The following is a 72,089-nucleotide window of genomic DNA, read 5'->3' as shown; positions in this document are numbered from 1 at the left end:
ACGTAAACCCTAGATCTACAGTATTTGCAAGATTTGGTTCTGTTGTTTCGTATTCCTGAGCCGAACAGTAACCGACCGATCGATCGACAATACTTCCCTGTTCACTGATTGTTTCGACTTGTACCCCGTTATTTACGGCCTGCTCCATCTCCTTATGCACAATTATCAAATTACAGACTTGACAATTTGTCACCTCGTTGCTAGGTGATGTTAACACGCTATGCTCGTCTTCGCTGTCATTTCTAAATCTGCTTCCATCCTAATGTTACGCTTGTCACAACCCATGTCTGTCACATTGTTTAACACGATAACGCACAAAAACACAATTTGAAAGGCAAAAATAGGTAGACACATTAAAATAGCACTGAAAATAACCAATATCTGATTAATTGTAAAAGCGACTGCGGGATACTTAGTACAAATCCACATGCATGCCATAACTGCTTTGCACATTACAATACGGTATAACAATAAGAAACTACAGCTACAAAGGATCCCATACACAGTTACGCGCTAGCAGTAAACACTAACTAATTACTAATCATCCACTTATTATTCAAACTGCCATAAAATCAGATTCCAGTGAGGTATCCCCGGCTAAGGTTCGACAGGTGAAACTGCATAATATATTTTTACTTGGACTGGAATACCTGAGAAGGTGAAACTGCTGAGTGATACTGAAATTACTGTCACTTTGCTGGTCTTTATTGTTTCAACATTGACCTACAGAATTTACCCTGACAAACACAACTCAAACTTCAAAAATGGTTCAAATGGCTCTGAGCACTATGGGACGTAACAGCTGAGGTCATCAGTCCCCTAGATCTTAGAACTACTTAAACCTAACTAACCTAAGGACATCACACACATACATGCCCGAGGCAGGATTCGATCCTGCGACCGTAGCGGTCGCTTTTAGGTTCGAGACTGTAGCGCCTAGAACCGCTCGGCCACACCGGCCGGCCACTCAAACTTCTCCTATTCATTATTTACCCACATTATTAAACGATAACGCGATCTGACTGCTTTAAAATTAACTCATAATAATGGCCCTGAATTAGAAGAAATCCTAACAATAGCCCATACTTTTCATAAGTCACTTACCTCACAGAAAATCTTCATTACACGAACTATAGCGATACAGACATCACCGATACAACCAGCTAAATGAAAGATTGTAACTACTGTAGGCTCTGCCTACTAATAGGCAGGTGGTTAGCAAAGGAAAGATTTTGCTGCAGAGCAAACAATGTATTTAGCAGATTTTACATTAATCATGTGACAACCTGTTCAAAAATTATATAATCGTCCATGACATCCAATTCCAATAATTATAATATCGTCAACTACATTAAATCTCCATGGCGGACACGTCCAGACCGTCCGCTCGTACTAACACTTCAGACTATGAACCTCCATCACTTCTGGCTATTCCCTTCTAACTGCTATCACTGCTGACTATTCATTTCAAACTGCGAGTCTGACAAGCCACATAGTCTCTCACAGAGGGCGCATGGCTCTGTCAGAGCTGTTGAAGCAGTCTATAGCGCTGCCAACATACAAACATATAAACAGGCTACTTACAGCTTCTAAAATTTTCGTGTTTTGATATGTCTCCTTTTTTAAATACTGCTTTTGCAAGTGAAATCTTCCATTCTTTTGCTATTTCCTTCGTTATCCTACAAAGATTCAAAAATCTGAGGTACTTTTTTTAATGCTACTGAAGATTATTTTATTAGTTCGCAGTTAATTCAATCACTTCAAATTGCCTTTCGGTTCTTTGTATATTTGAGAGCATGTTCCAATTCTTTTAATACAAGATGACCTGGATTTATTTCAAGATCTTCATCATTTCCTGTGTTCATTTCATCAGTCCACATTTCCTTGTATTAATGCAACCAGTAAGTGTCTTACCATTTGCCTGGCAACAAAGTTATCCCAACCGTCTTCATGAAGCTATCTGCTTAGCTTTTTCACTTCTGCTGTCTGATTCTTGTGTGGTTCGTTTTTCTCCTGAGTTGTGTGTTGTAGATATTTTTAACATAGCTTTCTCTCTATTTCTGCCAGCAACTTTTTATTTCGCCTGGCCGCCTTACGGGGGCAGCGCAGGTAGAGTTGGATAGTGGGGTTGCCACTTCAAGGCCTTAAAAATTGACTGATTTTCTTGTAAGGGTTTAATCCCCTAGGAAAACTGGCTTCTCCACACCTCTATAGCCCTCCCTGCCCTATGTTGTGGGACACACTTCGACTGGCAAGTACATCCATTATGTATGTTCCCGTACAGGTCAGACGTTGTACTTGAAAGTCACTTGCCCGGTATCGGCAGATAAATACGATTTCGCAGTGCCTGTGTTATTCTAATTACGATCCAAAAGTTCTTTAGGACATGCATACATGTCCAAAGGAACAGGCACTGCGGCGATCACAGCCGTTACGAAACACATCAAATGAAATCGCAATTACGAATAAGGACTACCATCAACGGTTAAATGGAATGAAGACAATGAAAATTTGGCGCGAGCGGGACACCAACCAGGATTTCCCGCTTATAGCGAGCGGTCGCCTTCTGGCCGTCAGTCGTGTACTGATAGAAAAATGTGTAGGCGAATGCTCACTATAAGCTGCAAATCTGGGTGCAAGCGAGAAATCTAGGTTCGAGTCCTGATCCTACACAAATTTTCATTGTCGTCATATATGCAGTTCCGAATCCATTTCATGTGTTTCGTAACGGCTGTGGGCGCTGCAGTGCCTGTTCCTTTAGACATGAACACATGTCCAAAGAAACTTTGGATCGCAGTCAAACAGGCACTGCAACGTCGTATAAAACTGGCAGATGTCATTGACGAACTAGCCATTACGCGATCTGCAGTCTCAGCGTCGAGACAGGACAGATTTTATAGGGTTACAAGAACAGACGTACAGAACTGCGAAGATATCCCTACCAGCTTCTCGGACCACCACGCAGTTATCCTTAAAACAATGGTTTACCCCGTCCCAGCACAATAGGGAAGCGGTACTGCAAGTTAAACTGCGATCTGCTCCAAGTTGAGTGGACGAAAACAGAATTTTGCGTATGGTATCGAATATGGGTTGGTTAGAAGTAATTATTTATCAGATTTCTTGAATGTTGGAATAAACTTGTGAAACCAGGAATTTGTAAATTGTTCAGAGTTGTAGCGTATAGTGTAGCGTGACACTAGAAGGATAAACATCGAATTCTATTACATGATTATCCGAGAATCCCAAGAACAAGTGGATAATGGACAAGATCGTTGTCGAAAATTGAATAAATTCAAGATAGACGTCCTAGAATTGAAGGAAAAAGAACTGGTAGGCAAAACAAACACTTGCAGAGGCAAGGAATGTATCCCAGGCGAAAAATGGAGCATTTATCACCTCAGTAGAGGACGGAAACGGTGCGAACGGATATTTATCGGAAATGTAATGTCTTTCAGAGGGAATAATACAGTAAACACGGAAGATATTAAGGATCATTTCCAGTAACTGTTCAGCAAATAACCTACCAGGTTCTACCGAGACAGAAAATTTGTTACCCAACTGCATGATTTACTTCAGCATCAAAAAAGTCACTATGCTCATACAGCCAGTATCAGAAGAAGTAACTGAAAACACTGTAATTCATTTACCTAGATATAGGTCCCTGCGTTGCAGGCATAAGGTATGAATTTTACCAAGTCTTTTGGTCGCTTATCAAAACGAATCTCCCGGAGCTCATGAAAGAGAAAGAGTGGGTCAAATAAATTCAGCGAATGAGCCAGCAACTATAGTCCTTGTACCCAAAACTTCGAAACGAGGGAGAACAATATAACACGCTAATAACTTTGTTAATCGGAGGCTCAAAGATAATGGTGCGCACTATAGCCGCAAGACTAAAAGATACTCTTTGTATGACAATGAAGCCTCTCCAAACGTGTAGTGGCTCGACGTGGAACGGTAGGGTTACTAAAAATCGGCCTTGAAAATGTCTTTAGCAAAGTCACTCATCAGTAACAAAGGGCACTGTTCAAATACTATAAATTCCCGCGGGCCACAATAGACCTACTAATACCAGAAGGGAATATAGTGGTCTCAAAAATTCAAATTAACCGTTAAATCTCAGGAGAATTCTGAATTCAGCGTTCATTAGCCCAGGGACGCGAGCCATTAATTATGCCGTGTTATTTATAACTTCCTTGGAACCAGTGACCAGCTCAGACCCCAACCAGACCTCTGTAGTACATGTGGGATTAGATTAGATTAGATTATACTCAGTTTTAGTTCCATAGACCCAAAAAATGATATGATTCTCGTGGGTGTGGAACATGTCAGAAAACATAGGATAAAAACATAAAATATTTTAATGCAATACATACTAGCCTGATCATTTGTTAGGAGATTGTCGAAATAAGGGAATACAATGCGGTAAACTGGAACAGCTAATTTTTACAGAATTAACACGCTGTCAGAATGAAACACTGTTATGCACTATTAATAAACGTTCACCCTTAACGCTTACGCCAACGATATAAGAATTGTAAACACGCAGCGTCAAGACACTGAGAAGTATTAGAGCAATGGATACTTTCAAGGCACCAAAAGTTAACAAGCCCCGACTCATGGGGTTGAACGAAAGATCATAACTCACACCACATCGCTTCACAGAATGCGACGAAATGGAAGTGCTAAACGTTGATCCGAAGAAGAGCATGAAGTAACTGGTAAATGATACGATATTGCAATGACTGTGTTGTTAAATAAACGATGTTCCGTAGGACATATATGTCAACCTCGCACTCTTAAGGGATTTATGGACAGCCCTGCAGGATTCATGGTGCCATATGCATATGCATATATACAACGTGATCAAGGATGGAGGTGAATGTGTAATTGAATTAAAATTACTTTTGAACCAAGAAACAGGCAAAATTATAACCGGGAAAAGAAAAATTTGGGTGATCCAAACACTTTTTGTAAAAGCAAGGACATTATAAAAAGGGAGGCACCAGGAACTTACGTTTCAGAGGAAGTTTCGAGTGTATGTTCAAGTACAGCTTAGTTTCTGCATTTCAAATGAAGGAAGAACACATTTTCAATTCGTCTAGGATGTCATAAATTAACAACAAACGCTTTACAAGAAGGGAGGTAAGGTTTTCAGAGGAAACTGAGGTTTGTAGTTAATTTTAACGAAGAAGAATTTGGTTCAGTAACAAAAGTTGAATGTAGCTTAAGTAATCTACACGATGAAGACATAATCTAGCGAACGCAAGCACGGGCCATGTTGCAAGAGTGGTCGGAGGAAGCCGTTTCGAGCTCTGATTGTGGATAACATTTTCCCTGCCAGTATTTCGCTGGCCAGGGGAGGAGATGTTGTAGGGTAACGGTCAAGATGTGATGTCTTTCCCGGCGTACTGATTGTTCCATAAAACCACAGGCCGTTATGAACGCACACGCTAAGCAGCGCATGCGCAATCTCACCTCAGAAGGCTTTAAATAGCGGAGCTCAGCGCGTACTCGCCAGTACTACTACGGTGGCACCCACCTGAAGATGGCCAGAAGACTCTGCGCCGAAATATCGTGGCAGGACGTTACTGATATCCGGCAGTTCTCACGTGTTTTTATGGAACAAGGGTCAAGATGCCCACCCGGTTAGCAGTGCGGTCTAACGCACTGCTTTCCGGGCTAGGGGGCGTGCCGGTCCCCGGCATGAATCCACCCGGCGGATTAGTATCGACGTCCGATGTGTAGGCCAGTCTGTGGATGGTTTCTAAATCGATTTTCCATCTGCCTCGGCGACTGAGGGCTGGTTCCCCTTATTCCGCCTCTGTTACACTATGTCGGCGATTGCTGCGCAAAAACTTTCTCCACGTACGCGTACACCATAATTACTCTACCATACAAACATTGGGGCTACACTCGTCTGGTGTGAGACGTTCCCGGTACGGTCCACTGGGGGCTGAACCGCACAATAACCCTGGGTTTAGTGTGGGGCGGCTGTGGGGTGAGTGGACTGCTGTAGCCTGTTGTGGAGTTGTGAACCACTGAGGGCTACCGCGGAGACGAAGCCTCTCCGTCGTTTCTAGATCCCCAGTTCCACACAACATAATAAAATACAAGGTCCAGATCAACAATCTTTGCACCTGGGTCCTGGATTAAATTCGAAACATCTCTGCAATGTCTGAGTTGAGGCCATGTGACACAGTTTATGTCGATACGTCCGTCGGATGGGGACGTATAAGTTGGCTGACACCTTTGGTGTCGGCTACGTGCCGGCATCGGATTCCACCCTCTCCCTTCTTTCGTCATCAAACGACATAAACATAACATTACACCATCCGCCACGTTCGCCTACGCTGTACAAGTACGTACACAATCACTCTCACAGATCTACAAGAAACGGGTCCTTAGTGCACAGAGGCAGAAAACCCTTTCTGACAGGAGACTAACCCCATCCGTGCGATAACCAGTCAACAATGCCATCCAACACAACATTTGTCACTGTCTCAGATGAAATAAACACAATTTAAGAGATGGCAGAATAAAGCAGAATACGTTATCAAATATTTTCATTTCATTTCCGATTAATGCACGACAGTGAGAAGTGAAACTTACAAATAAAGGCATCACACACATAGTCTATACTGCACTTTCTTTGAGACCCTTAGTATAAGTACTTTTGGCTGTGCTCTGTGACCAAATTCTTAGTCCAGTAACCACGCCCATTTCCATCTGTCTAGAAGGTTAGACAATGGAAAAATCAGGACCGACTGTAGCAATATTATAAAATACAGGGTAATTACAAATGATTGAAGCGATTTCACAGCTCTACAATAACTTTATTATTTGAGATATTTTCACAATGCTTTGCACACACATACAAAAACTCAAAAAGTTTTTTTAGGCATTTATAAAGGTTCGATATGGGCCCCTTTAGTGATTCGGCAGACATCAAACCGATAATCAAGTTCCTCCCACACTCGGCGCAGCATGTCCCCATCAATGAGTTCGAAAGAATCGTTGATGCGAGCTCGCAGTTCTAGCACGTTTCTTGGTAGAGGAGGTTTAAACACTGAATCTTTCACATCACTATGCGTGAAACTTACCCGCACACGTTCAACCGTTTCTTCGCTCACCGCAGGCCGACACGTTGATTTCCCCTTACAGAGGCATCCAGAAGCTTTAAACTGCGCATACCATCGCCGAATGGAGTTAGCAGTTGGTGGATATTTGTTGAACTTCGTCCTGAAGTGTCGTTGCACTGTTATGACTGACTGATGTGAGTGCATTTCAAGCACGACATACGCTTTCTCTGCTCCTGTCGCCATTTTGTCTCACTGCACTCTCGAGCGCTCTGGCGGCAGAAACCTGAAGTGCGGCTTCAGCCGAACAAAACTTTATGAGTTTTTCTACGTATCTGTAGTGTGTCGTGACCATATGTCAATGAATGGAGCTACAGTGAATTTATGAAATCGCTTCAATCATTTGTAATAGCCCTGTAGTTGCGACTCACCATATAGCGGAAATGGTGAGTCGCATATAGGCAAAACAAAAAGACTGTCGGAAAGTGAGTTTTCGGCCAAACAAAGCCTTTTTAGACAACAGGCAGCATACACACACTGTCACGCAAACACAACTCAAACAGACATGGCCACACTCCCTGGCACCAGAAACCAGACCAAGACACAAGCAGTCCGACTTGCCTTTAGTCTCATTACCTGTAGTACCACCACCATGTATGTATGTATTGAACTGGAGACCTAGAAACGATAGAGAGGCTTCGTCCCCGCCGTATCCCGCAGTGGTACACAACCCCACAACAGGCTACAGCAGTCCACTCACGCCCCCGCCGCCCCACACCGAACCCAGGGTTATTGTGCTATCGGGAAGCAGTGCGTTAGACCGCGGGGTTAGCCGGGCGGACTGTGACCATCATAGTATGTCCAGCTACTTCTTCCCATGATCAACATTTTCTCCAAGTCCTTCGATTAGTGTATCACTGACTATGTCTGCCAACTGTTGTCCGCTGAATGATTTCTCTTATGTTTTGTATTAAAAAAAGAAAGTCATGAAAATCGTCTCTCTCGTGTTACAGGTAATTTACCGTAGTTTGTTAACAAAGAATAAAATGTATACACCTATATTTAGAGTATAACTATACAAAAGAAAGTAATCTTTATTGAACTCTGTATTTTTACAAAATGATTAAGAGCGAATTTTAACGTGTAGCGCCACCAGAGCGTAGCAGATGAGCTTGATTACCTAGAGACACTGATCCCAATGAATCACGCACTCATTCCAACATTAAAATGTACTCGATTAAGATAACGAGCTCAGGCACAGTCCAAGTTAGGTTGCTTCAACGATAGTTGACTCAGGCATCCACTTAGAGTCACTTTGCACTCATCATTCACTCATATTAGATACTAAGATATATTTCTACATGAAAAAGACTATCAACAACTAACATAATGGAAAATCACTGCAATGTCTCGAGTGTTTCCGCAACGTAAACTGATAGTCGTCTAGGATAAGCTCATACTTCTAGAGTGATAATATTTCAACGCCGTTCGCCGAGAGATAAGACTCTGCAAATAGCGACGTCTTTGTGAACAGAGATAACAGTACGGAGAGAGTCTCTTTATATGGCTTGGTCATTCACTGAGGAGTGATTCACGCCCTGGCCAGCATCATTGTCGCAGTGCTGTCTGTGCCTCTGTGCCTGCTGCAGGCTGCGCAGCTGCGTCTGGTAGCGTCCCGAGCCCTATGTCTGCCAACACAGAATCACCGGTGGCTTACACGCCAGCTCTGCCCACTACCCTTGGTAGCTACGTTCAAATGGCTCTGAGCACTATGGGACTTAACATCTTAGGTCATCAGTCCCCTAGAACTTAGAACTACTTAAACCTAACTAACCTAAGGACATCACACAACACCCAGCCATCACGAGGCAGAGAAAATCCCTGACCCCGCCGGGAATCGAACCCGGGAACCCGGGCGTGGGAAGCGAGAACGCTACCGCACGACCACGAGATGCGGGCGGTAGCTACCTACAACGGCTTCCAGCAGTGCGGCGCTGCATAATCGGCCTCCGGTGGGCCCTCACTGTCACACACAGAGTCAGGCTGTCACAAAGCGCAGTGTAACGCTATGTACTCGTACAGTGTACGCATCGGCTCCTCCAGCCAAAGCAGCAGCGATATTTACCAACATGAACACCACGATGGCGTTTCTGTAGGAAACGATATCGCGCTCCTGGTGATAACTGGTCGCTGACAATGTTTGACAGAGGTTACAAAAACACCTGACTGAAACTACCTGCAATTCTGTATAGCAGTAGTACGGCCAGATTGCCGGGGGTCGCTCTCTGGAACCCACCACGCTTCTGCTAAAACATTGACCGCTACTGTACATGTACGCGTTTCTATTTAACAACGTATTACTTCTCTCGCAGTGTCGCAAACGGAGCTATTAATACTTTGGGTCATTTGCCCTGAAAAATGTCTTTCGAGACGATAAAGCTACACCTCTCGTAATGCCGTCATTTATTAACATCGACAGCGATAAAATTCCGTAGATACTGTTATTGTGGGGAGCTCATACACCTTGATATGACAATGAATCAGTTGCATTATTCTTGTAAAATCAAGTTTGTCAAGGTCGCTAGGAGTTCTTTCTGTTATTATGATCGTGTTTGGCAGCTATAATTACTCATCTATCTTTGTAACATTAGAAGATGTATATGTTTATTGCAACAGTAAACGTCACATTGTGACGTTGCCAGAAATAAAACGGGGCAGGGAACATCAGTGTGTTAAAAATAAAAGAACTCACAGTAATAACGCACATCATGTGGTGCTGATGTCCGAGCATCCACATACTTGAGAGTACGCTGGGACATCAGCACAACAAGTTGTATGTTACAACTTCGTGTTATTTTGTGTGACACACTGACGTTCGCTGCCACGTTTTATTTGACGCTACGTCACTATGTGACATTCAGTATTACAACAAGCATGTACACCTTACAATGTTACAAGATCCTGTGAAGAGAGGGTAGATATGTCGAAACCTGTCCCAGTAATGAAAGGAATTGCTAGCGATCTTGTCAAACTCGATTCTTCAATAATAATACAAACATCTAGTGTTGCCCTGAAGTAGCTTTTACCGGGTCATCTAGTATCCTTAGTAACAGCAGTACGAAAAAATAATAAATTTCTTTTGTTTCAGTCCATAGCAACAAAATTGTTAGGTCCTTCGGTTTCGGTCAGCGATGACCATCCTCAGGCATGTTCTAAAACAGATCTGAAGGTGGGCGTCTCTGACAGACACATGTATCCTAAGGACATAGCGATCTTGGCTCACAGACGGATATATTAGAAATTTAACCTACACTTTCTGGATCACTGTTCTATTGGCGAACAAGTTGCAGCTTGTGAAGATAATCAATATTTGTGGTGAAAAATGTTTTTGACAAAGAAAAATTAAAGCAGGAGAACAGACACTATAATTCTGGAGTTGTTTTAGTTAAAGAAATTTAAACAAAAAATTATTTAAAACTACCGTTTCCTAGTAGAGAAGCCACGCTTCACTAGTACCAAATGTTTGTTCCTACAGTCGTTTCGTAATTTCTCGTCTTCTTACGCATTATACAATATTACGTACTACACACGCATTATTACTATTATATTCCTATTAAATAATTATTAAGGCAAGTACGTCGATAATACAAACACCTTACGAAGAATGGGCGTAGAGTGAGCATTATTCTTTGTGCACATGTATCACCGTAGCTTGAAAAGGTAATAAAACCCTTGCTTGATAGCTAACAGCCGACGTCTGCGTATCTGTGGAATTGATACATATCATCAAATACAGGTTACTATATTCAGATTCAGTCCTTTCAACAAAAATTTTGATTTTTACTCATTAAACCCGAAGGCAGGTTTGAAGCAGTAACAAAAATGAATTTGTTGAATGATAAAAGAAGATGACATTACAAATCATTTATTATAGGCCGTAAGACACAATTGTATCAACAAAAGCTCGTAGATTATTAACACTCGATTAAGACAACGAGCTCAGGCACAGTCCAAGTTAGGTTGCCTCAACGATGGCTGAAGCAGGCATCCACTTAGAGTCACTTCGCACTCATCATTCACTCATATCAGATTCTAAGATATATTTCTACATGAAAAAGACTATCAACAACTAACATAATGGAAAATCACTGCAATGTCTCGAGTGTTTCCGCTATATGGTGAGTCGCAACTATTTTATAATATTGCTATAGTCGGTCCTGAATTTTCCATTGTCTAACTTTCTAGACAGATGGAAATGGGCGTGGTTACTGGAAGAAGAATTTGGTCACAGAGCACAGCCCTAAGTACTGATACTAAGGGTCTCAAAGAAAGTGCAGTATAGACTATGTGTGTGATGCCTTTATTTGTAAGTACTGTTTTCCAGAAAGTATGTTTACCTATTACAGTGACTGAAAACATGTAGTATTCAAGAAAACTTGCATCTACCTGAGCAACATAATTTTCGCAATTATTCATATGCAGATGCGAACGTTGTTCGACGCTCATATTGTAACTAGTAGTTGCACTTCAACATACTACAGATCCCTACGTACCGATCCCGTAGAGGTAGTGAAGGCTACACTAGTCCCAAGACAGTGGCGTTCAATCATTCATCCTGCGTTTCTCGATTGAATAGAACGGGAAGAGCTATAATAACTATAACAGTCTCAGAAGTTTGTAGAGTACAGATGTAGATTTCAACAAGGAAGAGGATTCACAAGAGGGGAAGACTGCCAGAAAGAAAGCAGGAACCAAGATTTATAAGAATTTAAATTCGGCAGGAGACACATGCAGAGTAACAGAAGGATCAAGTCATCGAAAGTACAGGAAATAATCAGCCTCATTGACAAAATGTATGTAAGCTATGAATCTACAGAGACACTGTGCTGAACAGCCATCCGCTTTATTTTGACTGAGTAATGACTGAACTACTGCCGTAATACAGGCAGTATGGAAAATTGATTATTCAGTAATTTCGCATTGTTGGATTAATTGGACTGTGAGTGTACAGTGTATTTGTTAAATAATCTGTTGTGAGGACCTCAGTTTGATTGCTATTTTAAAGTAAAATACTAATGGAGTCACAACACACGATTCTGATACGTTACCAAGTGAGCGTCCATTGTTGTTGCATAACACAGTGTATATATTTCACTCCAAACACATCCTAGTCCCATACTTTCCAAAGGTTTACAGAGTGAGAGTCCTACTATGGGACAGTAGATCAAGAGTAGTGGCTGGAATTGATGGATACTTTTAAAATCAATTTTTCATTGTAAAAGTTGTGCACACCATCTCCAAACCGTCTGCCAAACACCCGTTACGCTACGATGCCAGCGATTGTCAGCTGCAGTAGCAGGATCCTAGAAGAGCCGAGGTAAAATGGCAGTAACTCACCTCTGACACCGAACACGGCTTTTAGTTCCCTGTAAACATTTCTCTCATAGCAGATGTTCAGTGTGAACATAAACTAAAGTTTGACAAATGCAAAGGACAGTGTAGTTGGCAATTAGTTACTGACAAGAACAGTAGTTCAGCTAAATTTATTTTATTTTGGTGTCAAATAAAAATTTAGAGGAAAAGCTAATTTCACTGATATACACGCAACCATAAGAAAAAGTACCTACTCTTCCATAGGCAGTCATTTTGTAAGGTCAGTTAAATTGTCCCGTAGGGTATAGAGTGCTCATTATACTAGTTTGTGTATACGCTCTTAATTCCTAGTAGCAAAAGGCTTGATAAAAACAAGTTTGCTGTAGATGATTAAAGCACGTCACAAATTTTGTGTGGATATATTATTTGACATGCTGTCACAAGGAATCACACACACAGAAAGAGTCAAAACGTGTTTTCTTTTTTCTGCATATTACAAGTGCAATGTACGTGTCCCCTACGGGTTATAGCGATGTATTCGATAATCAACTTCTTCCCACGTTCGGCGCAGCGTTCTCCTGTATGCTAATTCAAAAGCCCTATTGGTGTGAACTCGCATTTCTGCTGCGTTCGTTTGTTGACGATGCGTAGACGTTGATTCTTTCACTCAGCTTCACACAAAAGATTTCATGGGGTTAGGTCGAGTTTTGTGGACTACATGTGAAAATCGTCAGCACGCGGTCAACCGTTTCTTCGCTCTCTGCAGGCCGATCCGTTGATTTCTCCATGCAGAAGCTGCGCATACTGTCGTCAAATGGAGTTGGTAGTTGGTTGATTTCGTTGAACTTGTTCTTAAGTGTCCTTGTTCTGTTATGGCAGGCTGATGTGAATACATCTCAAGCGAATCCAGCGCTTTCAAGGCGTCTGTCACTGTCTTACCTATCTCCTCACTGCTGCGTTCTTGAGACAGAAATTTGAAGTGCGATTGAAGCAACATAAATTTCTTTTGAGTTGTTCTGTATGAATGCTGAGTTTTGTGACACTATGCCAAATAAGGTAGCTAAAACGAATTTAGTAAATCGCTTGTTTTATTTGTAATAACGTTCTATGTCGCTTCATAACGGGTCTTAAGTTGAACCCACAGCAAGAGTCTATTTATCCATGCAGTTATATTTAGGAATGTCGTTGTGATTTTATATTTTTTTTCCTATTCTCATGTAAGTGATAACGTGTGCGTGTTTACGTCTAATGTCGACTGTCATAGACAAAAGCCGTAGCGAGACTACAGTTTTATATGTTCAACTGGAGTAACAGTCTGACGTAGCAATCAAATGTGTGGCATTTAGAGAGAAAGTGTCAGTCAGAAGTCATTCTAGCATATGTCAGCAGTCCTCAAGCAAATTAAATCAGTATTACAGGGTAAACAGGTAGTAAGAGTCACTTTGTTATTACATTATTCAGGTTACTGATTCCAGTCGTTTTAGTAGTCAAGTTGGCGAACGGGTAGTGAACACACTACCTGTTAAGAGGGAATAGCTACTGGGAGATTTACAGTTCCAGCAATTTATAATACACCTAAGGAAAGATTCAAGAAACACTGTAGAAACGGGTGTACTAAACCATTTTCGATTTATTTTGATGTCAATGTCGTTTCAAACAAATTTATGATTTGTCTGGGCGTTTATATTCTGTCGTGTGTGTGTGTGTGTGTGTGTGTGTGTGTGTGTGTGTGTGTGTGTGTGTATGTGTATTTTTCCGTATGGTCTTGACAATACAAGTGAGTCGACAGGGCCCTTGCTGATATACATTTGAGTTCTTTTTAATTGTTTTAATTGAATTCTGTAGCGAACAATAGAGCCATTACAGTTGCAAAGGATAGGGTCCAGTGAAATGGTAGCTATTCATGAACTTCGTACCTGTGTAAAATAATAAAATTGCAATTCAGAGTTTTATATGTAAGAGTTTTATCTTTGCCTCTTGTAGGTAACTGGCTAGTACACAATCGCTTTTCATGTAGTTCTCACTCATTAATGTTTCAATTTTTGTTGGTAACAGAAACTTCATTTTTGCAAGGCTTCTCCACAGTTTACTTTGATGTGAAGTGAGAGGTGCAGCCCGTCCCAAAATGGCGTGGTCAAGATCTCCGTTGTCTTCTGGATGTTCGGTGCATGTGTGAGTGACTACCACTCGAATCCGCTCGTGCTATGCAGGGAAAAAGGCATGTCCCAACCTTATTCTGGTAACTGATGTTACGTACCTTGTTGGGAGATCTTGTTGACAGTTCAGCGACTATATTGGTTTATGGCACTGGGCTGAAGCGTAGGAAAAGCCCTTTCTCTACTGCGATGTTTACCACTGCTTTCCTCATTGACTCTATATCTCTCTTTCCGTGAGATGGAAGAAGTGAGAACAAGGAAGCTGCGTAAATGTCAGGTCCCCTTCTTTGACGCTCTCTCTTGGAAAATCATCTACTACGTTGTTATGCTGAATAGCTGTGTGGCGTTTTATCCATATTAGATGTACGGCTGGCCGGAGTAGAAGAGCGGTTCTAGGCGCTACAGTCTGGAACTGCGCGACCGCTACGGTCGCAGGTTCGAATCCTGCCTCGGGCATGGATGTGTGTGATGTCCTTAGGTTAGTTAGGTTTAAGTAGTTCTAAGTTCTAGGGGACTGATGGCCAACGATGTTAAGTCCCACAGTGCTCAGAGCCATTTGAACCATTAGATGTATGGATTTACTTTCGTTTCATTATTAATTCCATCACATCGTAGATACGTTTTCAGCTTTCCACTTTCTACCTCTTAACTGCTCCAAAGCACTTGCAGATTCAGAATTAACGGTCTAGCTGCAGCCATGCGGCCGTCCGTCTAACCTTCTCTGTATGCCGACGACTTTTGTCTTCCTGTTGCTCCTCCAGTACTGGTGTAGCTGAGTGGCGCCTACAGGACTCGTCCAAAACGATCACTGATGCGCTCTAATCGAGGCTTCCAGTTTTCAGCCACGAAGTCGTGCGTCATGCACTTCTGTCGGCGTCGTATAATTCATCCGGCACCAGAACTTTACCTTGATTACGATCCGCTCACTGTAGTGGAGACATGTCGTGTCTTGGGACTGGTTTTTGATGTCAGATTGACTTGGCTTCCTCATACTCGTCAGCTGAAACGGAAGTGCTGGCGGCACCCCAATGCCCTCCACTGCCTGTGGAGCACCAACTGGGGTGCAGATCGCTCTACACCTCTGCGTTTCTACAAAGTCCTTGTTGAGTCCCACCTTGACCAGGGGAGTCTGGTTTATGGTTCAGAGCTGCCCTCAGCGTGGCGGTTGCCGGACTCAGTGCACCACTTTGGAGTTCGACTTGCGACGGGAGCTTTTATGACGAGTACAGTGATCAGCCTACTGGTGGAGACTGGGGTCCCTCCATTGCAGATCAGGCGCCAACATGTGCTCTTGAATTATGTCGCCTACATTCGCAGTTCTCCTGAGCAACCAAACTACCGTTTCCATTTCCCAACCACGGAAGTGCACTTCCCGCATCGGCGATCCAGGTCAAGCAAAACGATCTCTGTTCCCATCCGATCCCTTCTATCTGAACTACAGTCCTTTCCTGTGCCACCTCTCCTCCAGGTCCATTCACATACATCTCCATGGCCTATACCTACACAGCAGTTTCGGCGAAAAGCCGCATAATTTTCTTTCTCAAAATTACATATAAACTTCACGATTCTGATAGCAGTTTCATTACACCCAAGGGGGACAAATTAGCTGTTCGCTAAATTGTGGAACTTAATTTTTAAATTAAAACAATAGCCTGCTCAGGAAAATTTAACTCCCTCGGAAATTTCACTATTGCTTTGGAGCTGACAATAAACAAGAATTCTCGCGAAAGAGAAACAGCCAGCTGTACGAAATACGCTACGGCTGACACATTAGCTCAACTTGATACGCTATAAAAGGTGCTGTAACGTTACTACCCATGACGTAAACATGAGAATGGGGATTCGAGCTTCAACAGAACGTTGTCATGGCGTAGTTATGCTGATGCCATTTTCGAGTGTACAGATTCAGTTCTTTTGAACTTTCCAAATTAAGCAGCAGTTGATTAACTGATGATAAGAAAGCTGTTATCGTTCAGTTTCAATCGCCCTTAGTTACATGAGATCTAAAGTGTACTACACTCTAGTGGGAAACATATTTCTCAGTAGATTAAAATGAAAAGTTGTTCGAACAAAATAGTGATTTCTTGTGTCGAAGTCAGCTGTAGTGTTACAGTGTGTCATGTTCTAAATGTGCAGGAAGCCGTGGTATAGCTTTTCCAGTATCTTGGTAAGTGCACAGTTAAGAATTGTTACTTAATATCATTCTTTATTAATTGGTACCTTCGGGGTAGTGCTTCCACATTAGCAGCCCAGGTTTCGGCCGTGACTAGTAGGCAGCCAATAATGCTTGCAGAGGCAGAGGCGGCAGGCAGTGGGCGTTGACCTTTCTGACGCTAGATGCGTTGCCAGCTTGGTACCGTAGGCGCAATCCCAATGACACCCAATACTGGCCACGCTCTGTGATTCTGGTAGGAAGTGCACAGGCTCCATGTCTAACCCAAGGCTCTCGTACACTGGTGGATCCATTTCGAAAGTGAGAAACATGTGGACGACGAATTGTAGATTAGCGTAGACACTGACGCTACTCTACCAGTCCGGAGTAGCTAAGCATACATTCTACGGGATAAGTCACAAATATGCAGGAATTTCCAGAAAACTCATTATTTACTTATAAAGGCAGTTGGGGCTACTGTGGTGACGTGCGCCTCGCTCGACCTTCATCACAACAGAAAGGAAGCCGGTAGTGGCGCCGGCCGCTGTAGCCGAGCGGTTCTGGGCGCTTCAGTCTGGATCCGCCCTGTTGCTACGGTTGCAGGCTAGAATCCTGCCTCGGGCATGGATGTGTGTGATGTCCTTAGGTTAGTTAGGTTTAAGTATTTCTAAGTCTTTGAGACTAATGACCTCCGATGTTAAGTCCTATAGCACTTAGAGCCATTTGAACCGGTAGTGGCAGCGTAAACATGTCCGCTGCGCTAGCTGATTGCACGAAGGAAGAAGGAAGTCCAGTAATACGATTTCTTTGGGTAGAAGGAGTGAAAAGGGCTCGTACACTGTTAACACAATACACAGACAGTACATTGCCGCAGTCAAGTTTCTTCGAATGCATCGAGAAGTTCAACAGAGGGCGGACAAATGTGACAAACAGGAAACAGGGCGCCCGTCTACTTCCTCAAAGGTGACAAAACGGAGCAGGATCAGTTGATGGTTTTATTTTCCAATACAGTCTCTCTTCTGCGAAACGTACTTGGTGGGGCAGTCCTCCAGCTTTTGTGTTCCTGCCGAAAAGGTTTTCGGTTGGTTGTAAAGCTACTGACGCACACTTTCTTGCACATCTGTGTCTGAGGCATAGCGTCTTTCAGCGCCCCAAACAAATGAAAGACTGCCAGAGGGAGATCTGCACTGTAAGCAGCTCGAGATCGAATTTCAGTATGGTTTCAAGGTTTGCTGCGAACTGCTAGCTTAAGTTTGTTAGTCAACAGTGCATAGTAATAGACTTCGATGATTTTTTTGTCCTTCTCCATCCAACCTTCCACTATAGGCCCTTTTGCACCGCAAAATGTGGTTGGCATAACCTTTCCGCCAAAGCTGCAGCGTTGTATTTCCTCTTCTCTGGTGATGATGGATGTTTCCACTCCATACTCTGCATTTTGGTTGTGGCTCATAATCATGAGCCAACGTTTTATCACACGTCACAGTTCTTTCAAAAAATGACTCGCCTTCTCTGTTGAAATGGTCGAGTAAGCGTTGGCAGATTTCAAGACATTTGAGTTGTTGTTCTTCAGTGAGTTGTGTTGGCAGCCATCGTCAACAAACTTTTCAGAATCCAAGCTCATCATGGATGATTGTATAGGGAGTACCATGACTGACGTTCAACCCAGACTCTATGCCATCGACAGTAGCCCGCCTGTTGTGAAAACTATCAATTGAGCTTGCTACATTTTGTCGGCCGCTGAGAAATTTGACGGGCGCCCTACTTCCAGTTTGTGCGTCATTTTTTTCTGGCCGCTTTTGAACTTCTCGATCCACTCACAAAACACTTGACCGCAGTAATGTACTGTCCATGTACTGTGATAACAGTGCAGGGATGAATTTCAGCCCCTTTCACTCCTTCTGACGAAAAATATTGTATCACAGCCCTTTTTTCTTCCTTTATGGAACCTGCTAACGGAATGGACATGTTTACACTTCCACTGCTGGTTCAGTTTCTTTGGGATGAAGATCAAGGGAGGCATACATCACCGCAGTGGTACCGACAGTTAACACTCATCGCGGAATGCAGTGCCACTACAGCAAAATTTCTTGTACGCCAGTCTGAAACTCAAACTACAACACTTAACACGTCTAACTTTCACATAAGCTGGAACATGAGGTGCAGAGCACTATATTATCATATTTTCACAGATTTGTAGCTTCTCTGTCACTATGTGAAGAAACCGCTACACCCCAATGTGGAACAATACGCAGTGATATTGTCCATGTAGTGCTGGGATACTGGTAACAGCCTCAGTCTGAATATACAATAGGGACTGAGAAGATATAAGATGGAACATTTCTCAATTTCCAGCTCCAAATTCGACGGGACTCCTCGTGGCACGTGATCTCATTATAAGGGTCAGGACCGTTCTGTTTGTCTCTTTCCATTTCTTTCCTTTTTTTTCTGTGCAATGTTATTAGGACGAAATTTGGAACTGCATTAGCTGATAATCAGTTGAAACTGATGATGTAGACCAGAAATTTTCAGGTGTGTGTGGCAGATTTTTCGGGTTACAAATAAACTTTGCAACAACTTCGCAAAGGAAGGTAGTTTATTAACGCTGCTAGGTAGCGAAATTCCTCAGTCTTCGTTTATTTTCCAGTGAAAATAATGTATTAGGATTAGTATAACTATATAATAAAATTGAGAAAGTTGAGCTTCTTGTCGAAATAATTTATGTTATTTCAGTTTTGTATGTGAGAACAGAACACAGGAGATACAGCTCCGACTAGTGTTCTGTTATGGCTGTCAGATGTTGGTAACGTTGGTTACCCACGAACGTAAGTTGCCAACGTTGACGTAGACGCCGCCCTCATAATCGCAGTTGTCACTCCCCCATGATACGATGCCCACCTGCGTGCTGCCGCTCACCAGGGGACCGCCGGAATCCCCAAAGCACGGACTCTTGTCAATACCTCCAGCGCACAACATGCGCGGGGTCACTTCCCGACCGATGTCCGGGTAGTAGCACGCGGAGCGCTCCATGACGCTGACGTCCACCTTCTGCAGGGTGCCGGGTTGGCTCGTCGTCTCTGTCATTCCCCAGCCGGTCACTGTGACTGTGAGCCCGACTGGAGGGTCGTAACCGTCCTCTGGTAGGTTCACGACTGCCACGTTGGTGCCGAGTGGGAACGAACCATCCGGCTGCAAAATCAAACGTCAGCTAGACTGTAGGAAGAGAATCGTTCGGTTTTAGCATTTCAAGATAAAGAGGAAGCTCATGACAGAGCTAAATAATACAGTCGACTGTTTTAATCAGTGGTATTTTACAGCTGTTACTATACTACAGAAAGCAACTTGAAACGCAACTAATGGGTATCTTAAGAGCGTCTGTATTCGCTGCAACGTGTGCATCATAACGAAACGTAAATGCTATGTTGCTCAGGCAGTACATCTTTTCTTGAATTTTACCTGTTTTTCAGTCATTGTAATGTGTTATGGTTGTTTCGGAAAAACAGAAGTGTTTTTTTTGTGTAATTGTTGCTTTTATGTCAGATTGGGATCTAACAGTGTTTTTTAATTTTTTCCACTAACAAACTTATGTCTGACTGCTTGATGTCATCTTTTAGCATGCAATAGAAACGATTATCAGACTGTACTCTATTCTGTCTTCGTACTTAACCTGTCAGTATCAATATTTCTGTATAACGTACAGGTCCTAAATACCATAATAATGAAGTTTAACAATATCATTGTACTCGAGACACCCATGTGTGGACTTATAGTTTTCAAGAAAGTATTTTGCAAGTGATTCAAGTTTGACTGATATGTCTGTACAGATTACATAGTTCATTGCGGAATTGACAGTATGGTATGTAGGGGTTTCTGAATCATGGGGATATGTGGAAGGCAATAAGAAAATATTCTGCTGTTCAGTCTGTGTGCGCACCTCTGACACCATTACACTGCAGGGCCGTTGCTGGACAAGTATTGCACTAGTGGCAAGAAACCTTTCCGAAATGTATTTAATCCAGAGAGCAGCCATCCAGAAATAAATAGAACAGGCATGAGGCATTGCTTATAACAATCTGCCACGCAATATTAAGTCCGTTTAAAATAAGGCCTATTGTAAAAATAAATCTTCCCCGCTATCAGTTGCATACCATCCACGAGGTCAGTCATCAAAATAAAATCCGTTATATACTTGAATAACTCCTTACATTGAAATAAAAGATAAATTCGTGAATCAGTCTTCATGGGACTTTTTGAACCGGTTATAATATGTATTATTTCTTCTTTATTAACGTGTTTGTGTAGACTAATTACATACAATAATCACTCATCCTCCATTACAAAATCTGTTTTTTGGTAAAATTTTCGACGTCTCCTGTAGACTTGGAGATAATGTACGAAATGCTGTGAAGCTGTGGTAGGTCCGCTATTGTTTTCTATGTACATAAATGATCTTTTGGATAGGTTGGATAGCAATGTGCGGCTGTTTGCTAATGATGCTGTGGCGTATGGGAAGGTGTCGTCGTGGAGTGACTGTAGGAGGATACAACATGACTTGGACAGGATTTGTGATTGGTGTAAAGAATGACAGCTAACTCTAAATATAGGTAAATGTCAATTAATGCAGATGAATAGGAAAAAGAATCCGGTAATGTTTGAATACTCCATTAGTAGTGTAGCGCTTGATACAGTCACGTCGATTAAATATTTCGGCGTAACATTGCAGAGCGATATGAAGTGGGACAAGCATGTAATGGCAGTTGTGGGGAAGGCGGATAGTCGTCTTCGGTTCATTGGTAGAATTTTGGGAAGATGTGTCCATCTGTAAAGGAGATTGCGTATAAAACACTAATACGACCTATTCTTGAGTACTGCTCGAGCGTTTGGGATCCCTATCAGGTCGGATTGAGGGAGGACATAGAAGCAATTCAGAGGCGGGCTGCTAGATTTTTTACTGGTAGGTTTGATCATCACGCGAGTGTTACGGAAATGCTTCAGGAACTCGGGTGGGAGTCTCTGGAGGAAAGGAGGCGTTCTTTTCGTGAATCGCTACTGAGGAAATTTAGAAAACCAGCATTTGGGGCCGACTGCAGTACAACTTTACTGCCGCCAGCTTACATTTCGCGCAAAGACCACAGAGATAAGATAAGAGAGATTAGGGCTCGTACAGAGACATATAGGCACTCATTTTTCCTTCGTTCTGTTTGGGAGTGGAATAGGGAGAGAAGATGCCTGTTGTTGTACGAGGTACCCTCCGCCACGCACCGTATGGTGGATTGCGGAGTATGTATGTAGATGTAGATGTAGATGAGGGGATTTGAGTGCAAAGGAATTTTCCCTTCTATCCCAGCCATACACCATTTTAAAAATTCCTTCCTTGAATCGTGGTTGATGAGTTCCTCTCTGTTACCAGAGTTTCAGAAGTAAGCCCAGGCCCTCAAACCCCTGATCTTCCAAGAAATTCGGGAAGTCAAATCTCAGCAACATCTTCATCATTTCTTCCGTTTCGCCAACCCCGGCGGAAACCACGGGTACCACACGTAAGAGGAGACAAGACAACTAGAAAAGCAAATTGCAATTCCCAAAGAAATAAGGTGAAGACTGCACAATTGCCCTGGGTTTTCAAGAGATACCTTCCAGTCCAGAAAAAGATTCATCAAGATCTTCACCTGAAGCAGAATCGAAGAAATAAAAGATATCTTTTGGTTTATGCAGTATTAAATATTACGAGGCTACATCTGTAAAGAAAGACGAATTGATTAGGTATGTTAAGCGCTAGGAGTAGTTTCGTGAAATTTGTATGGGGACTGCTGGTCGTAACTAATTCTGCTGTGGGAAATGCATGTAACAACTACTGGTACAGTTAAAACGTATAGTCTTCCACCTTTTGTATAACTGTTCACAATGATTTACGTAGCCTCATATACGTTTCAAATAGAAAAACATTTTTCCGTTGTTTTAACATTTTAAATTTTGCTATTTACAACAATGAAGAATACATCTTGAAACAATGTACCTTATGTTACCGCTTAGCAGGTATTAGGAGGACCCTTTAGCAGGTATTAGGGGATGAGGTATGACAGAGCCGAGATCAAATCCTGGAAAAGTGACGACGCTGTTCAATATAGCGACCTTGCTTGGCAGTGCGAATTTGCAGTGCCCAAAGATAATACACGATGTTAATGGCTTTCGAAAATCTGGGATCTACTTCGTGACAAGAATGCGTTTCGAAATGAAGATTTCCTACGATCAGCAACCACTGATAACCACCGTTAGCAGGAGCGCCACACTCGTCTCGCAGAGCACGGCTGCAAGCTCCATCACAGGGGGCAATTCCTTCGCCACAGTCAGAGCACATCCAATGCCACCTTATGGAGTAGCGGTGGCTCCTGAATGTAGTATACAGGTTTCGTGTCTAGAGAGCGTGTTACCAATTCCAAAATAACCACAGAGAAACAAACGAGTGTCAAAAGATTGTGGAAAAATAGCTATTTTGACATTTACATCTATATGATTACCCTGCAGTTCACAATTACCTGCCTGGCAGAGGGTTCATCGAACCACCTTCAAGCTGCTTCTCTGGCGTTCCATTCTCCAACAGCGCGGGTGGAAAGCAAACACCTAAATCTTTCCGTTCGAGCTCTGATTTATTTTACTTTATTATGATCACTTCTCTCCAAGCAGATGGGTGCCAACAAAATATTTTCACATTTTGAGGAGGAAGTTAGTTATTGAATTGTCATGAGGCTGTCCTGCTGCAGCTAAAAACGCCTTTGTTTTAAGGATTACCATCCCAATATGGGTATCATATCCGTGGCACTCTCTCCATTATTACGCGATAATACTAAATGAGTCGCCCATGCTTGAACTATTTCGATGTTCTCCGGCAATCCCAGGTAATACGGAGCCCTCTCAGCACAGAAGTATTCCAGAAGAGGGAGAACAAGCGTAGAATAATCAGTCTCTTTAGTAGACCTGTTATGTTTTCTAAGTGTTCTGTTGATAAATAGCAGTCGTTTGTTTTCTTTCCCCATACCAATATCTATGTGACTGTTCCAATGTAAATTATTCGTAATCGTAATTCATAACTATTTAGTTGGGCTTACGGCCTTTAGATATGTATGATTTATAGTGTAACTGAAATTTAGCAGATTCATCTTTACAGTACTCATGTGGATGACTTTATAGCTTTATTTTAAGTCAACTGCCGCCCTTTTCCCTGATACAAATATCTCGTCTAGTTAATTTTGCAATTCGTTTGGATCATTTGAGGATTTCTTTTAAGTCTGAGCTAATTAACGACGAGGAAGAAGAAACAAGACGAAAGCCGTGCAATACAGACCAAAGCCTGCAAAAAAGCTCTTTGAGCTGTCGGAGGAAGTCCAGGAAAAGTCTGATGTAGCAAAAAACATGAAGCTAGAAACAGACCGAAAGTAAGTAAGTAAGTAAGTAAGTAAGCTCCAAAACATCAGCAAAACTAAAGCAGCCGAATACGTCCAGTGATGTGGTAAATTAGAAGAAGTCGATGAGGACCTCTACTTTGATGAGGGTTATATTACTTGTAGCGTGTGCCTCAAGTAGGCTAACAATTCGTGTGCAGAGGACACGGTTAGCCATGTGTGCACTCTATGTGAAGCATAAACACTTATAGTTTATGTGTCATTTACAAATGTTTTTATGTGAAATACATATAAGCTGTAACGATTTTCATTTAGGACTAATTTTATATGTTAAATATTGTTTCTCATTTTGTCCCAACAATTGCGCAAAATAGAGAAAACTAACATTTCTCAAATGTTTCAATTAAAATGTAGTCAGGTAATTAAAGATTAAAATAGTGTAATGCTTTGAAAATTAATACTATAATAAAGATGTCTGAAACAGCTTATCTATTTATTATAATTTTCCTTTACATAAAAATGACTGTTAAACATTAAGTACCCCGTTCTTCTCCTACTTGCAATAGCCGTAGTTACAAGAGTCGTGAAATGGAAGCACTGAGAAAGCAGTAAAGGAAACAAAAAAATATTTGCAGTGGAAACTTCAGGGAGAAGAAATAAAAGCTTTCACGTTTGCGGATGACATTGTAATTCTGTTAGAGACAGCAACAGACTTGGAAGAGAAGTTCAACGAAGAGGATAGTGTCTTGGAAGAAGGATATACGAGGTCCATTCGGAAAATAAGATTCAGTCTGTCGCAAAATGGAAACCACAGTGAAAATAATAGACTTTTATTTGCAACGATTAGCTACACCTTACAGCTATACGTCTACATAGCCGTCTCTCTGACACAGACATATGTCCTAGCATTCTACCAACTTTCCAATACCATCGCCATAGAAGGCAGCCGCCTGTAATTCCCGCCAATTCTCTATGCTGGTCTACAACTAGTTGTTTGAACCAAATTGTAGTCTTCATATTGAGCGTTTCAGGTGCGCAGAGATGAAAGTCAGAGGAAGCCAATTACCGACTGTGTTGTGGGTGATCAGACACTTCCCGTGCCGGAGCGTCTTCATTGCCGCTATAGAGTCCACCCAAGAGCTGTCATGAAGAAGGAAACGCATGACCGTTACGCTGTGTTCGCTGCATGACATCAGGCGCAATTTCTCACCACGCCCTTACACTAGACGGGAGACACTATTTTCTAGGAGTCTTTACTTGCCCACTGTGCACTAAGTACTGAGGAGAGCGAAGTGATGCGATCGACGGGTATACTAGAGTAACTACCCAACACATACATGCACAGCTTCATCGGATTTTCAATGTGATTTTCGTTTAGACCCTATCAGACCTTACTTTCCGGATAGCTGTAATAAGATAAACGTTGACAAAAGGAAAACAAGGAAAAATGAATGTAACCGAATTGAACGAGGTGATGTTGAGTGAACTAGATTAAGAAAAGACACACTTACGGTAGCAGATGAATTTTGTTACTTGGACAGCAAACTAACTCATGATGGTGTAAGTAGAGAGGGTGTATGATGTAGACTGGTAACGCCAAGAAAAGTGTTTCTGAAGAAAAGAAAAATGGTTCAAATGGCTCTGAGCACTATGGGGCTAAACATCTGAGGTCATCAGTCACCTAGAACTTAGAGATACTTAAACCTAACTAACCTAAGGACAACACACACATCCATTCCCGAGGCAGGATTCGAAGAAAAGAAATTTGTTGACACTGAATATATATTTTTACTGTTATAAAGACTTTCTGAAAATATTTGGTGGATTGTAGCCATGCATGGTAGTGAAACACGGAAAGATTTAAAATTCAGAGGTACAGAATAATGCTGAAAATTAGGTGAGTTGATTACGTAAGTAATGAGGAGGTACCGGGTAGACATGGGGTGAAAAGAAATTTGTGGGGCAACCTGACTAGAAGAAGGGTCGGTTGACAGGACACATTCTGTGACATCTAGGGATCACCAGTTTAGTACTGCTGGCAAGTGCTTGTGTATGTCTCAGGGGGAGGGGGGCGGGGAGCAGGTAAAAACAGCAGATGAAAGCCAAGAGATTAATACAGCAACCAGATTCAGAGGGATGTAAGTTACTGTACGAACCAGCCTTCAGACTGAAGACCACAATAACAACATTTTTCTACCGTCTCTTTAACGTTATCAACGGGCACTCACCCGTACAACTGCAATGTCGTAATCACCAGACGTGCTGTCGTACTGTTCGTGTTGGTAGGTCACGGCCACATCCAGCACGGTGCCGCCGCTGTCGCGACTGGAAGAGCCGGCACGCAGGTGGTACAGGACGTACTCTGAGAAGGGAACGCAGTGGGCGGCGGTCAGAGCCCACTGGGGACCGATTATGGAGGCGCCGCACGCCAGGCTTGCCGCATACGTCAGGTACAGCTGCCACGGAAATTCCTCGATGCTGGCGTCGGAGCCGCCTATGATGCGGCCGTGGACACGCGTTCGCAGCCGCAGCGCCCGTGGGGCAGCCAACTGCAGCTGCACTGCCAGCAGCAGGCACAGTACGGCTCCGTGGATGCGTGGCATAGCTGTGCTCACATCCTAGTGAACGAGAATGTCTCACTTTATAATACCTCCATCTGCTATATTTGCTCTCTCCTTACCGTTATCATCGTAGTCCACATGACATAGATAAGGTACGCTATCACGATGTCCAAGAGGGGATTCCATGCAGATTTCCAGCTATCGGCGGACAGGGTCCAAATTTTGTAACGCAGCAATTACGTACTACTTATCGCAGATGATCATTAGCTTACGCTTTCTGGTCGCTCGATTAATAATGTAATATTCTCATACGTAAACAGTAAGCTCTCCATAAACCTTGGACCTTGCCGGTGGCTTGCGTGTCCCAGCGTTACAGACAGCATTACCGCATGTGCAGCCAAAATAGAGGGGTACCTGTTGAGAGCCCACACAAACATGTGGTTCCTGAAGAGGGGCAGCATCCTTTTCGGTAGTTGCAAGGGACTGACAACGTCAACCAAAACGACTTTGTTATGTTGGTATTGCGAAAGGCTCAAGGCATCATCTTGGGTAAAATATTATTGACTGTGCTGGGGACTGCTATACTCTCTGCCTGAATGTGTCATGACAGGTGGTAGGCACACTCATATACAGTGAGGGGACAAAAGTCATGGGATACCTTCTAATATCGTGTCGGACCTCCTTTTGACTGGCGCAGTGCCCCAGCTCTACGTGGCATGTACTCAACAAGTCAATGGAAATCTCCTGCGAAAAAAAAATGAACCATCCTGCCTCTACAGCCGTCCATAAGGGCGAACATGTTGCCAGTGCAGTAATTTGTCATAAACTAACCTTTCGATTATGTCCCGTAAATATTCGATGATGTGATCTGCGTAGAATCTCATTGTTTCGAATGTTCTTCGAACCAATTGCGAACAACTGTAGCCTGGTGACACATCTGGGAACATACAGTCCACGAATAGCTACAAATGGTCTCCAAGTAGGCGAAGGTTCACTTGCACCTGATGACCCAGTCCATTCCATGTAAAGACAGCCAACATCACTACAGAGCAACCACCACCGTGCATTGTGCATTGCTGATAACCTGGGTCCAAGCCATCGTGGTGTCTGCACCACCTTCGAGCCCTACCATCAGCTCTTACCAACAGCAATCCACACTCGTCTGACCACGATACGGTTTTCCAGACTTCTAGGGTCAAATTGATAAGGTTACGATCCCAGGAGAGGCTGTGCAGGCATTGTGTGCTGTTAGCGAAGGCACTTGCGTCTGTTGTCCGCTGTCTTAACCTATTAACGCCGAATTTCGCCCCATTGTCCTAACGGGTAGTTTCGTCGTATGTCAACATTGATTTCTGCGGTCATTTCAAGCAGTGTTACTGGTCTGTTAGCGCTTACAGCTCAATGGAAACACCGCTGGCCTTGATCGTTAACTGCTGAGGTCATCGGTCCCTAGGAGTACACACTAGTTAACCTAATTTAAACCAACTTACGCTAAGGACAACACAAACACCCATGCCCGAGGGAGGACTCGAGCCTCTTAGGGCGGGGCGCCAAGCGACCATGGCAAGGCGCTTGAGACCGCGCGGCTACCCTGCGTGGCTTTAAGTGAAGGCCGTCGGTCACGGTGTTCTCCATGGTGAAAAGAATTGGATAAAATTTTGTATTCTCGGCACAATATTGACAAAATGTGGATCTCGGAATATTGACTTCCGTAACGATTTCCGAAATGGAATGTGTTTCTACGTAACTACAAGTTCCGGCACGACGACGAACAGCGGAAGAGCAGAGAGGGCTGTGAGATGACGTTAGCCAATAGTACGCTGACTAGGACGTCACCAAGACAGGAGCGGCATCTACATGAAGAATGTCTCATGCATCTACCTCTAACTACGATTCCATGGGCAAATTCCGTTAATTCCCATCATGAGCCCATAAGCACGTTGGAAACTGAATCACCCGGGTACAATTGGCACCTCCGCCAATACACCATCCCTTTATACCTCGTGTTCTAGTTACTACACCATCTGTACATTTGAAAATCATTATCTTGTGACTTCTGTTCCCTCAGCGCGTAGGGAGTGAGAACGCCATATTGTGCTGTACCCGGTAGGAACGCAGCCCACCACTACCTGGGGGGGGGGGGGGGGGGAAATGGGGGAATGCCGCATTTCAGCGTACTGCTTCAGCACTATTACAAAGCTCAACTATGGAATTAGATCGGATGCTGGCCCAAATGTCGTTTCGGTGATTACGGAGGCCTACTTGGTGTCCAGAAGACGCTTTTCACTGTTCAAGCACCGTGGAACATAAGATGGGGGGAACTATGGTTATCACGGAATAGCTCGTACTACATAAAATGTGTTACACTCCTACCTGGTGCAACGAAACAACTCTCTGAGGAGGGCAACCACAGCTCAGAGACATTGTGAATAACAATAACAAACACTCGGCACTCTATAAGAATTCAAACTCATGTAGCCCGATGAAAGAGCTTTATTCGGAACTACCGGTTTCACGTCAGTGTAGATGCATCGTCCGGTTTATCTTCCAAGAATAAAAAGCTCTGCGTGAAATTTTTTGAAGTGGTAGAAGTACAGATATATGTAGGATTGCATTCAACAAGAAACAATGACAACTGTCCACAGGCCTATGACTGGCTCAATGACAGGTCATGCTTTGTATGTTTTGGGAGACATCTTACGGATGTTTTCAATTTTATTATGTCAGCCCATAAATGTAGTTCAAATCTGCCGGCCGCGGTGGTCGAGCGGTTCTAGGCGCTACAGTCTGGAACCGCGCGACCACTACGGTCGCTGGTTCGAATCCTGCCTCGGGTTTGGATGTGTGTGACGTCCTTAGGCGAGTTAGGGTTAAGTAGTTCTAAGTTCTAGGGGACTGATGACCTTAGCAGTTAAGTCCCATAGTGGTCAGAGCCATTTGATCCATTTTTTGGTTCAAATCTTATCATGGATAACTTCCCGAATGCTGGGACTCCGTAATCAGCCATCTACGTCATGAAAGTACAGCCATTGTGAGTATCTCTTACTGTATTTTCGATGAACCCAACCCTATGGTTCTGTATTTCTACCATTTCAAAAGAAAAGAAAAGAAAAGCATTCTTCGCATATAAACCTGAAGATGAATCTATACTGACGTGAAACTGGTAACTGCTAATAAACGTCTTTATACAGCTGTGTGACAGTTGCAAACACCTCATGATTCTTGACTTTGTTATAATTTTTACGACAATTTTAATTGTTATTATGTGGTGAATATTTGTATCGTTACTCACCTTTTGTAACTACACGTGCTGACAATTTGCTGTGAAGTAGAAGATATGCTGATACAGGAGTGGCCCCAGTCCGAACATACAACAGAGAAATGAAGCGACTTCCCGTGGATACTCTCTCGCTTTCTGGCTCCAAGATACAAATAGCTCCTGGTGACTAGAGCTCTCCCTGCAAGGGCAGCAAGCGTCATACATGGCTCGCATTCCAAATTTGAAACAGGACTGGGGGGCAGGCATAGGGAATCTGATTACAGACATCTGAACATTTATTGTCAGGCGCAGAAGCTGCTGTTTACAAATAAACTTAGGAACAACTCCACAATAAAAGTAATTTATTAATGACAGTAGGCGGTCAAAATACCTATGAATTGCTTATTTGTTGGTCTAATAAATTTGACAAACATATGGTTTCCGTCGTTGTCTCATTTCAGCTTTGCGGCTAGAAGAAAACTCAGGAGGTACAATTGCGGCTAGCGTAGTTTCAAAGTTTTGTGTTATGGCTGTCAGACGCCGGCGACCCTGGTTATCCAGGATCGCAAGTTGCCCACGTTGACGTAGACGGAGCCCCCAAACTCGCAGTCGCCACTGCCCCACGTCACGATGCCCACCTGCGTACTGCTGCTCACCAGAGGACCGCCAAAATCGCCATAAGATGTGCTCTTTCCTGTCTCTCCAGCGCACAGCATGCGTGGAGTTACTTCGCGTCCCCCCTGTAAGTCACACTCGGAGCGGTCGCTGACCCTGATGTCCACTTTGTACAGGATGATGGGGTAGTCGGTCTCCGTGTATCCCCTTGCCGCTCGCTCTGACCGCTTGGCCGACTGCCGGGTCGTATCCAGCCTCTGGAAGGTTCCCGATTGATACGTTGTTGCCAAGTGGGAACGAACCGACAGTCTGTAAAATTAAACGTCGGGTGATATGAATGAAGGCAGTCCTATGTTTCTAGATTTAGAGAAAGCTTTTGATAAAGTGGAATAGTGCCATCGATTTTCATAATCGTCAGTATTTTCCATGTATTTCTTCTCGACAGTGCTAGAGTAAACAATTTGAAATACAGCTACTTGATTCAGTATTTCTGCCAAATAGTGTTCGGTACTGTATATGGATCTTAAAGATAATGAAATGTTATGTTGCTTACGTATGTGCGCGTTTTCTTTATTAGTACGTATTTCCTAACACTGTAATATGTAATGGTTTGTTTATCGAAACCAGACTTTTTTCATTTTTAGCACAGTTGGTCTCTTAAGTCAGTTTATCACCTAACAGTTTTTATTGTACCAAAACGCAAGGCTTTGCAAAGTCATCCTCTTTTATTGTGCAGTCACGTCTGTGGTTCCATTCGTCCCTTGACTCTTATCTAATGTGTCAATGGCAACATTAACGTTTCCAGAACAGACAACAGACGACGTTGTTGTAAATGTTTCATGCTTAGGCGATAGATGTGTACTGTTCATTCCGTACCCGTTGTTCATTACGAATTTTCGTTTTCCGCAGTACTTTGCTTCAGTAACCATTGTTTGACTAAATATAACAATATTTCAGCATGCAGAGTATACTTTGTCTGTGCAGTAACGCAAGAGCTTACAGAACCAGTGCAGAAAATAAGGTTGCAGAAGAAAAACTTTACTCTGATCGGTTAAATATGTATGCTGCCGGGGGGAAGCATGGTTTCTTAACTAGTAATTTTCTTCGTAATTTCTTTAAGCAGGATTCTTCCTAAATTTTGGTGTTTCTTCCACTGAGATGATTTTTCTTCGTAAAAACGATGTTTTCCGACATAATATTGGCTACGTTTTCCTACTGCTGTTACTGAGGTTTCTAGATGACCAGCTGCATCAAACCAGTCTCCGGACTGAAGACCACAAAAACAACATCAGGGAAAAGGTGGGAGATACCTCGAAAGTGAACGTTTGCTGTGGTCTCACGTCTGACAAGATAATTTAATCGTTCTTTATTGACTAGGGAGACTGTTACAGGAACAACGTACCTAGACATATTATAGATGATTGCTTTTCTGAATTTGAAGACATGACGCAAACATTTAGTTTCAACAAGATGGTGCTCCACCTCCCTGGTCGTTGGATGTTCAAATGTCTCTGAGCACTATGCGACTTAACATCAATGGTCATCAGTCCCCTTGAACTTAGAACTACTTAAACCTAACTAACCTAAGGACATCACACAACACCCAGTCATCACGAGGCAATCCCTGACCCCGCCGGGAACCGAACCCGGGAACCCGGGCGTGGGAAGCGAGAACGCTACCGCACGACCACGAGCTGCGGACAGGTCGTTGGATGTCCTGAATTCTCTGAATCTAACATTTCCAAGAGGGTGCATTGGACGCGATGGCCCCGTAATTTCTCCTACACCGTCTCCAGACATCAATCAATGGATTTTCATCCCTGAGGCGACGTGAAGGGCAGGTTTTTCGCCCTTGCAGTGCGGGACTCTCAACACCTACGTCCTCGGTTTGTGGAAAGCATCGGCGACTTCCCTCTGAACGTGCAGCGGACGTGGATGAAAATTGAATACATACGAGTACTAGAAATTCCTTGCGTCACAACAATCGCTCACGTGGAAGTTTTTTCAGTAAATGTAACTCTTTTAAGTTCGCAAACAATTTATTTTTTACGAGGAATTACATTCGTTTCATTTAATTTTGTGGGTCGAGTAAACTGAAAATAGGGCATTTCGGTGTAGGTACCCAGTATTCTTTTACGTTTCTTTAACGGAAGGACTGATACATCATTTAGAAAAGTCGTAACAACATTACGTAAAATTATAGCAAGGATGGTAACAATAAGACTGCAAAGGGGATTCCACAGTTAAACGCCAAGTGCAGAGTGGATACATGGAATAGTACGTCAGAGGACTATACGACGTGGAGGAATTGTCTCATAAGCTGGTAGAAGAAGTAACTTGAATTCGTATGGAAGAGACGGTCGATTATTATTTAGAGTCACAATTTAAAAGAGCTATGAAAGACGTGAGTCTATTTAAGACAAGAGATATACACAACATTCCATAGGAATTTCTAAACTCGGTAAGAGTAGTGGCAGCAAAACGATTATTCAAGTTGGTGAGTAGAGTCTCTCAGACAGGCGACATACCATCAGCCTATCCGCAAAAATATCAGTCACACAATTCCGAAGATATCAAAGAGATATGTGCAAGAAATATCGCAGAATCGTTTTAACAAGTCATCACCCATGTAGCTGACAAGAATAAGATACAAAATAGTGGGAAAGCAAGCTGAGGATCGGTTGGCTTTAGGAAATGTGAAGAAACCAGAGAGGCAAATCACACGATGCACTTGGTAATGCTTATAAGATTGAAATAAATCAAGACACGTTCATTGGATATGTCGACCTAGATAAAAGTGGTGCACGATGTTGGAACTTCTGAGAAACATAGGACTAATCTAAAGGTAACGACAGATGATGTACTGAATGTACAAGTACCAAACGGTGACAATACAACTGGAAGATCTAAAAGGAAGTTATGTGATTAAAATTGTTGTAAGATAGGAATAAGGTCTTTCGCCCCTCCTCTTGTCCTAAGACAGAAGAAGAAATGACGGAAATAGAAGAAACGATCGAGAAATTAAAATGATATCAATGATATATTTAACTGATGAGACTGCTACCGTCAATGAAGGTGAAGAAGAATTACATAGAGAATGTGTTGAATGGAACGAACAGTCTTATGAACTGAGAGCAAACTGAAGAAAGACGAAAATCAAACGAAATGAGATCAGGGACATGCTTAATATGAAAACTGGTGGTAACAAAGTAGATGAAGTTATCGGATTCAGCTATCTTAGAAGCCAGATAATCGATGACGGACCAATTACAGACTAGCACAGACAAACAAGCGTTCATGACCAAAGGAAGTCCGTTAGTATCAAAAACGGCTGTGAATTCGAGAAAGAATTGTATGGTGATATATTAGATTGATACATAAGTTCGTAGCGTCTCCGTTTTGCATGTTGGTATCCCAGTTGCTATGTGTTTAACTGTAGATTGTCATTTTTTATTTGTACTTCAGTGTTGCTATTTGAGAATCCAAAACGTCATTTTGTCTTTTCTGGATAGGGACTGGTGCCGTGGAAGCTAGAAAATTGAGTGCCAAGAGGAGATATCGACATATTCTTCTGCTTCAATTCAATAGAGGGATGACAGGAGCGTAGGCAGCCAGTGATATTTACGCCGTGCAAGGGGATAAAGCCACTGGACAGAGCACGGTAAGAAAATAGTTCTCCCGTTTTAAGGAGAATATTTTTGAGATTAATAACTCTCCACATTCTGGAAGAGTTTCGGGGTCTAATGAAGATCGTTTAAGCGCATTAATCCACAATGATTAACGACAGTTTATCCGAGAATCAGCAAACATAGTTAACTGTGATTATTCCACTGTCGCACATTAGCATGCAACGGGAAGGGTTCAAAGATCGAATACATGGGTAGCGCACGCACTAAGCCAAAATCACAAACATCAGCAACTGGCCCTATATACACCTGCTTACACATCATCAACTGGCACGTGAACAACACCGACCAGTCCTATCCTGTATCATTATTGGTGACCAGAAGTGGTGTCTTTATGCTAACGCAACGAAAGGAAAAGAATAGTTGGCCCAGACAAGTAACTTTCCATACAAGGATCTGTGCACATTCACAAAAGTTAATGTTATGCATTTGGTGGAAGAGCGGCCGTGTAGTGTACTACGAATTACTGCGCCGCACCGAGGTGAAACCATCAACGGAGACATATATTGTGAACAACTTGAGACGTGTTGCAGACGCTGTCCAGACACTAAGAACGACCTGGGAGAACGCGTGAAGTGATGCTATTCCATATCACCATTGCAGTTTGCTAGACTAACAAAAAACGCTATACTGGAATTTGGTTGGAAAGTCATTCCGCACCCACCATATTCATCTGACCTTTCACCCTCAGCTTTTTACCTTTTTCACTCTCTATCGAACAACCATCTAAGAACTTCCTTTCCGGATGAAAATGAGCACCGAACGTGTCTCGACGAGTGATTTCTACAGTTTTGGAATAAAAAAGTTAGCCCCCCCCCCCCACCCCGTTGGCAGACTGTTGTGAATTGTGAAAGAGAGTGAATTATTGATGACTAAAGTTTCTGTTAATGTATATCTGTTGTGTTTATTGAACTTATGGAGCTACGCTACGAACTTATGCACCAACCCAGTACTTTCGGATCGAAGGATTGTATGGCAGTGAATCATAGATTGTGGGAAAATTTGAACATCAGAGAATCGAAGCGTTTGAGATGTGGTACTAGGTAAGACCGTTAAGTAATAGGTAGGCCAAGGCTGATAAAGTAAGGAATGTGGAGGTTCTCCGCAGAGTCGGTGAGAGAAGAAACTTATGGAAAACACTTAGAAGAAGAAGAAATAGGATGATAGAAAAAGTGTTATGACAGCTGGTGATAACTTCCATGTTACTAGCGGGAGCTGTAGAGGGTAAAAATTGTAGGGGACGACAGACACTAGGGGGCGGGGGCATAACCCAGAGACTGGAAGTTCAGTGCGACGACTGAACGGCGATTGTGAGATGAAGAAGATGACACTAAAGACGAGTACTTGGCGAGACGCGTCAAGGTTAGTCAGACGACAAAATTATCACCTGCATGAGAGGCATGTCGTAGTCACCAGAATTTCTGTCGTGCAGCTCGTGTTCGTAAATCTCGACCACGTCCATCAAGGTGCCGCCGCTATCGCGGTTGGAGGACGCAGAGCGCAAAGTGTACAGCGAGCTTCTCCGGCCAATGCAATGCGCAGCCGTCAAGGCCCACTGGTGGCCGATTATGGAGGCCCCGCACTGGGAATCGGTGTACAGCAGAGCCAACGTCCACGGGTAGTCCTCGGAGCCTCCCATGATGCGGTCGTCAATCCGCGACCTCATCCGCGGCGCCCGTGACGTCACCAGGTGCACATGCACAGCCAACAGCAGGCACAGCACGGTGACGTGGAAGGATGCCATAGCGGGTCTCACGTGTTGGTGAATGGACAAGTCCAATTTTTGTGACGGCTCCCAAAGCCAAGGTCCCCGGCGGTACTTTTGGGGCAGCCACCACAAATTGTATAAGGCGTGGGTAGTGACCAGGCTGTAGCTCTGTCTGTTGGCCGAAGAATAATTAATGACAAGAATTGCGCCAGCTAGAATGAAGAATTAACTTGTCTTTATTTCTGACGAAACGTGCACCAGCAATACAAGTCCAAATAATATCCAAGAGTAATCCGTGTACTGAGCCTAGTCGAATACAATAGCAAATATCACACGGCAATGGCTCCGCTATAAACTCCACGAAAAGCTAGCAATAGACAATCGACAATAGACTGTCTACATCTACATTTATACTCCGCAAGCCACCCAACGGTGTGTGGCGGAGGGCACTTTATGTGCCACTGTCATTACCTCCCTTTCCTGTTCCAGTCGCTTATGGTTCGCGGGAAGAACGACTGCCGGAAACCCTCTGTACGCGCTCGAATCTCTCTAATTTTACATTCGTGATCTCCTCGGGAGGTATAAGTAGGGGGAAGCAATATATTCGATACCTCATCCAGAAACGCACCCTCTCGAAACCTGGCGAGCAAGCTACACCGCGAAGCAGAGCGCCTCTCTTGCAGAGTCCGCCACTTGAGTTTGTTAAACATCTCCGTAACGCTATCACGGTTACCAAATAACCCTGTGACGAAACGTGCCGCTCTTCTTTGGATCTTCTCTATCTCCTCCGTCAACCCGATCTGGTACGGATCCCACACTGATGAGCAATACTCAAGTATATGTCGAACGAGTGTTTTGTAAGCCACCTCCTTTGTTGATGGACTACATTTTCTAAGGACTCTCCCAATGAATCGCATCCTGGTACCCACCTTACCAACAATTAATTTTATATGATCATTCCACTTCAAATCGTTCCGCACGCATACTCCCAGATATTTTACAGAAGTAACTGCTACCAGTATTTATTCCGCCATAATATAATCATACAATAAAGGATCCTTCGCAACACATTACATTTGTCTATGTTAAGGGCCAGTTGCCACTCCCTGCACAAAGTGCCTATCCGCTGCAGATCTTCCTGCATTTTGCTACAATTTTCTAATGCTGCAACTTCTTTGTATACTACAGCATCATCGGCGAAAAGCCGCATGGAACTTCCGACACTATCTACTAGGTCATTTACATATATTGTGGCCGTCTCGGTGCTAGCGCTCCTCCTTATATGCAAAAGGCAGAGGGCTCTGTGGACCCGAGCTCAGCCATGGCGCGACCTCTTCCGTTAGTGGTTACGCCCTGAGACGCCGACGGCCGCGACAGGAACTGTGGCCAGTGATGTCACGGTCAGGGAGCGCGTGAGCAAGTTGATTGGTTGGTTGGGTCCGTGGATACATCACCTATTTTACAACGCCACTATCTGTTCTGTCTGCTGTCTCCGTACCGTTATCTCTATCCTCCAATATAGCTCGGATAAGATCGGCTATCATTATGTTCAAGAGGGGGTTCCTTGCTGATTTTTATCTCTCGTGAACGGGGAGGGGGGAGGGGGGTAGGAGGTTCCTTGCAGAGGATTGTCTCACGGGAATGGCGTAGAAATTTTTTAACACAGGAAGTATATACTTACCCAAGACAACTACCAATTTATTACAATATTCCCATACATAAAAAATTCATGATGAGAGAACCAACAAAAAAAGCTCCGACTGAAGCATAAAAAAGGAGAACATACTCCAGTTTACTTAACAACTCTGAGTGACTCATTCTGCCGTCCAAAGTATCTTTAAAAATGTTACCCAAAGTTTTGGCATCCGAAGATATTCTCGCTCTTTAAATATTTAATGCACTTATCAGTCCCACAAGCTCCCCCAACTGGGATTCACTCTCAACTACTAGTCCATAGCTTTAAGTCGCTCAAAACGATCCACTGCCCCTTGTTCATTCTCACTCACTAATTCAGCCCGACTCATTGTCATCATCAAATGGCTATAAGCACTATGGGACTTAACATTCATTGTCATTATCTCTCCGTGTCTCTCCAACTGTAACTCTCATGTGTCTCCTAGTCACAGTATCCTTCGCTCTTTCCCACTACTATTGCCTATTCTCACTGTCATTGTCTTTCTCTGGCTCTCTCTTACTACTGCTACTTCATTCGCTCTTTCTAACTCCTGCTGCCTCTTCTCACTGTCACTACATCTCTCTTCCTCGTTGTCATTTCCATAGACTTGTTTCTTACTATCAATGGCTCCCACACGCTTCCAATTTCTGCTTCTCATTATTCTCCTCCGGCTGGTACTGTGTCCTCCACTCTTTTCCTGACACCGTTCTGCCATTGTCTCCTATGCTCTTTGTATACCACAACCACTCTCTACTGTCTTCTAGTATTCAGTACTTTTCCATCTCTTTCCGAATGTCTGTGTCTCCTTCTAGACTACTGGCATTAAAATTGCTACACCACGAAGATGACGTTCTACAGACGCGAAATTTAACCGACAGGAAGAAGATGCTGTGATATGCAAAATGATTAGCTTTACAGAGCATTAACACAAGATTGGCGCCGGCGGCGACACCTACAACGTTCTGACATGAGTAAAGTTTCCAACCGATTTCTCATACACAAACAGCAGTTGACCGGCGTTGCCTGGTGAAACGTTGCTGTGATGCCTCGTGTAAGGAGGAGAAATGCGTAACATCACGTTTTCGACTTTGATAATGGTCGGATTGTAGTCTATGGCGATTCCGGTTTATCGTATCGCGACATTGCTGTTCACGTTGGTCGAGATCCAATGACTGTTAGCAGAATATGGAATCGGTGGGTTCAGCAGGGTAATACAGAACGCCATGCTGGATCCCAACGGCCTGGTATCACTCGCTGTCGAGATGACAGGCATCTTATCCGCATGGCTGTAACGGATCGTGCAGCCACGTCTCGATCACTGAGTCAACAGAAGGGGACGTTTGCAAGACAACAACTATCTGCACTAACAATTCGACGACGTTTTGCAGCAGCATGGACTATCAGCTCAGACAGCATGGCTGCGGTTACCCTTGGCGCTGCATCACAGACAGGAGCACCTGCAATGGTGTACTCAACGACGAACCTGGGTGCACGAATGGCAAAACGTCATTTTTTCGGATGAATCCAGGTTCTGCTTACAGCATCATGACGTCCCATCCGTGGTTGGCGACATCGCGGTGAACGCACATTGTAAGCGTGTATTCGTCATCGCCATACTGGCGTATCACCCGGAGTGATGGTGTGGGGTGCCATTGATTACACGTCTAGGTCCCCTCTTGTTCGCAATGATGGCACTTTGAACAGTGGACGTTACATTTCAGATGCTTTATGACCCGTGGCTCTACCCGTCATTCGATCCCTGCGAAACCCTAAATTTCAGCAGGATAATAGATGACCGCATGTTGCACGTCCTGTACAGGCATTTCTGGATACAGCACATTCTCCAGATCTGTCACCACTTGAAAACGTCTGATCAATGGTAGCCGAGCATCTTTGTCGTCATAATACGCCAGTCACTACTCTTGATGAACTGTGGTATCGTGTTGAAGCTGCATGGGCAGCTGTACCTTTACACGCCATCCAAACTCCTCACTGTCCAGGCGTATCAAGGCCATTATTACGGCCGGAGGTGGTGGTTCTGGGTACTGATTTTTCAGGATCTATGCATCCAAATTGCGTGAAAATGTAATCACCATTCAGTTCTAGTATAATGTATTTGTCCAACGAATACCCGTTTACCATCTGCATTTCTTCTTGGTGTAGCAATTTTAATGGCCAGTAGTTTATTACAACATAAAAAGCGCGTATTCGTTCACTCACCAAAATCATTAGGATTTTTCAAAGATGCTGAAGGTGCTGAGGAAAATGTAATGAAGCAGCTGTTGTACTACTTCCAGGGCTTTTGAATAAATTGTTGTATATCCACATTTTATATGCTCCCATGGGAGTATTTTCCAGCTGGTTCCCTTCTTTTTACTGCAAGGTATGACTCTCACCTGAAAAGAAGACTGGAGTACAGAATAATTATGATAGGTTGCTAACGTGAAATTGAAATAACGAAACACTATATAATTTTGCACCACAGACCAGATTTCATGTGCACAAAAATTTTGGGTGTTACTTCAGTACTACCAAAACATGGAATTCCCAGACTCACATGATGACAACGGGGATACAACATATTTCGCTGTGCTACGTAACTGTACAAACTACGTTTTTGCCTGACAGCTGATTTTTACATTCGTATTTTACATGTACAGATACTGTAAATGTGAACCTCTGTATCTCGGAAATGGATAGAGATATCTCGATAATTTACAAGGTAGTTAGATACAGGAATCCTACGAATATCTGACTACAATTTCACCCATTTGCTATGCTAAGCCGTCTTGGAATCCGCAGCTCGATTTTGGTACCCAAAAACCATATTTTTCGGATTTTCTCAGGAACGGCCCATTAACTAAATTGTGGCTCTTTATGCTAATTAAGGCGCGTCGTGGATCACATGTAATGCATAAAGAACAAATCGATTGCTCCATTTGTCTAAGATGGAGGAATAGTGTAGTATTCAGATTTTGACGCTGTACTTTAGGACAATTACATAAGCCCTATCCTTCTGTTGGGCATACAAAGAGTCCCAAGACCAAGGACTATCCGAAACACGTGACTCTGCCCTTCTCTCACTAACAGAATTTAGTTACGGACGATGGCAATGGAAGACAGCATGGAAGGCAATGGAAGATGGCATAACATAAGCCACCTGATAAATGAAGTATTAAAGAATGGCTAAACTTTCCAGTAACTCAGACGTAGAGGCAGAATTAGACAATATTCTACTTAAATATAGTAAAGATCCATTAAATAACAGCAATGAAGCAGTATAATTACGAAAAATCGGACGTCAATGAATAAAATGAATTGCTGGACCCCAAAGCACCAGTCAGTATTTAAATGAAACGCCAAAGCCATTAAATGACTAATGAAAATTATATAAAAACTATTTTCCTAAAACACAAGACACTAGTTAATATTTAAGGCGGGTAGATTATTGTTAAGCTCTACTAAGCTAATTTAATGGAATAGAAACCGCCTTGAAGAACACTGGCCAGAATGACACAAAAGGAACCGTGCATGTAATCTGCAGAATGATATGATGGAAAGTACCTCTTGCTCATACTGAAAGTTAGTCAAGCTGCTCAGTAACGTGACGCAGAAATAGCTAATGTGTGCCAGTTTTCAAAACACAAAGTACGGCCTTAATCTCACAAGACTAAAAACAGTGACATAAGCAGATACTTCACTTATATCTACATGATTTCTGTGCAATTCACGAGAAAGGGCCTGCAAGAGAGTTCATCGTACTATTTTACATTTACTTCTCTATCTTTCCGCTCTTGAAAAGCGCACGGGAAGAAATGAAGCACTCTCTACAGCTGCCGGTAGTAAGATGTAACTTATACCATAACGTCTTAACAGATGCCCTAATATCCTGTTACTTATTTTTCTCAGTGTTTTCAATATATTCCTCATTCTGCGGAGAACCTCGTCATTGCGTACTCTATCACTCCACAGAATTCTCGACGTTCTTCTGCAGCAACAGATCCTCTTCTTTTCAAGTTTTCTCACGGTCCGTATTTCACTACCATGCACTGCTGTGCTTCAAACGTACATTCCGAGGAATTTCTTCTTGAAACTTAGATCTGTGTTTGGTACTAGCACAATTCTCTTAGCCAGGAATGTTCTTTTTGCCAGTGCTTGTCTGCTTCTTATGTGCTCCGAGCTCCAGCCATCATGCGTTATTTTGGTCCATAGGTAGCAGAATTCCTTAACTGCATCTATTTCGTGATCTCCTCATGATCAGTTCCTCTCTTTTCTGACTTCTACTACTTCTCATTACTATCGCGTTTCTTCGATTTATTTTCAATCGATATTCTGCGCTCATTAAACTGTTCATTTTATTCAGCAGGACCTCTCATTCCTCTTTCACTTTCACTCAGGATAGCAATGTCATGAGCTATTCACGTCATTGTTACCCTTTCACCTTGACATTTAATTCCGCTCTTCAACTTTGCTTCTGTTTCCGTCATTGCTTCTTCAATGAATGGACTGAAAAGTAAAGGTAAAAGACTACATAACTGTCTTAAACGATTTCTAATTCGAACCCTTCTGTCTTCGTCTTCCACACTTCTTTTCCCGCACTTGGCTATTGTACATACTGCGCATTACTCTTCTTTCCCTATAGCGTTCCGTTCTTTTTCTCAGAATTTGATCATCTTGCACCATTTGACAATACTGAACGTTTTTGCCGGGTCGACAAATCCTATGAAGGTTTCTTGATTTTTTTTTAGTCTTCCTCGCATTATCAAGTGCAGCGTCAGGACTGCCTCTCTGGTGCCTTTACCTTCCCTAAACTCAAACTGATCGTCACCTAACACATTCTCAATTTCGTTTTCCGTTCTTCTGAATATTATTGTTGTCTGCTGCACGGATGCATGATGTGTTAGGTTGATTGTACGATAATGTTTCCTTAAACACCCCCGATACGTGACACTTACAGGTTATAGCGTAATATTCTATATCAATAACAGTAGACGATCTTGTTGTAGGACTACTTCAGTAATTTTTTTAATCACATATGGATCAAACCCGATTATCTTACATCGTCTAAATAAAAGCCCGTTCTCTTCACAGCATTAGTTCCATTTTACTGTTGTGTCCCTACATCTCGGCTATTTCGTGGCAGTTTTCATGATTAACTGCCTCAGCTATTCCCCCTCCCCCCCCCCCCCCCGCACTTCCAGCTATTCCTTCAACCTCTGCTATAAGAAAAAATTAGAGGAACGAGCTATAAGATTCCACCTATTTTTGGACTGTGAGTTCTACACTCTCTGGTTTTTGCTCTTGGAGCAAATTTTGCTGCAATTTTAAGAGCAAGTTACACACTTGCCATGCTGTTACATCCCAGGATGATACGCTTTGGAACTGCCCGATCTGTTTTAATTACGCTGCTTATCGTATTATTTGCGAACTTGGCAATGAAGAGAGGAAGAGGAAGATGAGTATGGTGAGGAAGGCTGTTATAGTTTTGATGAAGGGTAGTGTAACAAAATGGTAACAGTGACATGAGTTAAACTGATGTATACGTTTTAGTAAACCAAAATACCAAAACACATGGTACTGTACACAACATCAGATTCGATAGACAGAAAAGGTTGGATGATTTTAACTTACAGGTAACAACCGAAGAGATGTAATGGTTTTACAGATTAAGAAATAGGGGAGCCACAGGCTTATGCAATCTATAGTTCAAAATAAAATCTCCTAAAAGGAGGTAAACAGACTGTAATCTTCAAAATTATGATAAAATTCTCAGGGCTACCATCGCTCATAGGCAATGCTATCTCTTTTACAGACCATCAAGTTACAGCAGAGGCAATAAATATATTGCGTTAGATAAAAGTAGTAGATCATTATTGCGAGATGATGAGATACATATCGGTGTGGGAGAAAACAATTACGTACTTGAAGTTTTGAGATTGCAACACAGCCACCAGTGAATCGTCAGCACTCTTCGATTTAGTTCACTGATATAAGCTAAATTAATTGGTAGACATATTCGTTTTCTTGCCACCTGTGGGTAATAATTCACTGGTAACGAAATAATGTATGGTGTAGAGAATCCTTACGAAGGATCAATTGTTGCTTAGAATTTATTATGACTGTCGAAAATGACACAATGCAAAACTCAATTTCAGATTTCATGTAAGAACATTATATCATTTGAAAGAGCCCCACGAAATGTGCGTTTAGTAGATTTGGAAACATTTCACTTAATCACTGAACTGAGTGTGATTTTGCAAATGAAAGATCCTGAGAACAAATGGCAAACGAGAATTGAAATTGTAGGTTGAATTATAGATCCAGTTTTAAGAGTTCACCTTCATGGAAGGTTGGAACATAATATAATGGATATGTGAACCGTACCCTGCCGAGCCACTGCACGGCTGCATCTACTCTCAAATTCAAGAAAGACAGAGGCTGCTTTTTTTTGACACCGAAAATCAGACTTGGCTTATCATCATGCATTCATGCATTAGGCAGTGGTGGGAAATTTTTACCACAAAGTTTTGATAATCGATATAAGACCAATCAATGTAAACGTTTTTGTGTCTTACGCCTGCATTGAGGTACGGAGGCAACATATGCATTTGCGATTGTGCTACACTTTTTTCTGAATACACGTACCTTAAGAGTTGAATTTGTATTTGAGATAATGCATCCGGCCATTGTTGCTGGAGTATCACAGACAGTATCCTAGTCATTTTATTCACTGTCATTGTTTAACACTTCCATCTTTCCTTTTCCAGACCGTACATATCAGTAGTATTAATAAAGATTTTGTTTGCCTAGCAATTATTTGTAATCGAAGAAAGGAGGATTTCTTCTGTTCCCATGCTGCAGAACTTGAAGCATCTGCGTTAGGTCCCTAATGCACTAAAATGCTCTCAGCATTGGAGCAGAGCGGGTGGCATTCAAGTTTGAGGGCACGACTCATCAATACCAAAGGTGGAGTTGCAGTGTTGGTTTATCTGAAGGACAGTAACGTATATCTAGCATCAAGATATCCGACTCTCAATGACGGTGAACCTGGCTTTCTGAACTGTGGCTTCACTTGTCGCAGTAGGGTGAACAACACGGACACAATGGGTTACAAAATTAGTAGTTAAAACCACATAATTTAGTTTTATTTTTCATACATGTCAAGTAGTAAACAGTGTACATGAAAATGTATATTATTATTCATAACGTATCATGTACTGGGACCATAAGAAACATCAAAATTCGCTCCCTAAAAGAGTATTGTTGGATATCCTTACTTTCAGGACTGCTCGTTTTGCAAGGTTTGCAGGAGAACGTGTGTGAAGTTAGGAAGGCAGGAGATGAGGTACTGGAGCAAGTAAAACTCCGAGGACAGGTCGTGAGTCGTGCTGTGGGCACATCACTACGACGTAGGAGCCTGTCATAGTGGGTATCACATCTCGGTGAATGAGGAAGTCATATTTTATAATGCCACTAACAGCTCTCACTGCCCTCACCGTACCCTTATCTTGCTGCTCCAAATTGGTCAGATAGGAGCTGCTATCATGGTGTTCGAGAGGGCGTTCCTTATTGATTTATATCTGACGTGAATGAAGGGTCACAAGCTAAGTTTTAACTTTGGTGGATGCTCTAGAAATTTTGTAACACGTGCAGTACGTACTTAACCAAGACGACGATCTGTTTACTGCGATTTTCTATTCCCAAACATCTAACATTTTCGTGCTGAAGAGAACCGTTGAATTCAGTATGAGAGAAGTGTCATAAGAATGCTTCTATTTTGCTCTTGTATATTTTAAAATCCTGAGTGAAAAGTGGGGTACCTCCTGTGTCATTCTACCCTTCTCGCACCTTTAAAAATATTACCAGAAGATTTGGCAAGCTGACAAATTCACGCACATTTAAATATGCAATGCACGTCTCAGTCCCACAAGCTCCCTTAACTGGAACTCACTAACACCCATCGCTGAAAGCCGCTCTACGTCACTCCTAACCATCCACTACCCACTGCCCATTTTCATTCGCTAATTCAGCCCGACTAATTGTTATTATCCCTTTGTGTCCCTCAAATTGCTGCCCCGTGTCTCGCAGTCTCCTTCATTCTGTCCTACTACTCTCACTGTCGCTGTCTCCCTCTAGCTCTTTCTTTATTCTACTACCTCATATATTACTGCCCACTGCTACTGTCTCTCCTCACTGTCACTACCTTTATCTTCCTTGTTGTCATTGCCATAAACGTGTCTCACATTACCACAGGCTCTCCTTCACTTAAACATTCTCTGTCTCTTTATTCCTTTATCAATCTCATCGTGTCCTTCACTTTTTACCTTCCACTCTTCTGATACAGTCAACTATGTTGGACTGCCTCTGTGTTCCTCTCTTTCTCTCACAATGCCGTTGTCTTTTTAGCTTCTTATATGTGACAACCACCGTCTGCTACCTTCCATTATTTATAACTTTTCCACCTCTCTCCCAACGCCGTTGTCTCCTTCTCTGTGAGCACACAAAAATGCAAATATGTTTGTATGCCTAAATATTTGGGAACATTTTTAAAGGTGCTGCGATAAACAGAATGAAGAGTCTTTTAATAAATAATATATATTCGTATTATTTTTGCTCCTATAAGATCATTTTCCGCTGGTTCCCTTCTTTTCCCTGCTACAGAAAGGGGTGTCATATATAAAGAGAGTAACTTAGGAGGCAGGGTATTTTTGGTAACTTATTTATGTGAAATCGAATTACGAAACACTATACAAATCTGCAACAAAGAACATATTATGTGCCCAAATGTCTTGCATGTGAATGCAGTACTATCACACCACGGGTGATAGCGCAGGCACCTTAGAGCGTATGTCACTGTGTATCTTATATACTGTGTTCATGCATGAAACCTGATTTTACTTGCGCATTTTACTTGTACAGGTATGGTAAATTTGAAGGTCTGTATCTTGGGAATCGATAAAGATATCTAGGCAATTTCAAGAATGCTCGAGATCGATATCTTAGAAATATACAGTTAAAGTCAATTTGCTATCCATAGTCGCATCTGATTCACCTCTCGATTTTGGTACCCAAAAACCATATGTTTCGTGTTTTCTTAGTAGCTGCCGATGAGCTACGTGATGGCTCCGTAAGCCAATTAAAGTGCTTCGTGGGTCACATGTAAAGCAAAAAGAATCAACCAGTCAGCTCTATTTGCCTAAGCTGGAGTAAAATTGTAATATTCAAACTTCGACGCTGTACTGTAGGATAATTACATTATCGCGATCCTTCTGTGGCGTTCAAATGGCTCAAATGGCTCTGAGCACTATGGGACTCAACTGCTGAGGTCATAAGTCCCCAAGAACTTAGAACTACTTAAACCAAACTAACCTAAGGACATCACACACATCCATGCCCGAGGCAGGATTCGAACCTGCGACCGTAGCGGTAGCGCGGTTCCAGACTGTAGCGCCTAGAACCGCTCGGCCACTCCGGCCGGCTGTTGCGTTCACAAACAGTCCCAAACCCATGGGCTATTCATTACACTTGACCCTATCTTTCTGTCACTAATAAAAAAAAAACTAAAAACTAAACTCCTCCCTAACAGGCCATGATGGCTCAACGGTACCGACCGGGTTCTAGGTGCTACCATCTGGAACCGCGCGACCGCTACGTCGCAGGTTCGAATCTTGCCTCGGGCATGGATGTGTGTGATGTCCTTAGGTTAGTTAGGTTTAAGTAGTTCTAAGTTCTAGAGGACTGATGACCTCAGAAGTTAAGTCCCATTGTGTTCAGAGCCATTCGAACCATTTTTTTGAAACAGGGGTTCCAGCACAGGACGTCAGGGTAAAGGTTAAAACGAAACATACAGACTGGAACTCTGTGTAAATCTATTGTGCACGAGTACAAATGGAACAAAAGCGAATTAGAATCTACTGCTGTCTTTGAGAAAAGTCCTACAGTGTATACACACAGCACTGCCAACGACTGAGAAGGTGACGAATGCATTGCCATTAATGTGTGTCACCTTCGCAGAAACGTCATGAGGACAATCGCTCTGTTTGCAAACTGGCTCACACACAATGGTTTCCGATACAATGGAGTACGTCCGAATTCGCTTGGACTGAGGTCTGATGATGTGGTTGGCTAGGGGAGGATCCATGTTGCAGCACATCCGACCTCATAATGAATTGTTCAAATGGCTCTAAGCACAACGGGACTTAACATCTGAGGTCATCTGTCCCCTAGACTTAGAACTACTTCAACCTAACTACGCTAAGGACATCACACACATCCACGCCCGAGGCAAGATTCGAACCTGCGACTGTAGCAGCCGCGTGGTTCCGGACTGAAACGCCTAGAACCGCTCGACTACAGCGGCCGGCCTCATAATGAATGTTTCAGGCGCTGTTACTCACGTGCAGTCGCAAAATGTACTTTTATTTCGGAAATCTTTGAATCGGGCTTTGCAATGTACACTCCTGGAAATGGAAAAAAGAACACATTGACACCGGTGTGTCAGACCCACCATACTTGCTCCGGACACTGCGAGAGGGCTGTACAAGCAATGATCACACCCACGGCACAGCGGACACACCAGGAACCGCGGTGTTGGCCGTCGAATGGCGCTAGCTGCGCAGCATTTGTGCACCGCCGCCGTCAGTGTCAGCCAGTTTGCCGTGGCATACGGAGCTCCATCGCAGTCTTTAACACTGGTAGCATGCCGCGAGAGCGTGGACGTGAACCGTATGTGCGGTTGACTGACTTTGAGCGAGGGCGTATAGTGGGCATGCGGGAGGCCGGGTGGACGTACCGCCGAATTGCTCGACACGTGGGGCTTGAGGTCTCCACAGTACATCGATGTTGTCGCCAGTTGTCGGCGGAAGGTGCACGTGCCCGTCGACCTGGGACCGGACCGCAGCGACGCACGGATGCACGCCAAGACCGTAGGATCCTACGCAGTGCCGTAGGGGACCGCACCGCCACTTCCCAGCAAATTAGGGACACTGTTGCTCCTGGGGTATCGGCGAGGACCATTCGCAACCGTCTCCATGAAGCTGGGCTACGGTCCCGCACATCGTTAGGCCGACTTCCGCTCACGCCCCAACATCGTGCAGCCCGCCTCCAGTGGTGTCGCGACAGGCGTGAATGGAGGGACGAATGGAGACGTGTCGTCTTCAGCGATGAGAGTCGCTTCTGCCTTGGTGCCAATGATGGTCGTATGCGTGTTTGGCGCCGTGCAGGTGAGCACCACAATCAGGACTGCATACGACCGAGGCACACAGGGCCAACACCCGGCATCATGGTGTGGGGAGCGATCTCCTACACTGGCCGTACACCAGTGGTGATCGTCGAGGGGACACTGAATAGTGCACGGTAGATCCAAACCGTCATCGATCCCATCGTTCTACCATTCCTGGACCGGCAAGGGAACTTGCTGTTCCAACAGGACAATGCACGTCCGCATGTATCCCGTGCCACCCAACGTGCTCTAGAAGGTGTAAGTCAACTACCCTGGCCAGCAAGATCTCCGGATCTGTCCCCCATTGAGCATGTTTGGGACTGGATGAAGCGTCGTCTCACGCGGTCTGCACGTCCAGCACGAACGCTGGTCCAACTGAGGCGCCAGGTGGAAATGGCATGGCAAGCCGTTCCACAGGACTACATCCAGCATCTCTACGATCGTCTCCATGGGAGAATAGCAGCCTGCATTGCTGCGAAAGGTGGATATACACTGTACTAGTGCCGACATTGTGCATGCTCTGTTGCCTGTGTGAATGTGCCTGTGGTTCTGTCAGTGTGATCATGTGATGTATCTGACCCCAGGAATGTGTCAATAAAGTTTCCCCTTCCTGGGACAATGACTTCACGGTGTTCTTATTTCAATTTCCAGGAGTGTATTCAATTTTATTACGGATATGCTACACGTTCCCACGACTTACTATAGTTGCCATGCCTTATCGAGTGGCAGTAGTTTAAACAAACGATTTGAGACTGTATAAGTGTTTACGACGTTTATTGTTAGAGGCGGACACAAGGAAACGTTTCAGTTCATAAACAACACTGTTAAGCTTGTACACAGACAAGAAGTGGAAAACCATCTCGGAATGTGCTTCGCTATATCAGTGGGACATACAACGTCTGAGTAGAGTGTTTCAAGTGTAACTGGTGTAGACAATATGAAACTGTCACTGGTATGCAGCGGCGTCATTCACCCCTCTCGTAGTCGCTTGTAGAAGGTTCACGTCAGTGAGTTGGAGAGCGACTGTGCACGCTCGAACCCTCTGAGAGGGGTCGCATTCATATAAGGTGTAGAAAAAAAGCCTTGAGGCGGGAAAAGAGAACTAATTTCAGTTTTTAGATTAATATCCCTATTTGAAACAGCTCGTAAATTGGAATGCAACAGGAATTGTGTCACAAAATATCGTTCCCTGGTGTCTAGAATAAGAAATAACTGGGTAGTACGCTGGCGGCATCTGCAAACGTTGTTGTTGTCTTGGAAACGTCCCCATCTGTTGACTCATGGATCGAGACGTGGATGCACGATCCGTTACAGCCATGCGGATAAGATGTCTGTATGCCTGTCATCTCGACTGCTAGTGATACTAGGCCGTTGGGACCCAGCACGGCGTTCCGTATTACCCTCCTGAACCCACCGATTCCATAATCTGCTAACAGTCAGTGGATCTCGACCAACGTGAGCAGCAATGTCGCCATACGATAAACCGCAATCGCCATAGACTACAATCCGACCTTTATCAAAGTCGGAAACGTGATGGTACGCGTACCTCCTCCTTACACGAGCCATCACAACAACGTTTCACCAGGCAACGCCGGTGAACTGCTGTTTGTGTATTATAAATCGGTTAGAAACTTTCCTCACGTCAGCACGTTCTAGGTGTCACCACCGGCGCCAACCTTGTGTGATTGCTCTGAAAAGCTAATCATTTGCATACACACCATCTTCTTCCTGTCGGTTAATTTTCGCGTCTGTAGCACGACATCTTCGTGGTGTAGCAATTTTAATGGCCAGTAGTGTACAAAAATTTACATTAAAACTAGCGATCTGTCCCAGTTCCACACTTGTAGCACTGTATATATACGGCCAAACGACTTGTCTGGCATAGTGGTGGTAAATTATACGCACGAACGTTCCTCCTGAGTCAGACTGTGTATTAGTAAAGACGGAAACAAAATGCCTACTGTGGTTTCTGAGATTAGCCTCACATCCTCACCTGAGCGAAGCTGCGCGTCCACATGGGTAATCCACGTGCTCCGAATTCGTGTTAGCACACGAAATCCTCAACGATTGTACTACCGTGGCTTTAGTAAATTAAGTTGTTGGTACTTCCTTTAAAAACAGTGCGCCGTCAGGAAACGCAGTACTTAATGGAAGCTGGCCCTTTGGTCTATTCATGTGATTCGCTAATACAGTTTGGGCAGGTTACTTGAACTGATTCAAATTCTATTCTCATTCTGCGACTGGAAATCCATTTGCATCCACCTTTATTGTTGCACGTCAAGCCCTCCTGCTGGCCACAGACTGTGACACAGATTGACGTCAGGATCTACTGTGGAACTGAAACTGAAATTTTGCTTTGAATGTTGTGTAATTTAAAGAGTTGGTTAAGTGATAGTAATCTGAGAAAACAAAGCCTAGCCTGAAGTGTGCCATCGAGCCTGATACTTCTCTGTAATGCCCAATACTCTGGAACTTGAGTAGATGAAGAGGGGAGCATCATTAATTACTGGCACTACTGGCCAAATGTGAGAATTTGTCTTAGATTGATGGGTTAATAACACTTATCCACTCACCTGCCCTTGAGATTCACATGTCTTAATGGCTTTCTGATAGTTTATTCTGAAGAATTACGAAAGAAAATTAACCCAAATGTGAATCGTTCTCGTGATATCAATGTCCGTACCACATTCTCCTTAAAGCAATAAATTACATTAAATTTGAATGTTGACCTAGCCCCGAAGTTACATTTAGTTGAAAGTGACCAAAAAGTAGGAATGCACGTGAAACATAATGCCATTTGTTCCAGTCCTCTAAAGTCGTTTTCCGTTGACCTGTAAAATTTCTGAATACACTAGATAATAAAATTGAATGAGGGGTTTGCTTGGCCTGTTAGTAACATTCCAGAGCGTCACTGCCCAGCATAGGCTTAATGTGGTGTCACCGCCAGACACCACACTTGCTAGGTGGCAGCCTTTAAATCGGCCGCGGTCCGTTAGTATACGTCGGACCCGCGTGTCGCCACTGTCAGTGATTGCAAACCGAGCGCCGCCACACGGCAGGTCTAGAGAGACTTCCTAGCACTCGCCCCAGTTGTACAGCCCACTTTGCTAGCGATTATCCACTGACCAAATACGCTCTCATTTGCCGAGACGATAGTTAGCATAGCCTTCAGCTACGCCATTTGCTACGACCTAGCAAGGCGCCATTACCAGTTACTATTCACGCTGTAAAACATGTACCGTCAAGAGCAATGTTCACCATTTATGGATTAAAGTTAAGTATTCCACAGCTACATCCTTTTTTTTCTAGTCAAATTTCCTTGACCTGTTGCAGACCTCACGCCAGCCTGCGTGAGGTAAAACGCGTGCCTTTCGGCTTCCTCTCATACAGGGTTGGCTCTCTTGCCAATCCACAACACTTGCCACAATTGCAATCGTTGGGACTAACAGCCCCAAATGATGTAAAAACCGTAAGTACTCTTCACTTAATTATTTTGGTCAGGTTAATATTCCTTTCCAATGGCACAACTCTTCTGCTCAATTTACCCAACCAGGAGCATCCGTCCAGTTACAACGAGTGCCTTTTACTCGGATTATCTTCTCAGGATTAGCCTAATCTCCTCTACCATTGTTAGATTTTGAAGCCTGTAATCAACCATACAGTGAGCTTCCTGGTACAAAAGAAAGCAGTTACGTCCAACCACAAAAATTTAGACAACGGAATTAGGGGGAGAGAGTCAGTAAACCTCAGGGGTAACAGATAAGTACGCAATGGAAGTAGCCGATCAAATACGCGGAGAGAATGGGCTACGCTCAGTGAGCAGTATACTACGTAAACAAATAACAGCCGGCCGGAGTGGCCGAGCGGTTAAAGGCGCTACAGTCTGGAACCGCGCGATCGGTACGGTCGCAGGTTCGAATCCTGCCTCGGGCATGGATGTGTATGATGTCCTTAGGCTAGTTAGGGTTAAGTAGTTCTAAGTTCTAGGGGACTGATGACCTTCCCATAGTGGTCAGAGCCATTTCCTTTGTCAAGCTGCTCTTAGGACATCAGATCAGACCTAACCCATCAGAGATCTTACCAAAATCAATTATTTTCTTTGCAATTTTAAAATTCGGAGTGCAGTCTTTCCTCATCATTTCCAATGTCTAGCTAAAAATTCACAGTGAAATAAAATATCTCAAAGATATTCATCTGAAATTCTTATTGTTTACCTGCATAATACTTAACGTAACGTAATACACAAAATGCCGGCCGCTGTCGTCGAGCGGTTCTAGGCGCTACAGTCTAGAGCCGCGCGACCGCTACGGTCGCAGGTTCGAATCCTGCCTCGGGCATGGATATGTGTGATGTCCTTAGGTTAGTTAGGTTCTAGGGGACTTATGACCAGAGCAGTTGAGTCCCATAGTGCTCAGAGCCATTTGAACCATTTGAACCAAATAACAAACTAACTGTCACGCAGGCGGCTAGTTCGAAAAATTAGCAACTCACAAATAATGCAAACTTGAAGTAATCCACTGGATATCTGCCTTACCAAAATTAATACCATTTTACAAACGTACGATGTGTGTGAGGCAAGTAATGAGACTGGCAGCACTGCGAGCGGTCTTTCAATGCTGTGCTTTTTCTACTTGTGAGGACCGGTGTGTTTAGCCCTTCCACATACTCTGATTTCGGCTCTGTACAGCCATTACGTGATTTTTGAGAGCGTTATCACTGAAGTTGTATTTGTGTTGTGCGTTACGGAAATGGATGAGCGGAGTTTAGTGCAACGTTTAGCAATCACAGTTTGTGTTAAACTTGGGGAATCAGCGAGTGTCATATTTCAAAAGTTTAAACAGACCTATGGTAAACATTCCTTATGAGGAGCACAAGTTTTTTGCTGGCAGAAGTCATATTCTTGAAAGGCAGAGAACAAGTGAGACTTTCATCTTCAAAAACAGACGAAATCGTAGAATGTGTTGGTGTTCTTGTGACGTCAGGCCGACATTTAAATATAAGGAAGATGAGTGACCTGTTAAACCTCAACACTTTCACCGTACATCAAACTTTAACTCTGGTTATGCATATGTGAAAGGTTTGTGCCGGAATTGTGCCTAAAACCTCACAGCTGAGCGGAAGAACAGTCAAAGGAATAAGTGGTTTGATCTTATCCAGTGGTTTATAAGTGACCAGGAATGGTTCTCTCGTGTAGTCACATGTGTTCCATACAGCAGTCTTGAGTACGATGCTGAGAGAAAATGGCGCAATGAGGAGCGGCGCACCGAGACATGTAATTACCTAAAGGAGCCCGACTGACCAAATCAAAGATAGAGACAATGCTGACTGGTTTTTTTTGACAGTAGGGATATCACGCATAAAGAATTTGTTTCTTCAGGAAAATTGGCGACCAAGTGTTTTCAAAATATGTTCTTGAAAGGCTCAGAAAAAGGTTGAACCGAGTGAGACTGGACATAGCATGGAAGTGGATTCTGCATCAAGACAACGTCCCATGTCATACACACACTTCCATCACAGAATTTCTGACCTCAAAAGGCTTTGCTGTCGTCTCCCCCCCCCCCTCCCCCAACCACCCCTAATAACTTTATCTGAGTCCTTTTAACTTTTTCCCTTGACCGAGATTGAAAACTATCTGAAAAGCACGTCAGCACGTCATTTTGTGACTCTGGAGTACATTCAGAAGAATGTGACTGACGGCTTCAACGCACTGCCAGTTGAAGCCATTCAGCGCTGCTACCGAGATTGCGAATAACGTCTTCACCAGCGTGTAGTTCCCGAAGAGAGCTTCTTTGAAGGGGAAAATATTGTTCTTTTGGATAAATAAAAACTTTGCTAGGCAAAAATTCAGCCTGGTTATGTTTTTCACACTCCTGGTATTAAAGGCCTGACGAACGTCACCAAATGGACTAAAGCTTAACATGTGTACCTGATAAATGAAGCATAAAATAATGGATAAACATGTAAGTCACAGATGTAGGCGGAGTTGAACACTTTTCTACTTATACAGAGAACAAAGGAATTAAAAATATGAGTTTGGCAAGCTCTGGAGGCATGAAATGGCACACTAACAAAACATCGGAGGCCAATAAATATTGTCAATATGGCAAGCACCAAACACAAATCGATATTCAAATGAAATGCCTAATCCACCAAAAGACTGATGAACATTGAAAAAACACTGTTTTCGGAAAACGCAGGACATTTGTTAATATTTAAGGCGGGTAGATTTTAGTTAACTCAACAGTAACTGGCCTCGAAATTTACTTTAATGAAAGAGTAAACACCTTAATGAGAAAAGACCAGAATAACACAGAAGGAATAGGGCCGGTAATCAACAGAATGATATAAAGAAAAGCATCCTCGTGCATCTTACAAGCGAGCCACGCCGCTCGGTAATGTGAAACATTAATACATGCCTAGCATCGAAGCACAAGCGAGTGTCTTCAGTTCTCAACCCAAGACCAGAGTAACGCCATAAGTTACAAGTACACCTACATCTACATTATTAGTTAGCTAATCGTAATCAACTGCCTGGCAGTGGTTTCATCGAACCACCTTTCAGATACTTTTCTGCTGTATTACTTTTGAATAGGTCTCGGGAAAAAAAGAAGTTGGAACTAAACAACCGTAATACAGTTGGTGACTAAATCAATGCGCGTTACCAAGAGGCCTTGTAGTTTTCTCTAGTGCCATGAAAGTTGTTCCGTAATGTCTTGATCTACACTCCTGGAAATTGAAATAAGAACACCGTGAATTCATTGTCCCAGGAAGGGAAAACTTTATTGACACATTCCTGGGGTCAGATACATCACATGATCACACTGACAGAACCACAGGCACATAGACACAGGCAACAGAGCATGCACAATGTCGGCACTAGTACAGTGTATATCCACCTTTCGCAGCAATGCAGGCTGCTATTCTCCCATGGAGACGATCGTAGAGATGCTGGATGTAGTCCTGTGGAACGGCTTGCCATGCCATTTCCACCTGGCGCCTCAGTTGGACCAGCGTTCGTGCTGGACGTGCAGACCGCGTGAGACGACGCTTCATCCAGTCCCAAACATGCTCAATGGGGGACAGATCCGGAGATCTTGCTGGCCAGGGTAGTTGACTTACACCTTCTAGAGCACGTTGGGTGGCACGGGATACATGCGGACGTGCATTGTCCTGTTGGAACAGCAAGTTCCCTTGCCGGTCTAGGAATGGTAGAACGATGGGTTCGATGACGGTTTGGATGTACCGTGCACTATTCAGTGTCCCCTCGACGATCACCAGTGGTGTACGGCCAGTGTAGGAGATCGCTCCCCACACCGTGATGCCGGGTGTTGGCCCTGTGTGCCTCGGTCGTATGCAGTCCTGATTGTGGCGCTCACCTGCACGGCGCCAAACACGCATACGACCATCATTGGCACCAAGGCAGAAGCGACTCTCATCGCTGAAGACGACACGTCTCCATTCGTCCCTCCATTCACGCCTGTCGCGACACCACTGGAGGCGGGCTGCACGATGTTGGGGCGTGAGCGGAAGACGGCCTAACGGTGTGCGGGACCGTAGCCCAGCTTCATGGAGACGGTTGCGAATGGTCCTCGCCGATACCCCAGGAGCAACAGTGTCCCTAACTTGCTGGGAAGTGGCGGTGCGGTCCCCTACGGCACTGCGTAGGATCCTACGGTCTTGGCGTGCATCCGTGCGTCGCTGCGGTCCGGTCCCAGGTCGACGGGCACGTGCACCTTCCGCCGACCACTGGCGACAACATCGATGTACTGTGGAGACCTCACGCCCCACGTGTTGAGCAATTCGGCGGTACGTCCACCCGGCCTCCCGCATGCCCACTATACGCCCTCGCTCAAAGTCCGTCAACTGCACATACGGTTCACGTCCACGCTGTCGCGACATGCTACCAGTGTTAACGAATGCGATGGAGCTCCGTATGCCACGGCAAACTGGCTGACACTGACGGCGGCGGTGCACAAATGCTGCGCAGCTAGCGCCATTCGATGGCCAACACCGCGGTTCCTGGTGTGTCCGCTGTGCCGTGCGTGTGATCATTGCTTGTACAGCCCTCTCGCAGTGTCCGGAGCAAGTATGGTGGGTCTGACACACCGGTGTCAATGTGTTCTTTTTTCCATTAGCAGGAGTGTATGTACTTATCATCCTCTTCCTTCTTCTTCTCAGTGTTTTCCATATATTCCTTTCCCTGCTTATTCTGTGCTGTCCACCGAATTCTCAGCATGCTTCTCTAGCACCACGTCTCCAATGACTCGATTCTCTTCTTTTCCAGCTTACGAACAGTATACATTTCACTACCTTACAATGCTGTGTTCCAAACGTACATTCTCAGAAATAACTTCTTGAAATTGTGGTCTACGTTCGTACTAGCAACTTCTGTTGCTAGGAATGCCCTTTCTGTCAGTGCTGGTCTACTTTTTATATCCTTCTTGCTCCATGCGTCTTGGGTTATTTTACTGCAAAGATAGAGTATCAGCCATCCTAACGTTAAGTTCCTTTGTGTTCTCACTTCAGCTACATGTACTACGTTGACATGTCTTCAATTTACCTTCAACTGATACACTGTACTCATTAAAGCATTCGACCATGTAATTCTTCTTCACTTTCACTCAGGACATCAGAGTCAACAGCGATTCTCATCGTTGATATCTATTAATCACACTCTTGAATTTTTCTTTATCCTGTCCCTACTTTTTCGACGTACGTAAGGGCGAAACACTACATCTCTGTCTTACACCCTTTTTAATGTGAACACCTCGATCTTGGTCTTTTCCTCTTCTTTTCCTGTCTTGGCTCTTGTACATACTCTATATTACCTGTCTTACCCTACAGGTTACCCCTATTTATTTAATAATTTAAGCATCTTGAACCATTTCACATATTGAAACGCTTTTTTCCATGTCGACAGATCCTATGAAAATTTCTGAACGTTTCTTTAGACTGGCTCCCATCATCAACCGCAACGTCCGAACTGCCTGTCTGGTGCCTTTGCTTATCCTGAAGATAAACTGACCGTCCTGTAGCAGACCCTCAATTTGGTTTTTCATAGTTTATATTTTCTTGTCAGCAACTTGGATCCATGAGGTATTAAGCTAATTGTGCGATAATTCTCCATAAACACACCGAAAACGTGTCATTTCCAAGTTTTAGCGTAGTATTCTACATTAAGATGAGTAAAAGATATTGCTGAAGGACTGCTTCCGTAAAAAGATTTTTTTCTAAAGTGAGGCCCAAGCCCGATGGTCTGAATTACAGTCCGTAGCCATGTATGGAAGTGAAACATGGACGATAACTAGTTTGCACAAGAAGAGATTAGAAGCTTTCGAAATGTGGTGCTACTGAAGAATTCTGAAGATTAGATGGGTAGATCATACAACTAATAACGAGGTATTGAATAGGATTGGAGAGAAGAGAAGTTTGTGGCACAACTTGACTAGAAGAAGGGATCGGTTGGTAGGACATGTTCTGAGGCATCAAGGGATCACCAATTTAGTACTGGAGGGCAGCGTGGAGGGAAAAAATCGTAGAGTGAGACCAAGAGATGAATACACTAAACAGATTCAGAAGGATATAGGTTGCAGTAGGTACTGGGAGATGAAGCAGCTTGCACAGGATAGAGTGGCATGGAGAGCTGCATCAAACCAGTCTCAGGACTGAAGACCACAACAACAACAACAACCCCTCACTGCTTTTGCTTCCTTTGTACTGTTATGTCCTTAAATCTCAGCTATTTGTTGGACCTTTGCATCACTAACTGCCTTAGCAATCGCCGCCCCACTACCAGCTAACCCTCCAACCTATGGTAGAGAAGGAAACATAGGAAGGATAGATAAGACCCCAGCCATTATTGGAATGTGATTTCTGCACTCTCTGCGGAGTGATTTTCTGTATGGGCCAAATACTACATCAATTTTATGAGCTGTTTTCACACTTGCTATGAGGTTACGGCCCAACTTGATACACTTTAGAATATTTCAATCTAATTAATTAATCTGATGATTACAATCTTTGTGAACTTGGCAAAGTAGAGGAAGAAGAAGATGACGAGGATGGTTATGATGTTGACGAAGGGTCATGAAGGAAAATGCTACCAGTGACATGGGGTAAACAGGTAGTTTCCTTTCCAGTAAACCAAAATACCAGTACATATTGTACTGTACACTACACAGTTACAGGTAACAGTTGGTGAGATGTAATAATTTAATAGTTCACAGTATTAGATACTGGGGAACCAGAGTAATGTTATCTACAGTTTCAAACTGAACCTCCTAAAAGGAGTTAAACAACCTGAGATATTCAAAATTATGATAAAACTCTCAGGCCAGCACTGCTAATAAGCAAGGCTATTTCTTCTAAGACCATCTGATTCCAACAGAGGTCACAAATATATTACTTTCATTAAACGTGCTTTAAATAAACGTAGTAGCTCATTACTGAGAGCTGATGAATACTTATCGGTATGGGAGAAAACAAACACGCACTTGAAGTTAAAGTAGCAGATCATTAATGAGAAATGATGTGATAGATATCGGTATGCTACAAAACAAACGTGCGCCTTTTTGTCGTTTCTGATTGCAACACAGCAACTTACGATTGATTAGCAGTAACTTGTAATTGAAGAAAGCGGATATTCTTCTGTGTCCGTGTTGCAGAACTTAAGCATCTGGGTTAGGTCATAAAAGTACTGAAAAGCTATCAGCATTGAAGAAGAGTGAGTAGCATATAACTTTGAGGGGAAGTCTCATCAACCGCATATATGGAGTTGCATTGCTAGATTATTGAAGGACAGCAAAATATATGTATGATCAAGATTTTTGTCTGCCAGTGACGATGAACCTGGGTATCTCAACCATAGCACATGAGTTATCGTGGAAGAGTGAACAATATGTACTCAAGAGATTATCAGGTTAGCTGTACCAATGATATAATTTAGTATGATTCTTCATACATGCAGAGTAGAAAACTGTATATAAAAATGTGACTTCCTGCTCACAAGGTATCACCTCATTTGGACTATAAGAGATATTACAGTGCTTTTCCAAAAGAAGACTGTTGGAAATCCTTTCTTCCAAGAGTGTTAATCTATGCAAGGTTCGGAGACAACTTGGTTGAAGTCAGAATGGTAGGAGACGAGGTACTGGCGCAAATAAAGCTGTAAGGATATGTGGCGTGTCGTGCAGCACGCACAGCATCGCGACGTGAAATACTCCTTTTTTTTTGGGTCATCAGTCTTCTGATTGGTTTGATGCGGCCCACCACGAATTTCTCTCCTGTGATAACCTCTTCACCTCAGAGTAGATCTTGCAATCTACGTCCTCTATTATTTGCTGGATGTATTCCAATCTCTGTCTTCCTCTACAGTTTTTGTCTTCTACGGCTCCCTCTATGACCACGGAAGTCATTCCCTCATGTCTTAATAGATGTCCTAACATCCTGTCCCTTCTCCTGATCAGTGTTTTCCACATATTCCTTTCCTCTCCGATTCTGCACAGAAACTCCACATTCCTTACCTTATCAAGCCACCTTATTTTCAACATTCGTCTGTTGTACCACATCTTAACGCTGCCATCCTGGGGTATAACGTCTCAGTGACTATGCAAACCATATTTTATATACGCCACCATCTGCTCTGTCTGCTCTCTGGGTACCGTTATCTCTGCCCTCCAAATTGTCGGATAAAATCTGCAATCATCATGTTCAAGACGGGCTTACTTGCTTATTTTTATCTTTTTGAATTGAGGGATTCCAGCAGAGTTTTATCTCTTGTGAATGGTCTACAAATTTAGTAGATCTGGATGTACTTACTTATCCAAGACGACGATCAGTTTACTGCAATTTTCGTATGCATAAACAATTAATATTTTCTTGCTGAAACATACCGTGGAATCCAGTATGAGAGAAGTATCAGAAGAATGCTTCAAGCGGAGCACAAGAATTAAGAGTTTGCTCCTGTTTATTTTAAAACCTTGAGTAAGAAGTAGGCTACCACCTGTCTCATTCTACCCTCCTCAGCAACCTTAAAAATGTTATTAGAAGTTTTTCACTGGAATCAGTTGGCGCACATTTAAATATGCAGTGCACGTCTTAGTCGCAAGCTCCCGTAACTGGAACTCACTAATAACCATCGCTGTAAGCCGCTTTACGTCACTCCTAACCATCCACTCCCAACTACCCATTTTCATTCGCTAATTCAGCCCGACTCATTGTTATTATCCCTTTGTGTCCCCATGTCTCACAGTCGCCTTCCTTCTGTCCTACTACTACTACCTACTCTCTCTGCCACTGTCTCCCTCTCGCTCTTTAATAATGCTACTACCTCATATATTACTGCCCACTGCTACTGTCTCTCCTCACTGTCACTACCTACTTTTCTCTTCCTCGTTGTCATTGCCATAAACGTGTCTCACATTACCACAGGCTCTCCTTCACTTACAAATAGTCATTGCCATAAACGTGTCTCACATTACCACAGGCTCTCCTTCACTTACAAATTCAGTCTCTTTATTCCTTTAGCAATGTCACTGTGTCCTTCACTGTTTCCACTTCACTGTTCTGTCACAATCAACTATGTTGCACTGTGTCTGTGTTCCTCTCTTTGTCTTACACTACCGTTTTCTCCTTCCCTCTTTATATACAACAACCTTCTACTACCTTCCAGTATTTATTTCCTTACCGCCTCTCTTCCATTGCCACTATCTCCTTCTCTGTGATTACACAGAAACGTGAATATTTTAGCGTGTGTAAGTGTTTGGAAAAATTTTAAAACTGCATCGATGAACAGAATGAAGCAGCTTCATACCACTTTCAGAGTCTTTTAATAAATAATAGTATATTCGTGCTTTGCCAAATCTACAAAGATTGTAATCAGCAGATTAATTAATTAGATTGAAATATTCTAAAGTGTATCAAGTTGGGCCGTAACCTTATAGCAAGTGTGAAAATAGCTCATAAAATTGATGTAGTATTTGCCCCATACAGAAAATCACTCTGCAGCGAGTGCAGAAATCACAGTCCAATAATGGTTGGGGTCTTATCTATCCTTCCTATGTTTCCTTCTCTACCATAGGTTGGAGGGTTAGCTGGTAGTGGGGCGGCGATTGCTAAGGCAGTTAGTGATGCAAAGGTCCATCAAATAGCTGAGATTTAAGGACATAACAGTACAAAGGAAGCAAAAGCAGTGAGGGGTTGTTGTTGTTGTGGTCTTCAGTCCTGAGACTGGATTGATGCAGCTCTCCATGCTACACTATCCTATGCGAGCATCTTCATCTCCAAGTTCCTACTGCCATCTACATCCTTCTGAATCTGCTTAGTGTATTCATCTCTTGGTCTCCCTCTACGATTTTTACCTCTTACACTGCCCTCCAATACTAAATCGGTTATACCTTGATGTACCAATCGATCCTTTCTTCTAGCGAAGCTGTGCCACAAATTCCTCTTCTCCCCAATGCTGTTCAGTACCTCTTCATTAGTTACGTGATCAATCCAATTAATCTTCAGCAGTCTTCGGTAGCACCACATTTAGAAAGCCTCTATTCTCGTCCTGTCCAAACTATTTATAGTCCACGTTTTACATCCATACAAGGCTACCCTCCACACAAATACTTTCAGAAAAGACGTCCTGACATTTAAATCTATCTAGATGTTAACAAATTTCTCTTCTTCAGAAACTCTTTCCTTGCCATAGCCAGTGTACATACTATATCCTCTCTACTTCGACCATCATCAGTTATTTTGCTCCACAAATAGGAAAACTCAACTACTACTTTAAATGTCTCATTACCTAATCTAATTCCCTCAGCATCACCTGATTTAATTCGACTACATTCCATTATCCTCCTTATACTTTTGTTGGTGTTCATCTTAAATCCTCCTTTCAAGACACTGTCCATTCTGTGCAACTGCTCTTCCAATTCCTTTGCTGTCTGTGACAGAATTACAATGTCATGGGCAAATCTCAAAGTTTTTATTTCTTCTCCATGGATTTCAAATCTTACTCCAAATTTTTCTTTTGTTATCTCTACAGCTTACTCAATGTACAGATTGAATAACATCGGGGGTAGGCTACAACCCTGCCTCACTCCCTTCCCAACCACTGCTTCCCTTTCATACCCCTCGAATCTTTTAACTGCCATCTGGTTTCTGTAAAAATCATAAATAGGCTTTCGTTTCCTGCATTAGACGTCTTTCACCTTTAGAATTTGAAAGACAACATTCCAGCCGACATTGTCAAAAACTTTCTCTAAGTCTACAAATGCTAGAATCGTAGGTTTGCCTTTCCTTAATCTTTCTTCTAAGATAAGTCGTAGGGTCAGTATTGCCTCACGTGTTCCAACATTCCTACGGAACTCAAATTGATCTTCCACAGGGTCGGCTTCTACCTGTTTTTCCACTCGTCTTTAAGGAATTCGTGTTAGTATATTGCAGCAATGGCGTATTAAACTGATAATAATAGGAGTGGGTTGGGGATGGATTATTTGAGGGAAGAGACCAAACTGCGAGGTCATCGACCTCATCGGATTAAGGAAGGACGGAAAAGAAAGTCGACCGTGCCGTTTCAAAGGAACCATCCCGGAATTTACCTGGAGCGATTTAGGGAAACCACAGAAAACCTAAACCAGAATGGCCGGACTCGGGATTACACCGTCGTCTTCCCGAATGAGAGTGTAGTTAGCTAACCACTGCGCCACCTCGTTCGGTTTAAACTGATAGTTAGGTAATTTTCACACCTGTCAACACCTACTTTCTTTGGTATTGGAATTATTATATTCTTCTTGTAGTCTGATGCTATTTCGCCCGTCTCATACATCTTGCTCATAAGGTCGTAGAGTTTTGTCAGGGCTAGCTCTCCCAAGACTGTCAGTAGTTCTAACGGAATACTGTCTACTCCCGGGGACTTGTTTCGACTCAAGTCTTCGAGTGCTCTGTCAAACTCGCTACGCAATATCATATCTCACATTTCATCTTCATCTACCTCCTCTTCCATTTCCATAGTATTGCCCTCCAGTACATCACCCTTATACAGACCCTGTATGTACTCCTTCCACCTTTCTGCTTTCCCTTCTTTGTTTAGAACTGGTTTACCATCTGAGCTCTTGATATTCATACAGGTGGTTCTCTTTTCTCCAAAGATCTTTAATTTTCCTGTAGGTAGTATCTATCTTAACCCTAGTGATATATGCCTCTACATCCTTACGTTTGTCCTCTAGCTACCCCTGCTTAGCTATTTTACACTTCCTGTCGATCTCATTTTTGAGACGTTTGTATTCCTTTTTGCCTGCTTCATTTACTACATTTTTACATTTTCTCTTTTCATCAGTTAAATTCATTGTCTCTTCTGTCACTCAAGGATTTCTGATAGCCATCGTCTTTCTACAAATTTGATCCTCTGCTGCCTTCACTATTCCCTCTCTCAAAGCTGTCTTTTTTTCTTCTACTGTACTTCTTTCCCTCGTTCTTGTCAATCGTTCCATAATGCTCGCTCTGAAACTCTCTGCAACCTCTGGTTCTTTCAGTTTATCCAGGTCTCATTTCCTTAAATTTCTCCTTCTTTGCAGTTTCATCAGTTTTAGTAACCAATAAATTGTAGGCAGGATCCACATCTAAATCTGGAAATGTCTTACAATTTAAAGCCTGGTTCCTAAATTTCCATCTTACCATTATATAATCTATATGAAACTTCCAAATGTCTCCAGGGCTCTGTCACGTATACAAGCTTCTCTCATGATTCCTAAAGCAAGTAGCTGTGACTATGTCATGCTCTGTGCAAATTTCCATTACGTGGCTTCCTCTTTCATTCCTTACACCATTCCATATTCGCCTACTGGTTTTCCTTCTATTCCTTTTCCTACTATCGAATTCCAGTGCCCCATGACTATTATATTTTTGTCCCCCTTAATTATCTGAATGATTTCTTTTAGCTGATGATACATTTCTTCAATCTCTTCGTCATCTGAGGAGCTAGTTGGCATATAAAATTGTACTACTGTGGTAGGCGAGGGCTTCGTGTCTATCTTGATTGCAACAATGCGTTCACTATGCTGTTCGTAGGTGCTTACCCGCGCTCCAATTTCGTTATTCATTATTAAACCTACTCCTTCATTACCCATATTAGATTTTGTATTTATAACCCTGTATTCACCTGACAAAAAGTGTTGTTCCTCCTGCCAACAAACTTTACTAATTCCAACTATATCTAACTTTAACCTATCCATTTAGTTTTTAATTTTCTATCCTACCTGCCCGACTAAGGGACCTGACATTCCCTCTCCGATCTGTAGAACGTCAATTTGGTTTCTCTTGATTTACGACGTGCTCCTGAGTCGTCCACGCCCGGAGATCCGAATGGGGGACTATTTTACCTGCGTAATATTTTTCCCAGGAGGACGCCATCATCATTTAACCGTATAGTAAAGCTGTATTCCCTCGGGAAAAATGACGGCTGTAGTTTTCCCTTGTTTCAGCCGTTTGCAGTACCAGCACGACAAGGCCGTTTTGGTTAATATTACAAGGCCATATCAGTCAATAATCCAGTTTGTTGCACCTGCAACTAATGAAAAGCCTGCTGCCCGTCTTCAGAAACAACGCGTTTGTCTGGCCTCTCAACAGATACCCCTCCGTTGTGGTTGCACCTACGGTACGGCTATCTGTATGGCTGAGGCACACAAGCCTCCCCGTCAACGGGAAGGTCCATGGTTCAAATGGGCATCTTAGGAATAAATTATTAAAATTTCATCCAGTTGCTGTGCACACGCGTGTAGGTATCCGCCGCTCGGTTTCGGTACCCAATAACCATATTCTTCGGTCATTCTCAGCAACCGCCCATGACCTAAACGGTCGCTCCATAAGTTCCTTAAGGAGCATTGTACATCACATTTAATGCAAAAAGAAGGAACTGATTTGCTCCGTTTGTCTAAGCTGGAGTAATAGTGTATTTTCTTACTTTAAACGTGTGCTGTAGGATAATTACATTAAGGCGATCCTTCTGTTGGGTATACAGTAGTCCCAAGTCCGAAGGGAACAAGCGAAGAAATAAATAACCAGGTCCTGATGGGATTCCAATTCGGTTTTACAGAGAGTACTCTACTGCATTGGCTCCTTACTTAGCTTGCATTTATCGCGAATCTCTTGCCCAACCTAAAGTCCTGGAGCGACTGGAAAAAAGCGCAGGTGACGCCTGTATATAAGAAGGGTAGAAGGACGGATCCTCAAAATTACACACCAATATCCTTAACATCGGTTTGTTGCAGGATTCTCGAACACATTCTCAGTTCGTATATAATGAATTTCCTCGAGACAGAGAAGTTGCTTTAGAAAGCATCGCTCCTACGAAACGCAACTCGCCCTTTTTTCACATGATATCTTGCGAACCATGGATGAAGGGTATCAGACGGATGCCATATTCCTTGACTTCCGGAAAGCGTTTGACTCGGTGCCCCACTGCAGACTCCTAACTAAGGTACGAGTATATGGGATTGGTTCCCAAGTATGTGAGTGGCTCGAAGACTTCTTAAGTAATAAAACCGAGTACGTTGTCCTCGATGGTGAGTGTTCTTCGGAGGTGAGGGTATCATCTGGAAAGCCCCAGGGAAGTGTGGTAGGTCCGCTGTTGTTTTCCATCTACATAAATTATCTTTTGGATAGGGTGGATAGCAATGTGGGGCTGTTTGCTGATGATGCTGTGGTGTACGGGAAGGTGTCGTCGTTGAGTGACTGTAGGAGGGTACAAGATGACTTGGATAGGATTTGTGGTTGGTGTAAAGAATGGCAGCTAACTCTAAATATAGCTAAATGTAAATTAATGCAGATGAATAGGAAAAAGAATACTGTGATGTTTGAATACTCCATTAGTAGTATAGCGCTTGACACAGTCACGTCGATTAAATGTTTGGGCGTAACATTGCAGAGCGATATGAAGTGGGACAAGCATGTAATGGCAGTTGTAGGAAGGCTGATAGCCGTCTTCGGTTCATTGGTAGAATTTTTGGAAGATGTAACGGAGACTAATACGACCTATTCTTGAAAACTGCTCGAGCGGGCTGCTAGATTTATTACTGGTAGGTTTCATCATCACACGAGTGTTACGGAAATGCTTCAGGGACTCGGGTGGTAGTCTCTAGAGGAAAGGAGGCGTTCTTTTCGTGAATCGCTACTGACGAAATTTAGAGAACGAGCATTTGAGGCTGACTGCAGTACAACTTTACTGCCGGCAGCTTTCATTTCGCGGAGAGACCACAAAGATAAGATAAGAGAGATTAGGGCTCGTACAGAGGCATATAGCCAGTCATTTTTCCCTTGTTCTGTTTGGGAGTGGAACAGGGAGAGATGATGCTAGTTGTGGTACGAGGTACCCTCCGCCACGCACCGTATGGTGGATTGCGGAGTATGTATGCAGATGTAGATGTAGACGAATAGCAGAAATTTGGTTGTCTTGGATCAGTGACTTACTTTTCACTGTCTTTAAAAGCGAAAAATAACAACAATTTTTGGCTATGGGGTGAGCTTCAACTACAGTATACCTTCTCTTTGTTTTCAAAACTCGTACAAATCGTGCATATGAAGGAAAATAAAGATAAAACCTACCAAGTGTACGGTCCATAAAGAATAATTTCTTCATACAGAAGTTATATATATGTTTTCTGCAAGTTAAATATGTTCACAGCCATAATAAAGTTTCCTTCTCAAATAGTAAACGTATATATTACGGTAAAATGATCGTCTATACATTCGCCTGGAGTATTTGATCTGTGGATATTCTCGCTTGATGCTCCGACAATAGTCAGACGTTATATGCACTTCCTACGTTACTTTATACTGTGCCTCCATGACTTTCAGATATTGATGGAATTAATAATCCTGCTCGTGACTGTCTGCGCCAACATTTTCCGGGAAGTCAGCTAGATGGCTATGTAAGGAAGAAATATGGACCATCAAACTCGTCGGACTTTGTTTTTCTTATGTTGGTCTAGCAAATGACGATGTGAGATTCTTGAAACAGTCTGCTTCATTTGACAGACCTTTAACAAAACGCTTTATGAGACCCAGTTTTATATAATGAGGTGAAAATGTGATTTTCTTTTTCCCGGCAAGTGCATGATGTAGAGATGTTTAGATGATAAGGTTTCAGCATGAATCTTGGCAGCCAGTTTGACTGTACCCGACGCTTCTTGCGAACTCCGCTATCCAACATACATAAAAACAGGAATATTTGGTAAATCAGCGTTGCTGGCCAAGGAGGAAGCAGACCACTTTAAGGTCTACTCACACGATCCACCGGTGCATGTTGTATTGCATCAGATCAATGACTATCTTTTTGTGTTCGTATTATTTAGGTAAACTGAAGGGCCTATTAGGACTGTACCAAACAAAATTCTATTGCGGACGAAGACACAGTTCACACTCCGCAGTGAGGTGTCGACTAACAATCACCGCACCGCTTGGTTGCCGCGCGGTCTGGGGCACCTTGCCACGTTTCGTGCGGCTGCCCCTGTCGGAGGTTCGAGTCCTCCCTTGGGCATGGGTGTGTGTGTTGTCCTTAGCGTTAGTTAGTTTAAGTTAGATTAAGTAGTGTGTAAGCCTAGGGACCGATGACTTCAGCAGTTTGGTCCCATAAGAACTTACCACGAATTTCCAAAAGAAAAAAAAGAAAGAAACAGAAAAACAGTCGCCATTCATTTGCGATCTAGGCTGAAAATTGCCAACTCTTCCATTAAGCAATGTACGTTATGACAATACACAAATCCGTCATCGCATTGAAAGTATTGCGGAACTGTATTTTCTCTTCATCAAAAGCAAAACACCTTAGCTGCTTCTTCAAGTAAGTTTTTCTTGCGCAGTCATGATGCTAACAGTTCTGAACGTTATTTTATAGTTCCAAACCTCATGCCAAATCATTCCACTCACACTGCTCATATCCCTTACGAACAGAATGATCTTCAGCAGCAAACTCCTCGTCGTTGGGATCACTTCGATCTTCATGGTTCGTATTCCTAAGCTTTCAAATAGAGTAGTTCTTAGAAAACTGGCACCTCGATTTCAGCTGAATAAGTCAGTGTGACTAAAGCTGTTGGTAAAGTAGGATGTTATGTTACGTTATGTTAACCAGGGACCTAGAAACGACGGAGAGGCTGCGTCCCCGCCGCAGCCGCAGTGGTCCACAACCCTACGACGACTACCACAATCCACTTCACCCTTCCACCGCTCCGCACTGAACCCAGGGTTATTGTGCGGCTCGGCCCCCGGTGGACACCCCCAGGGAACGTCTCACACCAGACGAGTGTAACCCCTATGTTTGCGTGGTAGAGTAATGGTGGTGGACGCGTACGTGGAGAACTTGTTTGCGCAGCAATCGCTGACATATTGTAGCTGAGGCGGAATAATGGGAACCAGCCCTCGTTTGCCGAGGCAGATGAAAAACCGCCTAAAATCCATCCACAGACTGGACGGCTCACCGAACCTCGACACAAACCCGCCGGTCGGATTCGTGCCGGGGACCGGCGCTCCGTCCCGCCTGGAAAGCCGTGCGTTACACCGCACGGCCAACCGGGCGGGCAAAGTGGGATACTCTACTTAACATTTGTTGTTCTTGCTTTCTGACGTTAACCTATGAAAAAACAACAATCACTTTAGTGGGCACTCGCCAACTCGTAGGTGTACCCTATGGAAGCTAATCACGTGTTCCATTTGTTGAGCCTGTAAACTCTGTTCACAATGCTTACACGCTTACTGAGGGATCCGTGACTTATTTTGATAACCAGTTTTCAGTATGAAGTAATTCCAGGGGCTTTCCTGAAAGATGTACTGATGTTTGTCCTCTGACTGGGTATGGTACGACCGCCCAAATATACGAGCGTCATTCTGAATGTCATGCCATCCATAGTATATCTAGCATGAAGCCACGACAGGGCAGTTCCACGATTTGCATCGAATCAGTATGGCAGCGTGTATCTGAATGCCACCATAAAATAGGAATTCCTGCACCGGACGTCACGGTAAAGACTGAAATAGAACACATAGATTGGAACTCTGTGTAAATCTACTGTGCACAATACAAATGGAACAAAAATAAATCCGAATCGACTGCTGTACTTGAGAACAGTCACCCAGTCTATGCACACAGCGTTGATAACGATAGGGAAGGCGCTGAATGCCTTTGGCATTGCCATCAATGTGTCCCACCTGTTGCCGAAATGCACTCGTCCGGTTTGTACAGCGCCTCACACTCAATGGTTTCCACAATTGTGCAATGAATTCGAAGTCGCATGGAATGAAGTCTGGTAAGTAGGGCGCGTGGTGCACATCCATGTTGGAGCACAGCTGATCACATAATAAATGTCTGAGGCACTTGTACCGAGCCATCCTCACATGCAAATCACAATCTATCCGTTGATTTCGGTAATGTTTTCGGTGGACTTTTGAATGTATTTAATGTAATTACGGTGACGCTCCACATTCGCACAATACGCTATAGTTGCCACGACGTATGGAATGACCCTCGTATAACCAAACGAATGTGGGCCATATCAGTGCTTACAACTACCAGAAGCTAACATAAGGAAACGTTTCATTTCATTTATAAATAATAGCTAAACACTGCTAAACAAGAAGTCGAATTCCACACTGGAATGCGCATCACTGTATCACAGCAACACGCGATGTCTCAGTACAGCGTCTCAAGCGTAACTGAACTGTCTAGACATTGGTCTGCTGCAGTGCTATTCACCCCTCTCGTAGCCTTTAGTAGAAGGTTTGAGTCAACCAGCAGAAGAACAACAACGCTCTTCGATTCCACACACAGCGGTTGCATTAACATAAGGGGTAGAGAAAAATCTTCGTGTGGTAGAACTAACTACAGTTTTGAAATGAGCAAGCCTTTTTAAAACGGCTCAGAAATCGAACTCAACACAAATTGTGTTAGAAAGTATTGTTCCCCGGTGTCAAGAGTGAGAAGTGACGGAGTGTGACGCCCGTGCCATCTGTGGGTGAGACAACATGGTTTGACCGTGTCTGTGCTCTTTAGGTGCTCCGTAGAATGTCCACGTAATCTCTGAACCAGAGCAGTTCTGCATTCATCTGCTGTGCCTTGGTGGCACTAGGGCTCCTTCTACAAAGTAGAGAAATAAAAGATTTACGCTGACAGTACTGTATATGTATGGCCAAACGACTCGTTTGGCTTACACGCAAAACTTCCTCATGAATCGGTCTCTCCAATTGTAAAACCAATAACAAAATCACTACGGTAGTCCATGAGATTAGCCTTCACACACTCCCTTTATGGCAGATGCACATCATAAAGAAGCGAGGACCACTATATTCCACGCGGATGAGCCGAGCGCTCTGAATACAATACACGAAGTCCTCAATTGTTGTACTGTTGTGGCTTTAGCACATCAGGTGGTTCGTACTCCCTTTAAAAATAATATGAATTCAGGAAACACACCACTTTACTCCGAAATTTATCTTTTCGTCTGTTCATGCGATTCGATAAATAAGTTTGGACCAGGATATATGAATTGATTCAAATTCTATTCTCACTTGGTGAATCTAAATCCATTCACATTCACTTTGGTTTTGAAAATGTATCATAGACTGATGGCTTAATTATCCCGATCCACACACGTGTCCTTAAGATTCACAGGCCTTGCTGGCTTTCTGATAGTTCATTCTTAGGTACTAAGAATGAAAAATAATCCTAATACGAATTATTCTTGTGATTTCAATATTCGCGCCAGATTCTGCTTAAGGTGATAGATTGTCTTAAATTTGAATGTTGGCCTAGTCTCCAAGTTTCATTTAGTTAAGAGAGGCCCAAATGTAGGAATGCACATGAAGCATAATCAGTTCAGAAACTGTAAAAAAATAATGTTTATTACCTTGAGGCAATGGCAATGTATTGTGCAAGTGTTCCACAAGCCACCCTATCGCTTACAGTCCTCTAAAACCTTTAGCCATTGACCAATAAAATTCCGGAATACACCTGATAATAACTTTCAGTGAGGGAGTTAGTTACGGCACCAATCGTTTGCTCAGCTTACCCAACCATAACATCAGTTCGGTTCAAACATATGCATTTTTTTGGGGTTTCCTTCCCAGGATTAACCTATTCTTGTCTACAACTGATAGTTTTAAAGCCCATAAGCAACTGTAAAAGAGATCTTTATGGCACAAAAGAATTCAGTTACATCAAACCATATAAAATTTAACTA

General features: G+C 43.2%; 1 protein-coding gene across 1 annotated transcript; it reads right to left on the bottom strand.

Annotated features, from left to right (window-relative positions):
* Positions 1-19,393: 19,393 nt before the first annotated feature.
* LOC126088188 (trypsin alpha-like) lies at positions 19,394-36,016 on the bottom strand. Its single transcript, XM_049906313.1, has 4 exons — positions 35,660-36,016; positions 30,550-30,843; positions 26,380-26,769; positions 19,394-19,943 (listed from the first exon to the last, which is right to left on the bottom strand). Exons 1-4 carry the CDS (start codon positions 36,014-36,016, stop codon positions 19,548-19,550), a joined length of 1,437 nt encoding a protein of 478 aa, XP_049762270.1. The 3' UTR covers positions 19,394-19,547.
* Positions 36,017-72,089: the final 36,073 nt, after the last annotated feature.

This window comes from Schistocerca cancellata, chromosome 6 (assembly GCF_023864275.1).
Source record: "Schistocerca cancellata isolate TAMUIC-IGC-003103 chromosome 6, iqSchCanc2.1, whole genome shotgun sequence".
Lineage (NCBI taxonomy): Eukaryota > Metazoa > Arthropoda > Insecta > Orthoptera > Acrididae > Schistocerca > Schistocerca cancellata.
This window is presented reverse-complemented; position numbering and strand designations above follow the sequence as displayed.

What these genes read in the sequence shown, in the direction of transcription:
- LOC126088188 (XM_049906313.1), bottom strand. Translation starts at nt 36,016, where the DNA reads ATGGCATCCTTCCACGTCACCGTGCTGTGCCTGCTGTTGGCTGTGCAT. An exon ending in ACGACATGCCTCTCATGCAG is followed by an intron (nt 30,844 to 35,659) that starts GTGATAATTTTG and finishes GGAACCTTCCAG; the next exon opens with AGGCTGGATACGACCCGGCA. An exon ending in ACGACATTGCAGTTGTACGG is followed by an intron (nt 19,944 to 26,379) that starts GTGAGTGCCCGT and finishes TTGATTTTGCAG; the next exon opens with CCGGATGGTTCGTTCCCACT.